Here is a 71,842-nt window from a genome sequence, read left to right as displayed (position 1 = left end):
ATCTAAAAACTAAAACACAAACCAACCACCAATTCAATGAAACATTAAAACAATTTACGAAACCACCAATTCAAGGAAACACAAACACAATTTATGAAAGGCCACCAATCATTATAAATGGTGTTAGATTTTTCACACAATTTTTTTTGGTATGAGAACAATAACCAATAAACTGGTTTGCATGATAAATATGGTAATGTTGTATTAAAAGTTTAATGAGGTACCTACATATAAGGCATGTTATATTTAATGGAAAATGTATAACCGGTTTGATTATTATTAGGCCTTAGGATTTATTTTAATCTCACTGGCTAACCCTTGTAAATATTTAGGAAAAATTAGGTTTAAGTTCTAATTGTACTTCTGTTTTAATAGATTATTAGACTAGAGTTTGACCTGCACATCCGTGCGGGTTTGGTTTTTACTTTTTATAAATTGTTTAGTAATATTCTTAAAACATATAGGTTATTTAGATATTTTTAGGTTCGTACAAACTTACCTGGATCTGGAAGAATCCAACTTGAACTTTGTTCGAAAATTTATAATACCCGAATATAGTTTAACTTTAAATCCAAAAACTTGATATCCATAAAAACCGATATGTATCCGAACAAATACATGAATGACCATGTCTAAATGATTTAGTAACAAATAAAAATAATTTTGTTAACCGGTTTGAATTCTTGTCACTAATGGAGTAATTTCATTTAGACACATGAAATTATTATGGTTAATACGTAAAATAAATGAAATCAAATTATAATGGTAAATAAAATTAATGAAGTAATTTGGAAAAGTAAAAACAAAATGTAAAAAATGTGATAAGATATTGTGCTTATTCCGCAAGTGTAGGCGTAAATGTTTATTTAAGATTTTATGCTTGTTCATTTATTATAAGAGTAAAATCAAAGATTTTGTGATTTTTTTAATATTCTAGATTCTAAATTGATGTAGTTCCTTTATTATAGTCGTGGAAATCATATTTAGGAAAACAATGTAGTTCGTTTGAGCTATTATTAATATGTTTCCTTCTTTGTAGTTCGTTTGAGTTATTTTAGGAAAATAATGAATATGTGGAAAATACAATCATTTTTAATGTGAGATTAATTTAATTGTCAAAGGCATTTGGCTGTAAATATTGTGTAACTTTTAGGGTTATTTTATAAGTGTACTCCTCTTTTAATAAAGTAGTTTTGTACCACCCAATGTCTCATGAATAAGAATACCCAAACTAATCTGAATTGTGATGTTTAAAATTATTAATATAGTTTTTCAATTTATCGTTTGTATATCGAAAATATAAATTACATAAAATTTATAAATATTTAATTACATTGTAAATATTGAAATTCATTCATTGACTTTCAAAATTATATCGGCTATGCTCTTTTATGCAACTTCGATCTTTATTTTAATTTCTTCCTTATTGTTTTTTTCAAATCAACATAAAATATACAAAAAATGAAAATATATTTATACATCGTAGATGACGAACCAAACTCTTGCATTGAATAAAACTGATCTTATTTGGTTTAATTAAAAAAAAGATGTATTTCAAATTAAAGAAATATGTCTAACTCAATACACCAATAAATGAATAAATAGACCAATCCAATACTTTATACCCGGAATTTAAAATATAATTATAAGAATAATTATAGTAATAACACCAAAAAATAGACGCAATAAAATATACCCAAATAATAATTAAACTGACTAGATATTATATACATAATATCATATGTCTAATTAAAACTAGATTTTTTTAACCGCGCTACGCGCGGATAAGATATTATATGTATTTCTCAATTCTAAAAAAATAATACATAATATTGTATTATATTATTTAAAGAATATAAAATAATACTACATAACATAAATATATTTTTAAAATTTTCTTTGTGGAAATCATTATGTTGTTTGATTGTTGTACTTGATTCACATATTTGCATAGATATTTGTGATAGATGAATAACTATATTTTTATTATCAGTAAATAATATATATTTATTATATAATATAAGAAAAATGAAATTATTTACTTTTTAAACAAAGTTGTGTCATGTTGGGGATTCGGTTATAGACATATCATATTCGAAGGAGACATTTTTATAGTTATCAATCTTCTTAACTGTCAAGAAACAAATCTGAATATCAAAACAATATTTCATACGATCTTTTTATGGAATAACTGCTCCGAAGAAATTGAATTTAGGCATAAAAAAAAACTGGAAATGGATGTGCAGATGTGTTATCTAAGTCAGCTTTACAAAGTACTATTCATAGTTCATATATCATTTATGCATCCTATTTTTTTGTCCATCATTTCTTAAACATCTTGAAATAACTAATGCTAATTAATAATAAACTTTTGGCTGGCAAAAAAAAAATCAAATTTGTCTAATTATCGCTTAATTTTTCTAATTGATATATGTATTTCTCAATTCTAAAAAAATAATGTATAATATTGTATTACTTTATTTAAAGAATATAAAATAAGACTACATAACATAAATATATTTTTAAAATTTTCTTTGTGGAAATCATTATGTTGTTTGATTGTTGTACTTGATTCACATATTTGCATAGATATTTGTGATAGATGAATAACTATATGTTTATTATCGGTAAATAATATATATTTATTATATAATATAAGAAAAATAAAATTATTTACTTTTTAAACAAACTTGTCTCATATTGGAGACTCGGTTATATAGACATATCATATTCGAAGGAGACATTTTTACAGTTATCAATCTTCTTAACATTCAAGAAACAAATCTGAATATCAAAACAATATATCATACGATCTCTTTGTGGAATAACTGCTATGAAGAAATTGAATTTAAGCATAAAAAAAGACTGGAAATAGATGTGCAGATATGTTATCTAAGTCAACTTTACAAAGTACTATTCATAGTTCATATATCATTTATGTCCATCCTATTTTTTCGTCCATCCTTTCTTAAACATCTTGAAATAACTGATGCTAATTAATAATAAACTTTTGGCTGGCAAAAAAAATCAAATTTGTCTAATTATCGCTTAAATATTTTATTAATATTGTCTAAGAAGCTTTCAAGTGATATCATAGTTTAATTTTTATTAGTTTTTTTTTGTTAATTTTTTGAGTTTTTTGGTATTTAAGATTTTTTCCATATTAAGCTTCTATTTCTTTCACAGAATTGATATATATATATATGTCATAAAAATTACCATCAAATCAGTTTTACTTATTTATTATTTTGTTTTTAATGAAAATACACTTTTTAAATAATTTAATTTAAAATAAAATTATATATTAATTTGCTGTATTCTAACTTTTTTTTTTGTCAGCATTTGCTGTATTCTAACAATTTGATTGATTTAATTAATTTGCTTTGGTGGATAACTTAAAAAGTTTTCATATGAATCGGGGAAAACAAGCTTACGTTGTTATATTATATTTATTTGTGTATATAGAATCTATATATAATGCTAGTGTAATAAAGAAAGAACAATATTTTTTTGTAACTTCAAAAAGATACATTATTAAAATTTGAAATTAATCAAAATTGAATTAAATGGTAATTAAATATTTGTAAATTTAATTGTTTTTTTATCTTGTTTAGTTGGATTCTCATGAAAAGAAATCGATAGGTTAAAAAAATGTTTCAAAATTTGTTGTGTTATTGTTTTGTCTATAAATTACAAAATTTATTGAATTGATATATTTAATTATTGCACCCTTAAATAATACTTTATTAAAACATTAGAGAACTATGTTTTGAGTTGTTTTGTCAAAATTGTACAAAAATCTATGCTTTTTTATATTTGTCACGAAAATTTATATGTTAAACTTAGTTTTACAAAATTCTTGTTTTGAGTTGTTTTGTCAAAATTGTACAAAAATATATGCTTTTTCATATTTGTCGCGAAAATTTATATGTTAAACTTACTTTTACAAAATTCTTAACTTTGTCACGAAAACAAAAATCTATGCTTTTTCATATTTGTCAATGTTCTCACACTTTCAAAGAATATATTAGCTTAGTCACTTAGTTTTCTTTTTTTACAAAACAAAGTATCGGAGTCTTGAAAGTTGAATTCATATTATTGTAACTATACATAAGAGTTTATGATTACATACTTAGTGATTCTTGTATATGTGTCCAAGAAAGTTTCAATGACTTAGAGGTAACTGCCATATATTTATGTCGTGGCAACTTCGGGCTCTCTGATTAGTTGATTTTCCTATCTTACGTGAACATCCTCTCCATGGCTTATATTTGCCTTTTAGTATTGTACTAGGATAAGACATGCACCTTGCGCAGGGTGAGTTTATTTGTATATATTATCGATAGTTTTTTTTATATATGTGATCATTTTATTTATATATATAAAATATTTTTTGTTGTTATTATATAATTTCTTTCCGATGGATCGGATCAATTTTTATTAAAAATAATGGAACAAAACTATAATTAATACATCATGGGTTGATCGGATTGGACATTAAACAAATTATGACATAAAAACCTTATTTTTTCCATCGAACACATTCTTGAAAAAAGTGAACAGTATTGTTTTCACAGTTGAATTATTTTGACTTTTATCTTCAATATGGTTTTGAAAACTTTCAAATCAACCATCGAATTGATACATGTCATTTTAATGTTTTTAGTCGTATACTTAAGGAAAACTTACATTTTTGTAATTTAAAGTCGTCTTAAAAAATTCAAAATATAACATCTAAGAAAAAATCTAACATATAAGAAAAATCTAACATATAAGGTGTCCTCATTTTTGTATTTTAAAGTTGTTTTTTAAAAAAAAATAACATATAAGGTTTCTTCATTTTTGTAATTTAAAGTCATTTTAAAAAATTTAAAATATAACATATAAGAAAAAATCTAATTTTTTATTATATGGTTAATGTGATTGTTTATTTTTTTTAATAATATAAAATTAAACAAAATGAAGAAGGATGCAAAAATTGTTATCAAATCTTTATTATTCATAATCATTAATTGCCATATATATGTAAATCATATTAGGTAAATTCGTAACTTTTATTTAGGGAACGAATACACACTTCTTATATTTTAGGTTAATATAATGTTCTCTAGTGGACATTAAACAAATTATGACATAAAAACCTTATTTTTTTTCTCGAACGCAATTTTGAAAAAGTGAATAGTATTATTTTTACAGTTGAATTATTTTGACTTTTAACTTACATATGGTTTTGAAAGCTTTCAAATCAACCATCGAACTGATACATGTCATTTTAATGTTTTTAGTCGTATACATAAGGAAAACTTACATTTTTGTAATTTAAAGTTGTTTTAAAAAATTCAAAATATAACATATAAGAAAAAATCTAACATATAACGTGTCCTCATTTTTGTATTTTAAAGTCGTTTTAAAAAAAAAAATAACTTATAAGGTTTCCTTATTTTTGTAATTTAAAGTCATTTTAAAAAATTTAAAATATAACATATAAGAAAAAAATCTAATTTTTTTATTATATGGTTAATGTGATTGTTTATTTTTTTAATAATATAAAATTAAAAAAAAATGAAGAAGGATGAAAAAATTGTTATCAAATCTTTATTATTCATAATCATAATTGTCATATATATGTAAATCATATTAGGTAATTCTGTAGTTTTTATTTAAGGAAAGAATACACATTTCTTATATTATAGGTTAATATAATGTTCTCTAGCGGACGTTAAACAAATTATGACATAAAAACCTTATTTTTTCCTGCAAACACATTCTTGAAAAAAATAAACAGTATTGTTTTCACAGTTGAATTATTTTGACTTTTATCTTCCATATGGTTTTGAAAGCTTTCAAATCAACCATCGAATTGATACATGTCATTTTAATGTTTTTAGTCGTATACTTAAGGAAAACTTACATTTTTGTAATTTAAAGTCGTTTTAAAAAAATTCAAAATATAACATATAAGAAAATTCTAACATATAAGAAAAATATAACATATAAGGTGTCCTCATTTTTTGTATTTTAAAGTCGTTTAAAAAAAAATATAACATATAAAAGTTTCTTCATTTTTGTAATTTAAAGTCATTTTAAAAAATTCAAAATATAACATATAAGAAAAAATCTAATTTTTTATTATATGGTTAATGTGATTGTTTAAGTTTTTTAATAATATAAATTTAAACAAAAAAGAAGAAGGATGCAAAAATTGTTATCAAATCTTTATTATTCATAATCATTAATTCTCGTATATATGTAAATCATATTAGGTAATTCCGTAGCTTTTATTTAAGGAAAGAATACACACTTCATATATTTTAGGTTAATATAATGTTCTCTAGTGTTATATAATTATGGAATAATGTGACACCATTAGATTAAACTATACTTTATATTAGATGCTCTAGAATTCTTTGAAATGAAATTTATAAGGCATTTAGAGTGTCACCTAGAATTTGAAGTTTTTTTTAATTAATACAAAATTAAGGTTCTAATTTTTCAAATGCTTCTCAATTAATATATTGGGGGATGATAACATAATACTATTCATACAAAATCATACATATAAATAATTTAAAATAAAATTGTAATCAGTTTTTATGATATATTATTTTGTTGATATTTATTATTCCTGTATAAGCACGAAAAAATTACTTAGTTCATTATTAAAAAAAATGTAGAAATACGAGGCCGTTTTTATACTTTATTTGTACAGATTTTGTTGCTGAAGTTTAAACTCGTTGGACAGAAGAAGGTTTGAGAACTGGAAACTGTGAACAATAAAAATCGAAGGAGGAAAAGGGATTTGGTTTGATTGGAGAGTGTGAACTGTTTAGCAGCGCCTGAGATTACAAACTGGGATCTGGGTTTTCTTATTGGGGTGAATTTGAGCAGACAATGGAAGAAATAAGATCGGCGATGGAGCAGCAGATGGATCTGATGTCGGATCTGATCCAGAAACTCTCCGGAGATCTCCGAACCGGATTACAACCTGCCTACGAGAATTTCATGGGTTTTTTCCACGCTATTGATTGGAAGGTAATAATGAGTCTCTTTTCCTTTTATGATCATCAGCAGAGTTGCATTATTGGTATTGTAGGGTTACGTTTCATTCTGTGATTTGGATTCAATACCTCATCTGGGTTTGTGGCTAAATATTAATGTTTTTTTCAGGAACCTTGGATAATGGGATTAATGGCGTTTCATTCTCTGGTGCTAATTGTGACTCTTATTTCGAGAAGGCATTTCAACTTCCATATGTTCTTGTTCTTATTGGCTTGTAAGCTCTCTTTTAGACGTTTCTGCTTTTACCCTTCAGTGCTCTTTCTTTTATCCAATGATCTCACTGGGCTAGTTTACAGTTTTCATATTGTATCAAGTGATTGGGGAGCTATTTTTGACACTTCTGTCATGCAGATCTACATATCTCTTCCTTTAAGACTAGCCTATACTAGATTTCATGTTTGCTTGAGTACAAAGATTCATATGGATAAATGGATACTGAAAGGAAAATATGATATCCATAGGACAACACAAACGTTTATAGTTTAGAGCATATAATCTTAATGACTAGCATCTCCCGTCTGTGCCTTGACACTGCATATGTTAAGAGTATGTTTTCTTACTACATGTAATTAATAATGACAACTGCAGTGGGTGGAGTATACTATGCAGAGAGTCTCAACCGGGTCTTGAGAAAAAACTGGAAGAGCTTCTCAACTCAAAACTACTTTGACCCGCAGGGAGCCTTCCTATCTGTTCTCTGGTCAGGGCCACTTCTTGTAATTGCAATGATAATCCTGGTATGTGCTTAGTCTCTTTCCCTTTCTGGTTTCATGAACCATGTTTTGTTAGCAGTGCATAAATGTTTTGTTTTTGACTTGAGAACAGTGTCATGTGAGCTTCAACTAGGGACTGTTAAAATGGAGAATACAGTGAATGAAAAAAAACGAATGAAATGTTGTGTTAGTAAGCATGTTTATGATTATAAACTTGGATAGTTTTATGGAAGTGTTTGTTTGTTTTGACAGATAAACACACTTTTATCGCTTTGCTACCTTATTGTAAAATGGAAAAGAGCTGAGCTCAGGCATCGTGCAAGGGTTGCTCGTTCCAAGCAGGAATAGATCCAAACTCTCTCTCTTTCTCTTTCTCTTAATCACATCCTTTTTCTCACATTTATATATACTCTCACTTTGTAAACCAACCCTTTTCTATTTTGTGGTTCGTTTTGAAATGTTTCGAACTGTACCAAGCCAATTTATTTGATTTCGGTTTGGTTTGAGTAAACGTTTTGAATCTGGGAATTGAAATCGAAAGAGATTCCTAACCGGGGAATTTGATTGATTTTTTAAAGTTGTGAACCCCCGAAATTGAATAGAAAAAACCTTAACCGTGCGACTAAATAAGTATTTAATTAATTAATTGGTATTTCAAATTTGAAATAAGAATGATCGTAGTAATAGCCATAAGAGCAACTCCAACTGGAGTTTGTAAGAGGATATCTTACTTTAAAATAAAAAAATATAATGAGAAAGTCATAAAGTTTTTTTTTCGCAACTTTTTTTTTATCCCAATGAAACGTACGAATTCGCCAATGGCGAGTTGCTGATATCAATCTAGCAGAGCACAGACGCGTTGACATAAGAGAAAACACGGTTCATTGTTCGAGCATGTTTGGCTAGGAAATCTACATGGGTGTTACTGGATTTGGGTTGGTAGACTATCTTGGCGTCTTGGTAGGAAGCCGATAAAGTTTTAAACTCACTGAGTTCAGCTGCAAAAGCTGGCCAATCTTCAGGTGTACCTATCATTTTGACTAATTTTTGAAAATTGGTAAAAAATGGTTGCAGCAGTGCTATGGCGAGATAGACATTCTAAAGCCCATACTAAACTATTAAGTTCGGTATGTAGGGGCGTAATTTGTTTATGGCAGGCTTGAAGCCAAGGAGATCTATAGATCTGTCTTGGAGCTGCAAAATCTAACTCACCCCACTCATGTTTTCATCATTTTTCCATGAACCATCAACACGACAGGTGAAGGTAGGAAGCTCAGGAGGACTTCTTGGTATGCAGTCAGTGGTATGGTCACCTGGTTCTTCTTCTTCATTGGCAAAAAACCACGCATTACATTCTCGTAATGCCAATTATGTTGTATCCTATGGTAAGAACTTACGCTCATTAAATAATCTTTCATTCCGTGCTTTCCAAATATACCATATAAGCCAAGGAAAACCCCTGACAAATTCCTCCATATTTCCTCCACTAATAGACTTTGAAAGAAGGTAGTCTATGTTGGAATATATATTTTCTTAAGGAAAAACTCCTGGTACTGAAAGGACCAATGAGAGGGCCCATCATTGTACGCGGGAGGGCATGTAAATATCATATGATTAATTGTTTCTTCAGCATGACCACATCTTAGAAAGCTAGGATTGTTTCCAATATGTAATGAAACCCTTATTGGTTTGAATCCATTTTGATGATCTTGAGGGTCGATTTTGGGTTGATCTTCTGGTGGTTACTAATACACACGAACTTGTTTTTGATAGATAGATGAATGGGTTGTGGAGGAAAGTCGAGATGATGATGAATCTTCAGTGTAAGATCTATGGACGGATCAGACACTTGTGTTGATGCGCCATAAATCATGAGATTTACTCCCACAAACAATGATCTATGGCAAAAAGCTTAGCAGAGAACCAACTCCTAGGAAAACAGTGTTCAAAGATGAACAAAGGATTCACAGATAAGAAGAAGTTTTGTTTGATAAAAGTGAATGAATTTTTCAGAAACACATCAGAGTTTAAGTAGAGAAAATAAAAGAAGAAAACGAAGTCCTAAAAGAAGTCGGACAGTCTAAGTTGCAGAAAATAAGAAATTATGTAGGAAAACTAAGTAAGACCAACGACTGAATAGGTGAAGATTTGGTTTGGCTCCTTGAATTGATTTCCGACTTGGTTTAGGTCTGGTACCGAGTAAACCAAAGCAGCAATCGATTTCCTCAGTCTTCTGGTTTGTGATCTAGTGATTGAGCTTCTAGACAAGCACAATGGATTTTTGTCTTGATTAGTTTCGGCTGAGAAAGTCATGTCTGGTCCATCATCAGTTTGGGTCGGAGTCTGAGTATCACCGAGTCCATTTAGCTTCAAGTCAGCTTCACAGTCACTTGATTGTTGCACCCACTCAGTTCCATACATAGAGTTGTATCCACGAGTTTCTGCATCCACCAGTTCGGCATCCACATAGTTGCATCCACGAGTTCGGCGTCCACAGAGTTGCATCCAAGTGGTTGCATCCACGAGATTGCATCCATTCACTATGTTCTTCCTCTTTCAAATTATCTTCTGGCTCGACCATGCTTGCATCTTCCTCTCCTCCTTTAAAAGGATTTGACCTCAAATCCAAATGATCTGCATGAAATTGGATCAAAACAGCAACATTGAAAGTAGAACTGAATTGATACTTACCTTGTAGATCTATTTTGTAAGCATTGTTGTTGATCTTCTCCAACACTCTAAAAGGTCCATCCGCCCTTGACAATAATTTGGACTTTCATTCCACATGAAACCTTTCTTTTCTCAAGTGTATTGTCACCAAGTCTCCTGGTTCCAGTATCAGTTCACGCCTGCCTTTGTTTGCATACTTTGCATATTCCTTAGTTCTTTTGTCAATGTTCTTCTTAACCTGCTCATGCAAAGACACCACATACTCGGCCTTGGCTTTACCATCAAGGTTAGTCTGTTCATTGAGAGGCAAAGGCAACAAATCAAAAGGAGTCAATGGATTAAACCCATACACAATCTGAAAAGGAGAGAACTTAGTAGCACGGTGTACAGAGTGATTGTATGCAAACTCAACATGAAGAAGACAATCTTCCAAAGTTTTAATGTTCATTTTTGTCACAACACGCAACAAAGTAGCTAGAGTCATGTTAACTACTTCATTTTGCCCATCAGTTTGTGGGTGACAAGTAGTAGAAAACAACAGCTTAGTACCTAGTCTAGACCAAAGTGTTTTCCAGAAGTAACTCAAGAACTTAGTATCTCTATCAGAAACAATAGTCCTAGGCATACCATGCAGTCGAACTACATCTCTAAAGAACAAATTAGTAATGATGAGAGCATTATCAGTTTTGTGGCAAGCAATGAAGTGAGCCATCTTAGAGAACCTATCAACAACCACAAAGATTGAGTCTTTGCCTTTCCTAGTTCTAGGCAATCTAAGCACAAAATCTATAGATATGTCAACCCAAGGTGCATTAGGAATAGGCAGGGGAGTATACAAATCTTGTGGGCGAGCCTTAGCTTTGGCTTGAGTGCAAACAACACATCTACTACATACTCTCTCCACGTCATTCCTCATACTTAGCCAGTAAAAGTGCTCTTTCAAAATGCTGAGAGTCTTGGCTACTTCAAAGTGCCCCATTAGGCATCCTCCATGTGATTCCCTGACATACAATTCTCTCAAAGAGCAGTTAGGGAAACACAAACGATTTTCAAAGAATAAAAACCCTTCAGCTTGGTAGAACTTGGCACTGGTATGCTTCTCACCGTTTTAAAAATATTCTATGAAATCATGATCATCAGCATAATAAGTTTTCACTTGTTCAAAACCTAATAACTTAGTTTCCATGGAAGAAAGCAAGGTATACCTTCTGAACAATGTATCAGCAACAACATTTTCCTTACCTTGTTTGTAATGGATAGCATAAGGAAAAGTTTCAAGGAATTCAACCCACTTGGCGTGTCTCTTGTTCATCTTGTGTTGCCCCTTTAGATGTTTGAGTGATTCATGATCATTGTGGATCACAAACTCTTTTGACCAGAGATAGTGTTGCCGAGTCTCAAGAGCTTTGATTAAGGCATATAGCTCCTTGTCATATGTAGGATAGTTCAGCGTAGCTCCTCCAAGTTTCTCACTAAAGTAGGTGATTGGCCTCTTCTTCTACATCAGCATTGCTCCAATTCCTACACCAGATGCATCACACTCAATTTCAAAATCTTAGTGAAATCATGAAGAGAAAGTAAGGGAGCTTCAGTCAACTTCCCTTTCAGGTTTTGGAAATCTTCTTCTTGTGCCTTTTTCCACTTAAAACCCACATTCTTCTTGATAACTTTAGTTAGTGGTGCTGCAATGATGCTAAAGTCTTTGACAAACCTTCTGTAGAAACCAACCAGTCCATGAAAGCTTCTAACTTCGCTCACACTTATAGGACTTGGCCAATCTCGGATTGTTTTGATCTTTTCTTCATCCACTTTGATTTCTTGAGCTGTAACAACAAAGCCTAAAAATACAAGGTGATCTGCTCCAAAAGTACACTTTTTAAGACTTAGCAAAAAGAGTTTCCTTTCTAAGCACTTCAAAGACAGATTTCAGATGATTAACATGCTCATTCAAACTCTTGCTGTAGATTAAGATATCTTAGAAATAAACTACCACAAAGTGACCTATGAAAGCTCTCAAAACATGATTCATCAATCTCATGAAAGTGCTAGCTGCGTTTGTAAGTCCAAATGGCATAACAAGCCACTCATACAAGCCATGTTTTATTTTAAAAGCAGTTTTCCATTCATAACCTTCTTTCATCCTAATCTGATGATATCCACTTTTCAAATCTATCTTAGAGAATATGCAAGAACCATGCAACTCATCAAACATATCATCAAGTCTAGGGATAGGATGTCTGTACTTTACAGTGATATTGTTGATAGCTCTGCAGTCAACACACATGCACCAGGTTCCATCTTTCTTGGGTACCAAGAGCACATGTACTGCGCAAGGACTCATACTCTCTCTGATATGTCCTTTCTGCATCAGTTCATCAACCTGTATTTGAAGCTCCTTGGTCTCATCCAAATTGGTTCTATAGGCTCGGTTGGGAAGAGAAGCTCCAGGAACAAAATCTATTTGATGTTCAATCCCTCTGACTGGTGGCAGACCATTGGGGCTCTCGTCTGGAAATACATCTGCAAACTCCTGCAAAAGAAACTTAAACTCACTCGGTAGCCCCGGTTCATAGTCAGAAGAAGTCATTAGTGCACCTTTAAAGACAAAAAAGCATATACTTTTGGAGATACATAGCTTTCTTAACCGCACTGTTTTTGGCTATGAGGTGAATCTCCTTGTCTTTCTTTCCATCAGGTGATTTCTCTTTGTCATTAGCTTCTTGTCTCCTGAGATTGAGTTTGACTTGGTCTTGATGAACCTCCTGAGGTGATAAGGGAGCGAGAACCATCTTCTTCTCTCGATGGATGAAAGAATGGCGATTTGTAAACCCATCATGAATAGCTTTCTTATCATACTGCCAAGGTCTTCAAAGGAGGATATGATTATAGTCCATAGGCAGAACATCACACTATCTCATCTTGGTATCTCCCAATGGTTATAGGAACCTAACTTGTTATGTGACCTTTAACTCGCCATCTTCATTCAGCCACTAAAGAAAATAAAGTCGAGGATGTTTTCCATTTTTCAGACCAAGCTTTGCCACAATAGATTCACTAGCCACATTAGTACAGCTTCCACCATCTATAATCAGGCTGCAAACCTTATTATAAACATTGCAACGAGTGTGAAAAAGATTCTCTCTTTGATCATGCTCCTCTGGTTTGGACCGAACTTTCAAGGATCTCCTAGTGACCAGAAGCTCTCCACGCACTGGATAGTCTACAGCTTCTTCCTCAGTAACCTCATCCTTCTCGTCCTCAGAGATCAGTTCACCACTCTCAAGCAAGATCATGACCTTCTTGTTAGTGCACTCGCTAGCGTAGTGACCAAAACCATGGCATTTGAAACATTTCACATCTCTGGTTCTTGCGGCTGCCGCCTTCCCTTTGTCATTTTGACCAGTCGCCTTTGGTTCTTCTTTTGGTTTCACAAATACCTTGTCTTCTTTACCATAAGATGACATGGTTGTGTTACCATAAGCGCCTCTAGGATTTGGTTTCCTCTTCATCTGCTGCTCAGTGAGAATTGCCTTGTGTAACAGCTCAAAGATATCCACATACTCCTGCAACTCCAATCTATCTTGAGCTTCACGGTTTAGGCCAGCTAGAAATTGTGCCATAGTTGCCTCAAGACATTCTTCTACAGCAGCTTTCAGCATCAGGATTTCCATCTCTTGGTAGTAGTCTTCTACACTTCTTGTTCCTTGAGTAAGTCTCCTGAGTTTTTGATGATTTTCCCTACTGTAATGACAAGGAACAAAGCGTTTCTTCATAATAGTTTTGAGTTCAAATCATGAAGACACTTGTGGCTCTCCTTTTCTCCTCCTGGTTGTAAAAATCTGATCCCACCAGTGTATAACATAACCATTGAACTTAGTAGCAGCCAGTCTAACTTTTTTAGACTCTGAATAATTCTGGCAATCAAACACTAGCTCCATCTTCTTCTCCCACTCCAGATACACATCAGGATCGTTTGTACCACTGAAATATGGTATTCTAAGCTTGAGGTTGCCAAGGCTATCGTCAGCTCTGTCTTCAACAACTCTGTGTGCCGTGCGCCTAGTTTGAGAAGTTGTCCTTACTGATCTGGCATCCTCATGTTCTTCAACTGCTGCAGGTCGCTTGCCCTTCTCTTTTCCCTAGCTGCTTTCCTAGCCTGTGAAGAAGTACCCAAAACATTGTCAGTAGCAAATGAAACTATTTCAAATTGAAGTTTCTTATCCATTTCTTTCATCAGTGTAGCCATCATGGCCTCCATCTGAATTTTATCAAACTTAAAAGTGGGTGTTTCATCTCGTTCATGGCTCCCATCAGACATGGCTTCCTGTTAAGACACTAAACAAGAAAGATTAGCACATATATGAATAGCCGAAGCCTCACAATCTCTCAAGTGTTTCTCTCTAGTATTTTTTTCGATGAATTTTCTCTGTGAATCAAGTAGCTCAGCAACAAACAAATATCAAGCCTTTAAAGAGTAATTCTCCACCCCCAAAAGAGAAGAAGAAGATATATAGATTGCAAGATTTTTGGTTGAAAGAGGTATTACCACCAGGGCTGGATTTCTCTTCAGCCAGGCCGGATTTCTCTTCCGCCAAGTTGGATTTCTCTTCAACTTTCTTACCTTTTTATTAAACTTGTTGGCCCTCTTGCAGAAAAACAGATAGACAGAAAAGAAGAAACAGATCTAACAGAGAAGATGAACATATCAAAGAGAGAAGACGAACAGATTCAAGGTTCCCAAAAGAGAGAAAGAATATCGAACACAAACCGCACAAATCAGAAGCCCTCAATGTGCTCTGATACCATCTAATGAAACCCTTAAAACCGACTTGGGCATCTACGTGTTTTTTTGTCAAGATGTGTTTTATATATAACTGCAAACACAAATGTAGATAAGCAACATTTTTTGTAGACTAAAGGAGGCTATTATGGGACATATTCTCACTTACGGATCAAGTTTCACCTAGTCAGTGAGCACCTTCGACATCTTCTTGTCAAATGGTGCAAAAGGATCATAGCCTTGGCCAGCCCTTTTGTTTGGAATGATCAGTTTGGCAGTGATGTTTCCCTTAAAAGGAGATTGCTGTGAGGCAGCAAGTTTCCTTTCTCACTCACTCTTTCCACGAAAAAATTCCATAGCCTTAGCCTTCTTTGTCTGCCTTCTAGATTCCCCCTGATGTACATCTGAAACAGTGGGTGCTCCTTTGTCCAATACAAGAACGCTAGGTTCACCACTCTGTTCTGAAGGTTTCACCTCAGGCTCCTTTGTTACCACAAGACTCAGCTCTTTCGAGGAACTCGGTTCTTGGGCGTCATTCTGTCCTGCTTTCGCTCCATTCACACTTTCACTCTGCAATTTTGATGTACAAGATGGGTTTATAAAATATTAACAAAAGATCCAATTCACACATCAAATAATAACCAAAGATCCAATTCACACATGTTCTGACATACAATGGTTCATCCAAGCACACACAAGAAAAAAAGCACATCAGTCCTTATTCCTAGCACTTTGCCTAGTGATTCTGTTCTCTGTGATTTTGGGAGAGGTTTTGGTACTAACCCCGGGTTCTTGGCCACACTTTGGCGGACTTGAAGCTGTGATTTGAAGATCATTAGACGCAGTCCCTTTTTTGGTGATTCCCACCTTCTTCTCCACATATTTCATCCTATCCCCCAGCAACTTGATCTCCTTCAGCAACATCCCAAACCCATCCCTCATTGCATCAGCTACGTCCCTGAAGCTTTTTTCAATCTACTCTTTGGTCATCCCACCAACAGTCGTAGAAGCCTATGAACGAGCCTCTGAACGAGCCTCTGTAGGAGCCACTTTAATAGCCTCTGCACGTGCCTCAACAGACTTCTCTTTACGAGTTTTCTTCCGAGGTCTTCCACTTTCTTCCTTCACACCACTCTCTGTCTCCGCTGCACTCACTTACTTCTTCACACTCGGCTTAGTACCGGCGACTTCCCAGCAATCCATGGTCCACTTCCATCTAGGTTTCGCATTAAACATGACTTTGATTATGTTCTCCGCAGCTGAGTCCTCTACATCAAAGTCCCACCGCGGAAACATTTCACCAAAGTCTTTCTGAACAAAGTTGATCACGCTAGTCTGCAGTAAATAAAAGATTTCAACTTAGATATTTGACGGATTAGCAAAGACTGAAGTCTTCCAGAAAAGACTTCACAAAAGACTTTAAATTAAGTCGTCTGGAAAGTCTTCCAGAAAAAACTTCGCAAAATACTTTAAATTAAGTCGCCCAGACGACATAATTTAAAGTCTTTTGTAAAGTCTTTTCTGGAAGACTTTCCAGACGACTTAATTTAAAGTCTTCTGTGAAGTCTTTGGGAGTGAAGTTGAAATACCAGTCTGCTGATGGCCTCTTTAAGAGATATGCGTCCTTTGCCACCCTTGTAAGCCAGCAACAGCGGAGACGGTCTGTTTGGTATGGGATTCCCATAACTAGCACCAAATTCTGGGAGAGCATAGTACGCCCACACCTGGAGAACTTGAATAAACCCATCAACAGTGTATGAGTGTGATTCCAAATCTTTTTCCTTCAGAGACTCCATCAGCACCTTAAACGCCACTCTCCCCCAAGGATAATTCTCATTTTTTCTAAATCCATCACTAGCCTTGCAAGACTAGCTAGTGTAGCGGTTGAGTACTTTCTCCCTTCAATGAATCCAGTGAAGATGGCAAGGTATCCGATCCGCATGCGATCATCCCGAGACCACTCTTCGCATCTCCCAAATGCTGCTATTATATGTTCAGTAGTTGACCCAGCATCGACATCAACACCCAACATCTCCCAGAAAGCAGCCATCTCCTTTGTAACCTCACACCTTGGATTTTCCAGGTCCTCGATGTAATCGCAGTTCAGACCAGTGAGGTGTTCAAATTCTAACAGTGAAAACCTCACCGGTTGTGGACCAACGAGACTCCATAGCTCATACTTCTTCTTGATGTCAAGCTGGAAACCGAGCATATAATGAACCTGCCTTGAAGCCCAACCAAATTTCAGCTCCTTGAACTTGATGAACACTCCCAACTTCGACTCCTTCAGCTCCTCATATTCGTCAGCATGTAGAGCTTTCCTTAGAGTAGCAAACAACTTCGAGTCATGAGTATGAAACGAGATTCTCTTGCCTGCAGGGGGCTCTTCCCCTAATGTATGTATCCTCAGCGAGAGTTCTGGTAAATCCATTTTTCGGCCTGCAAAAGAATAAAAAAAAAGCATCTCAAACAGATAACAAGCGCACTATTCTAAATACAAATACTGGAAGACTTGCATGTAAATTTTAGTGAGAAGACTACTCAGACGACTTCCATGAAGTCTTCTATGAAGTCTTACACTCTGGAAGACTTCCAAGAAGTCTTCTACGAAGTCTTAAGTCGTCTGGAAGACTTCCAGGAAGTCTTTCAGAATGTAAGACTTCGTAGAAAACTTCCTGGAAGTCGTCTGAGTTATCTTTCAGTATTACACTACAACAATCGTCTTCTACAGATCTCAAAATCTTGTTAAGCATGCAGATCTGAATAAATATTTAAGAGATGGATGACTTACAGTCGGAGAAGATATGGTTTCCTACGACACCAGTGGTTACAGATCTGCAAAAATCGACGGGAAAAGAAGTATCAAGACTACAATTTTTAGTTTACGGCGGCTAAACGCTTTAAGACAAGAGAAATAACTTACCCGCGGCGGAGTTCAACGAGACGCGGTATCAGATCTGAAAAAAGGAAGCGTATGGTCAGTTTAAACTACTAAAATACTCTACGGCATGAAGGAGAAACAAGATTCGTCGTAAGAGGAGAGATTACAGGCGGTGAGAACGACGGAATACGAGAGATAACTGGCGTTGAGAACGACGGAATTACCGGTAGGGAGAAATCAGAGCGTCGCCTTTGTAATCGCCCTTGGAGAGAAACAGCGCTAGGGTTTTGAAAAGTTGTGAAAAAATAGTATTTAAATGTCCGGTAAATGATCCGGTTAGGTTTAAAAGTACATTGGTAAAATTAAAGGTTCGGTCCGGTATGGACGACTTCCCTGTAAATTTCCGAGGAATTCTGAGGAAACAAATTTCCGACGGAATTCCGAGGAAACAAATTTCCGACGGAATTCCGAGGAAACAAATTTCCGACGGAATTCCGAGGAAACAAATTTCCGAGGAAACTCCGAGGACCACCAGTTCGTCGGAAAGCTCCTCGGAATATACCGAGGGAGAACTTCCTCGGAATTTACCTCGGAGGTTTCGACGAAATGTTCCTCGGTATATTCCGAGGAACATGTCCCTCGGAATATTCCGAGGGTTCATTTCCTCGGAATTTGAACCCTCGGAAAATTCCGAGGAACAAGTCCCTCGGTATTTTCCGAGGAATGAGTCCCTCGGTATATTCCGAGGAAAATGTCCCTCGGTATATTCCGAGGGTTCATTTCCTCGGAATTTAAAAAAATAAATTTTTTAAAAAAATTAAAATTTTTGAAATTTAAATTCGAAAATATAAAATTAAAATTAAAATCATATTAGTTAATATTCAAAGTTGTACAAATAAAAATAAAACATTCCGAGTTTTTGAAAAAAAAAAACTACGGGTCTGGCACGTCCGGGAATACCTCGTTCGGGTACATCCTCTGCATCATCTCCATCATTTGCTGGTTCAACCTCCTATGTGCCTCATAGCCCGCCTGTGGAGCCGCCATCTGGGTCTCCAACAAAGATATGCGATCATCCTTGTCCTTCAACTGAGCCGTAAGTACTTCTGGATCAACAAAGGGCGGTGGTGCAGAAGAAGGAGGAACCGACCGGGTGCGACGACCCAAACCGACCAAACGTCCCTTCTTCTTTGGAACCGACTGAAATAGAAAATTGCCAAATTTAAATCAAGAAATAAATGAATTGAACTTTAAAAAAAAGAACTTACGGATTCAACGATTTCGTTGATTCGAAACCGAGACAAGTTGGTCGAAGCCGTCGAAGCGTTATCCTCGGTTTGAAGCTGAGACACTTCTTCTTGCACCTGAGTTTGGACCAGGGTGACCACTTCCCTCACAAGACCGTCATCAATCTGGCCGGTCTTCTTGTTGGTATATGCCCTCTTCATTAGGGCGAGATCATCAACCGGCTCGCCATCATTTTCTTCCGCCTTGAAAAAAACATAAATTAAAGAAACATTAGAAATTAGAAGAAATGCACAAAAAATAAAATTTCAAAACTTAATTACCATATTTGACCCCGTCCATGTGGATACGGAGTGAGATAGGGAAGATGGTCACGACCGGGCTGTCGAACCAAGGTAGACATTTCTTCTCTCATACGCAAACTCGGGATACTTTGATTGGAAATGCTTCCACGCTTTTGCATCTGAAGGATGTCTGATCTCACCATCTGTTGAGTGCTCCGCATGCCATCTCATTGGTTGCGCTGTGCGTTCAGACAGATACAACCTCTGCAACCTTTCCGTCAAAGGCAAATACCCCATCCTTTTATATGGCACTGGAACTCTTCCACTCGTATCTTTATAACGAGGCTTTCCACAAAATTTGCATGTAACCCGCTGTTCATCCGCCCTCCAATAAATCATGCAGTTGTCGCCGCATACATCTATTACCTGATACGATAAACCAAGACCAGCTACGAGTTTCTGAACCTCGTAGTATGAACCAGGAGCTACATTATCCTCGGGTAGAATACCTTTTACAAAATCAGCAATCGCATCCACACAGTCTTCAACCAAATTATAATCTGTTTTAATGCCCTTCAATCTTGTAGCAGATGATAAAGCTGAATGACCATCTCTGCAACCTTTGTACAATGGTTGCTTTCCAGCATCCAACATATCATAAAATCTCCTAGCTTGTGCATTGGGTAAATCTTCCCCTCTAAAATGATCATTTACCATCTCCTCAGTACCTACACCATAATCTACATCCGTTCTAATTGGTTCTTCTAATCTAACCGCTGGCTGAGGTTCACTAGTACTACCATGTTCATAATCAGTTTCCCCATGATGATACCAAATTTTGTAACTTCGTGTAAACCCACTCAAATATAGATGAGTCCAAACATCCCACTCTTTAATAACCTTTCTATTTTTACAATTAGAGCAAGGACATCTTAACATACCTGTTTTTGCTTCCGGTTGTCGGTGAACTAACCCCATGAATTCGGTTATACCTCGTTGGTATTCTTCCGTAAGCAATCTTGTGTTCGGATCCAAATGAGGTCGATCGATCCAAGAACGAAAATAATTTGAAGAAGACATGTTTTTTATGAATCAAATTCGTGTGTAAAGAGAGTAAGAGGGAGGATGAAGATATGGAGTGAATGAAGAGGAATAGGGGTGCTTGTATTTATAGTTGAAATCCTGCCGACATACCGAGGAAATTCCGACGGAATTCCGACAGAAACGGCTAGTTCGTCGGAATTTCCTCGGAATTTTTAAAATCCCCCAATGGCTCTCTAACGGCTATAATATATCCTCGGAATTCATAGGTTTTTTCCGAGGAATACGTTTTTCCTCGGTATTCCATAAGAATATTCCGACGGATTAATATTTCCTCGGAATTCCGTCGGTATATCCTCGGAAATTCTTCGGGATATTCCGAGGATTTCATTTTGTTTGGAATGATGTGTTTCCTCGGAATATCCTCGGAAATTCTTCGGGATATTCCGAAGATTTCATTTTCCGTCGGAATGTCCGTCAGAATACCGCTGTTTTCTTGTAGTGTAAACACAACCCCTAAACTAAATTAACTAACAAAACACTTCATAAAATCAAATTAAACTTAAAAAGTGTTTACTATACACATAAATAATCACATGTAGGTAAAAATTTAATTTTTCAAAAAAACATTTAAACTTTCCAAAATCTAACCCTAAGAATACATATAATACTACAACATATGTTGCCAAACCCTATACCAAAGAATATCATGATTCACTACTTTCACTCATCTATGTTGAAAACAATTCAATTTTATTATATCTTAATTTATATCACTTAAAATTATTTATAATTATATGATTTTAATTTTTCGCTTATCAAAATATTTTTTACAAAATTTATAAATTATTTTTAAGATCAACTATACCAGACGACTTCCATGGACGTCGTCTAGAAGACTTCGTGGAGCTATATTCGTAAAAATGTGCTCTGTTTTTTTGTTTGGTCACAAGGGGCTGGCTGTAATTCACAAGGCTTTTGGGTTACTTTTGCATTTGATTCAAGTTTGAGTATACTTTTGCAATCAAAATCAAGTTTTGAGTCATATTTGGCAAATTCTCCTAGTTTTCTTTTCTTCTTTTTATTGTATTATAAATTTGAAATTTAAATATTTATAAAATATTTTCGTATTGGTTTATTTTTTGTAATAAATTTAAAAATATATTTGATTTATTTTTTTGTAAAAAATAAAGAATCAAAGCAAATTCGTAGCTAAATTACGTCTAATTAACGAGGAAATTGAAAAAAATTGTTAGAGAGGAATTTATTACGAAAAACACGCAGATTCGTCGTAAAGATTACGTGTAAAGAATGACGAAATCAAGCGTCTACTTTACAAGGAAAACTTTTACGTGTACTTTACGAGGAAACAATTTACGTGTACTTTACGATGAAAATGTTTACGTGGCTTTTACGAGGAAATAGTTTATGTGGCTTTTACGACAAAATTATTGATACTACTTTACGACGAAACCTTTCGTATTGATACTACCTTACAACGAAATTAGCGAAGAAATATACGTTACGACGAACACGAGGAAATGACTTTTATAGTTATTTCGTCGTAAACTCTATTTTACGACGAAGTAACCACGAAAACCGTCGTCGTTATACAAGTGTTTTTTTGTAGTGCATGGTGTTGGTGATCGGAGAAAAAGATTTTTGTTATTGTCTTTTAAGAAATTGGAACCGAAAATACATTTTTTTTGTATTTAACATTAATTAGATTTTTTTGTAAAACATATCCGATGTGATGATTTAATTGACAAAATGACTTGAATTTTTATATATAAAAGATGAAAAGTTCTACTAACATAGAAATATATTAAATAAAGAAAGTGCTAGGCAAGTCTTTGATGATCATTGTGAAAGTTTAAACTAAACGCGGTTGGGAGGGATGGTTCCAACTTCCAAGGCGATAGTAAGGACGATGTCTTAACTGTCATATCTTCTGCAATTTTTACTGGGCGGTGGTGATTTCATCGTTAGATTCTTTCTATTTTCATCTTCCTTGTCTCTCCATGCCTTTCAAAATCTAAACAGTTTTTTTTTTCTTTTTGAAGAAAATCCAAACGAGAGTTCATTTCCTCAGTTCGGTTTCACCGGCGTATATTTACGGTGTGTGCGTTTGGTGTATTGCAATTTGCATATATACACTCTCCCTCTCCATAATGGCATCTCGGAAGCCTTTTTAAAACAATTTTATGCGTATTGTTCTTCTTCCTAAAGGAGAAAACATTCAGATTTACTCACAACGAACTGACTGATTTCTTCTTCTGCTTCCATTTCGTTGTTGTAATCTCCAGAGTGGACTTCGTGGCCATGATCGACGACAAGACAATCACTCCATTTGTGCTAAATCCAGATTTAAGTGGTAAGGATCTTATTTTTAGCGCGTTGCTTTGGAAACAATTGCCATGAAAACTACTATGGAAACTGTGTATAGAGTCAGGGATGCAATAATGAAAATTTGGGAAACAGTTTTTTTTTGTTGTAAGTTGATGTTCTTAAAATCGTTGAAAACTGGCAATTCGAATTTTTATTTCATTTGAGAGAATCATTATATTGAGTTCTTTACGGATGGACATCTATATTTCTAAACTGGAAACTGGTCATTGTTGTACTATATACAACAAAGAAACATAAAGTAATTTGGAGTTTCATGGCATGGTCTATATCCAAATATAAAGATCGCATCAAGACAGTTCTTCATATTTTATTTTGTGTGTTGTAATATTTCTCTTAATTTTATTTGCATTTGGTTGTATGTATGTTATCTCATATGTAATGTTACATTAAAATGAATGAAACTAGTTGTTAAAAAAAAAAAGTGCTAGGTATTCATGTTTTCAATAGGATATGGATTGGTTTTCATCTGATCCGGATATGTCAGGGAGAAATTCTTTTTACATATAAATATTCATAGAGGATACTGGGTTAGGTTTCAATTCAATTTTCTCTGATTTTCTCCATTTAAAAAGACCAGGACTAAAACCTTATTACGACCATACTTCCATTGTAACGGTTACCCAGGTAGAGGAATCAAGAGAATAGGAACAAAAACCAACTGACACGTGTCTACCGAGCCTTGACAACTGTATACCCTTGGTGAATGGTGACTCTAAATTTGATTCGCTGTGTTGCTCTCTTCGTCACTCTCTTTACAACTTTTATGGTTGTTCCTTCCCCTTTGTCCTTTTATTTCAAACGCCGGAACCAATTTCCCACCAAAGCCCACCTATCTTTCACTTTGGCGCAATCCGATCAACCCTTACACTTGCCGACGTCATGTCACCCTCTCGCCAGACGTCGAACGGTTCTCGCTGCTCATGCGTCATCGATGGAATCACCGGCGATGATTCCGGTGAATCGTTTGTCCTTACATGCAACCATTGCAACGGGTCCAATTCGATAAAACCCGATCTCTCGTCCTCTTGCTCTCCGTCTGGATCAAAATCGGATGATTCGGAGAAGCTGCGAAGAATCATCGTCGCTTCCATCAAAGCATTCTCCATAGGTACTGGAATCAAAGGTGGATTAGCTATTTTCTCCATCTTTGCTCGTTTGGCTCGACGTAGATCTTCTTCTCAATCGAGGTATTGTGAAGAGAAATAAAAAAACCAGAATTCGAATATCTGATTTTGGAATTTTTTGCTTGATTTGATCTTGGGATATATGGATTTAGGAGAACCGGTGATTTCTCGAATAGTGAAGCTATTGCCATGGGGATTAAGGAAACTCTAAGATACGGTCTATTTTTGGGAACCTTTGCTGGTACTTTTGTCTCTGTAGATGAAGCTATTTCTTCTTTGGCTGGAGACCAAAGGCATTTCCCACTATCTTGATCCCTTTTTTTTTTTGTTGAGTAGCCAAAAGTAGTTCCAACCTCTTCAGATTTAGAAACCTCTTTGATCAGTGTTTTGTCTGAATCCCAGAACTGCAAAATGGAGGGCTCTTTTTGCTGGTTTAGTGGCTGGGCCATCTATGCTTCTCACTGGACCAAACACACAACACACGAGCTTAGCTGTTTACATTTTGATGCGTGCGGCGGTTCTTGCGTCACGGTGCGGCATTAAAAGCAAACGGTTTGGTTCAATTTGCAAGCCGCTTACATGGAAACATGGGGACTTGTTTCTCATGTGTCTCTCATCTTCACAGATTTTGTATGTTATCTTTCTCCCTACAATGATATTAGATGTCTGAATTCTACAGAAATTATGCAGACTAAAGAGATTCATTCTCTTATTAGTTTGTTTTGTGTACGTTTCAGGTCTTCGTACATTTTAAAGCAACATAGTCTTCCTTCATCGTACAAATCTTTCCTTAACAAACAAGGTGGGAAGGATCTTTCTATCATACAGGGCGTTAAAGATATCGCAAGCGCCAAACCATTCACCAATTTAAGGGCAATTGAGAAATATTACAAATCTGTTGGAGTTGATATCAAACTTGATCCTAACATGAAAGTCCCCTGTTCGGTAGGTTTGTATTGTTTTCTTTTAATCTATCAAATGTAAATTGAGAGCAGCATTACATGCTATTAAGCTTGTAGAAAAGTATTACTCAACTCTTATGTTGTTTCTTGTAGATAATTCATGGAAAAGAGTCATGTACTAAGCATGCTCTTACATTTTTCCTTCAAGCTTACAAGAGGGCGTTACCTGTCTATGTCCCTGTCTACTTGATCCCAGCGCTGATAGTCCATCGTCAAGACCTGCTAAAAAAGTAAAAAGTTTTGTTTCGCCTAGAATCCATTGCTTGTTAAACGATTTTGTGTATCACCTCAACAGAGTCTTTCATATTCATATCTCACAGGCAATACTCAATACTCGGTAAGGGTCTTCTTGGCACTGCGAGATCAAGTTTGTTTCTCTCTACTTACTGCACTTCGTCCTGGTTCGAATCTAAATTTTGAAAGCTCTTCATATATCATAACCTAAATACATAGTCAGCCTGTCGGCACTTCATCAATTTTTTTTTTTTTTTTCACTTAATGCGAAACTTATACCGTCTCTATAATTGTCTTAACCAGGGCCTGGACTTGCCTGCTTTTCCGGATATTTGAGACATGCAGCATACCGATCGTGGCCATAGCAACGGTACAAACCAAATCTATTCGCAACAACATACACGTATCACGTATGTATCCTTAAACATTATAACTAAACCGTGAATTTTTTTGCAGTTCCCAACAGGTCTGGCTTTAGCAATTGAAAAGAAAAGCAGAAGGATAGAGATATCACTCTACTGCTTAGCGAGGGCAATAGAGAGCTTCTTCACATGCATGACAGATGCAGGATACATTCGACCGCCCAAGATTCTAAAAAGAGCAGATGTGGTCGTGTTCAGCGTTTCCACAGCCATTATAATGCACTGCTACGCGCAGGAAAGAGAAGTGTTTCGATCAAAATATTTGAACGTCCTAGATTGGGTTTGCGGTGTTCCTCCTCCTCGTGAAAAAACATAGAGACATTTACTTTCCTATTATCGACTTCAGAAGGTAAAACATAAGTTACTTGTGTTTTTTAACTTTTAACGAAAAGTAGAATTTGGTCGTAGAATGTTCATTTAATAGTCTGTAGGAGTTTTCGTTTCGGGTTTTGGGATATCTAATGAAGAGTTTTAAGCGATAGGCCAATTCTTGTTGTTCGTCTCTAATATAATACACCATAATCTTCATCGATCGCTTATTGCAACACCAACGAATCATGTGTAGACACCCCCATGTGTGCCTAACCAATCCATATTTAAATATATCATGTTCGTGTCCCATATGTTTATTGTGTTTAAAGCTTAAGCTTGTTTGTTCATGTCTATCCCAAATATCAACTGTATAACAACTTCCAAAATTTACTACGACACATGCTCCGTCAAGTGCGTTAATACATTCACTAAAAGCGCCAATTATTTGAATTTCTCGTAACCTACATGGATTACGCTGGAATGACTCCATTGTTGGATTTTTAAGTATTCACAAGCAAGACTCCAATGCGTCTAATACTACAGAGAACTTTTGATAGATAGCTTTTGTGAACAACCAAATGGCAACCCAAGATACCTTGTGGTATTATTTGGCGCGCATGGAGAGATATCGCCACCATCTCATCAAAGCTGATATGATTAATATGGAAAAAGAGTTATTTCGATCTTTTCAATTTCAATCGTATTTTTTTGAGACCCAAACAAAGAGTAACTTAAAGGCTAACAATGGCGTTAGCAAAGCTGTTACTGAAAACAACATTGGTTAACCAGACATTAGTTGGGTAAGTCAGCTTTTATGTGACAAATGATATACACATAATTATATATATATGTTTGATATGACATGGATTTTACCTTTAATTTATATATATTTTTAGAGTCTTTTATATGCATTTGAAGTCTTTTTTGAGTCTTTACAGGTTCATGTACTCATTGTACATATTTGGAGCTTTTGGATCATTACGAAACTTTGAAGAAAGTTCAGCTGGAAACATAAAGTCACAATCGACTATTGCAACAAACATTGATCGACGGAAGACATGAAGCGTCGATCGACATCTTGCTATCTGTAAGTTTAATGATGATTTTGAGAAATTATAAGTTTTACCCAGAAGTTTTTAGATATTGCACCGCAAGTCTCTGGCCATCTGTTAGACTATTTATTAGGTTTTTTTATTAGATCTAGACACAGACTTTTGGAGAGAGACTATTAGAGGATGTAGACTTCTTTACACTTGTTGAGAAAGAGCTTAGGATTGGAGAGAGAGATCTGAACATCATACGAGAGAAGATCTTGAACTCCTTTGTTTCTTACTCTACTTTGTTTGTTTTTTTATTTTATTATATTGAAATAGTATTCAGACCATCATAATGTTTTTTATGAATATGTCTGAGTAGTCTTATTGTTAGATTTAAGTTTTTTCAAAGGTTGATCTATATATTGCTGAAATGAATTGCTGTTAAGGAATTAAAATAGTTCTTCATCTAGTTATTCTTACTGCTAAGTCTAGGCTTGATCACCCTAAACTTAGATCTTATAATTTATTGGCGCAAACGGAAGCTTGGTCTGTTACCTGAAACCAAACTAGTATGATCTAATTAACTAGGCGCACACGAAAGTTGGTCTAGGAAATTAGAGAACACGTAACCCATTCACAAAAGCTTGCTAGAAGAAATATCGATCGATACACCTCTCGGTGTATCGATCCGCATTTTGATAGGTGTATAGATCGACACTTTCTAAGGATTAACAAACGGAAGTTGAAATCTTAGATCTAAACATTAGATAACCTAAACAAGCGGAAGTTGATATATTATAACTTAAGTTTGAGTTCGAGAACAATTAATATTCATATTAATTGTTCTCGAACTCAAACTTAAGTTATAATATATCAACTTCCGCTTGTTTAGATTATCTAATGTTTAGATCTAAGATTTCAACTTCCGTTTGTTAATCCTTAGAAAGTGTCGATCTATACACCTTTCAAAATGCAGAGGTGTATCGATCAATATTTCTTCTAGCAAGCTTTTGTGGATGGGTTACGTGTTCTCTAATTTCCTAGACCAACTTTTGTGTGCGCCTAGTTAATTAGATCTAGCTATTTTCCCTCATTTGTTCACAACCTCAATCAACCAACCGAACAACTACCTTGTTCACTAAACTTTCACTTTATTTACTGTTTACAACATTTCCATCTAGCTTTACTTTGAAAACTATAAAATCTATTTTGTAATTCTAGAGTCTCTGTCGATTCGATCCCTAAGTACTACAGTTGAACCTCTTATTTGAGAGAGTAAAGTCACTCCTTAGGTAATTTGAGTGATATCATTGGGAATACTTCCGTTTAGCGGATTATATACGTCCGACGCGGTCACCTGTGAGAACTGGATCTATTTTGTCCTATGTTCCCTCTTTCGCTTGCTTCAATCAAAATCTCGATCAGCTTTTTGTTGGTTTATCTAATTCAAAGGATATGCTCTGACTCTTTTCCTCCGAAATTAGTCTTGAGCCGCTTAATTTTTGTTGGAAAATCGGCAAGGTAAAGCTTTCTTGTTTATAATGGATGAAGTTGAAGATGGATTAATCTCAGTCGTTTAGAAATTGATTCAGTATAGTTTGGTGCATTGCAGCGGTCCTACAAAGGATCGACTTTCAGATGGATTGAACAATCTTTGTGTTATTATCTGGAGAAGTAAGATTCCAAACATTTTGCGTCGGAGAGAGGCGAAAGAGTATTGTAGCGGGTACGTACAAATCAAATAGGGACGAGGTGATGCAGAACAGTTAAAGATATCACCAGAGATTATGGTCAGAAAGCTAAACGCCGGTGAAGCCAAACAAATTCGAGCAGTCTCTGGGTCGGTCATCCGCTTGCTCGTGTAGAAGATAGGCTTTTGTTTGCCTCGATCGAACACCGGCTTTGTCTTGAGGCTTTTGGCCTTCTTTTCTTCAAACTTTCGTCTCAAGTCGGAACTTTTTGGTCGATTGAGCCTTATCCTGAGGTCTTCTGATGTCGAGTTGAGATGATCGCGAAGGTCGAGGACTCGAGGTTTTAGACGGGGTCGGATGCTGTTGCTCTCGACTCGTTTAGCCCTAGACTTGTTGATGACTGCGCGAAGGTCGCTCCCGGACTGGTGCGTGCTCTCGGCTGCATGTGATTTTCTCTTAAGCTTACTTCTTAAATCGCATGTTCCGATTGGATCGCTGCTTTGGCTCTGGAGCCCGGCGGGATGCTCTTGCGAGTTACAGACCTTGGCATCTTCTTCTTTGTCTGACAAAAAACTTGGTCGTGTGAGGATAATTTGGATGCGTCTCCAGTTGCATGGCTGCTCTGTGTCGGCACATGTCTCATCTTCATCTTGTTCATTCTATGCGACCAAAGCACACCATCGAGTTCATCGGCCCAGCATCCATTTTTCAAGTCGAGGCGTTTCTTCAGTCCGTCGATTATTATCTTGTTGGGCGCCTCGGCTTGACCATTACTCTGCGGGTATCTCGGGCTTGATGTGTTGAGGTGGATCCTCCACCTCTCGCAGAATTCTCGAAACTTGTTCGATATGAACTGGGAGCCATTGTCGGTCACTATCTCGTAAGGCAGGCCGTGGCGACAGATGACGTTCTTCCAGACGAACCTTTGGACCTCTTTTTCTGTTATGTTGGCGAAAGCTTCCGCCTCGATCCATTTCGTGAAATAGTCTGTTAAGAATAGGACAAAACGCTTCTGGCGGGAGCTTGGCATAGGCCCAATTATGTCCATTCCCCATCGCATGAAAGGGTACGGAGCCGTCATTGTCCGCAAGAGCTCTGTCGGGCAATGGATAGTCGAAGCGTGTCGCTGACATTGATCACATCGTTGGGCGTATGCTTCGCAGTCCGTGTTCATCGTTGGCTAGTAAAAGCCGAGGCTTTTGACTTTTAATGCGAGTGCTCGTCCTCCAGAATGATTTCCTGCCGCACCTTCGTGCGTTTCAGCCATGACGAGACACGTTTCTTCGCCATGGATGCATTTCAAGAGTACTTTAGTTGCGGTCCATCAGTGGAGCTCTCCATCCAAAACGACGTAGTGAGCACTTCATGTTTTGAGTCGTCTCGCAATTCACTTCTCGGGGGGGTAATTTTCCATCGACAAGGTAGTCGATGAAATCTGTCCTCCAGTCGGAGGTTTCAATTTGTTCTGTCGCGGAGTCGTCTTCCATTGCAACAGCTTCGGATATGGGCGCCACGATGGTCGTTCCTTCGGATGTTAGCTCGATGATCGGTTTGTCGATCTTATGGATCGGGATGGTTCGTTTAACTCGATGTCGTAGTCTGCTGCCTAAGGCGAAGAGGGCGTCGGCGCACACGTTTCCCCCCTCTTGGGACTTTGGTGAGTTTGAAGAACTCAAAGTCCTTAGCGAGTGTTTGGACGACTTTAAGGTAGGCGTCCATTCACTCGTTGCGGGCGTCGTAGTCGCCGCTGAACTGACTAGTGATGAGTTGCGAGTCGCAGTACGCACTGAGCCATTTTGCCTTGACCGCCTTAGCAAGTCGTAATCCTGCGATGAGCGACTCGTACTCTGCTTCGTTGTTCGAAGCGGTGAAACCAAAGCTGAACGACTGCCTGATTAATTCCCCTGTTGGTGACTGCAGTTGGACTCCTACTCCCGATCCTTTGTTTGTCGACTAACCGTCGACGTGGAGAATCCAGTTTTGACTCGGAAGGATTAGGTCCTGCTCTAGCTCTGGCGCGAGTTCGATCAGGAAATCGGCGAGGACCTGCGATTTTGCTACTGTCCAATTTTTGAACACAATATCATGCTCACTAAGCTCGATAGCCCACTTCGATAATCGTCCAGACTGATTGGTGTTCTGAATTATGGTGCGAAGGGGTTGATTCATCAGTACTTCGATCATGGGCGATTGGAAGTAAGGACGTAGCTTCCTCGCTGAAGTAATAACGGCAAGGGCCATTTTCTCGAGTGTAGGGTATCGAGTCTCTGGGTCAGTCATCTGCTTGCTCGTGTAGAAGATATGCTTTTGAACGAGTACTGTTGATAAACCAGTAAAGAAAAGGAGACGAGTTCTCGTCGGTGGGTCGTGACAAAGAAGTTTTATTAGATCAAGGAATCGTTTGATTGTGTTACAAAAGAGGAAATAAACGGTGGAAACAAGCCGGCGAAAGCTAGTTCGCCGGAAGGTACAAGTCGGCGAGAGTAAAGATGTAAAACCCTAGTTTCTAGCCGAAAGTAAGTGTGTAGTAATTTACGGATCCCTTCTTCGTTGCCTCTCTTTCCCCTTTTATGGGTGGTTGCTTTTTAACCTAATTCGTCTTGACCTAATGGGCCTTTTGTCAATTGGACCGAGCTGTCGGGCCGTTGTTTCGAGTCGTCGAGTCGACTGCTTTCAGTCACTCATTCGGTTGGCTAAAAGTAGTCTCGAGTCGAGCCAATCAGTCGCTCACGAGTCGGCGAGCCGAGTCTCTACCACATAGTCATGTGTTAGGACAACTATCATGTGGGCCTTTTGGAGGGTCAGGCCCATACCCAACAGTAAGTCCCCCTAGGTCTGATGGATAGATGTCCTAGACTCGCAATCTCGCTCATCTCTTGCGACTGATTGTCGGAATTTATTGGTTTGGATGAACCGGCGGTTTTCATTGGTTTCGGACATGTGCACTGATTTTGGCCTAAACCGGCTCCGGTTTGCCTCGAGAAGTCGAATCGTCGCGAGACGATGTGAAATCCACGCGCCTAAATGGGCGCATCTAGACCTAATGATGAAGGCTCGGGGGATGCGGCGCTTCCTTCTTATAAATACCCCTCTCTTCTTTCATTTTCTCCATTCTTCATCCGACTCAGGTATTCTCTCTCTCTTTCTCTCTGCTTCTTTCTCTAGCTTTTTAGTCATAGATTTCTGGAATTCTCCATGTCGTCGGGCGGTAGATTGTCTAGAGAACAAAAAGGGAAGGCGGTAGCGACCGAGTCAAGTCCTGCACAAGTCATCGACACGGATCCTCTCTCCGAGTTTGAGACGATTCATCGCGAGGCTATGATGGATACGGCGAACATCGACACGCCTCAGCGGATCCTAGTAGCCAAGTCTGCGAGGCAGCTTCGTGAATAAAGGTCGATAGTTGCATCGACTGCTCGAGATTGTGCGAGGGACAGTCAAGGTGGAGCGAGTGAAGGGGAAACCGTTCTTCCCGACTTCGTGCCTACCTGCTACCATCCCGAAGGGATTTTCGAGGGGTAGACTTGGGATAACGTTGAAAAGACTCGCTCGACTCCTAGCAGTGTGAAGATCTTACTCAGGGAATGTCGCGGCGTTGGAGTGACATTTCTCATCCCTACGGAGGCCCAAAGGCCTTGGTCCCCGCCGGTGGGATTCCAATGCGTATACGAGTCCTATTTTCAGAACGAGACCAAACTTTGGTTTCTGATCCCTCGGCTCATTACGTCCTATGCGAGACGTCGTGATGCTGCAATCAGTCAATTTTTAATGGTTCACTCCGTCTCTCGGTCGCACTGATGGTGATGGCAGCGGAGATCGACGTGTCGATGAGCGTTCGAGCCTTTGAAGAATTGACATATCTTAAGTCGATGGGGGATGGACTATTTTCGATTCAGATGAGGCCGAACTACAACGTGATCGTCGGTTATCCCAACAGGACGAATCATTGGCAGCGTTTCTACTTCTTCGTCAAGTCAGACGAATTTGCTTTCGAGGACCCGCCCGGCGATGTCTTTCGTTTTTTATGGAACCCCGATCTTGGTAGAATACCGCTGATAGCTTTGACATTGCGATTATTTCTGTAATCTTATCAACTCTCTCTTTTTGATGCACTCGATCACCCGTACACAACCGTTTACCCTGAAGAGTTTATAGCAAACGCTCGCGTTGTCGCGTCGCTTGCTCAAGAGAGTTGGGAGAACATTACTGTCGAGAGGATTCGACGAGCCGTCTATAGGATCTCGAAGAGTGAGTGTTTCATGTTTTGTCTGTATTGCTTCTCACTCTTCTCGTGTCCTGACTTGTCGACATTTTTGCAGGGGATTGGTTGTCCGATCTGCTACCGTTGGTGACTGGCAAGAAACACAGATTCTTGATCTTTACCAGAGCGGAGCAGAAGAAGATAAACGAGGCCAGGAAGATGACAACCTTGCCAGATCTAAGTGCGTTTTTAGGAAGCCGTTTGGGCGGTCCGTCGAGTAACGAACCGATTTTAGTTTCTAGTGAGGCGACTCGAGAAGAAACTTTGACTGCGAGCCCTCAGTCGGCGGTGGTCCCCGATCCGGTGGTTTCCGAGCTCTCGGAGGGGAGCCTCGCTCCAGAAGTAGTCGAACCGGAGAAAACTAAGAAGAAAGGAAAGAAGCGGGCAGCTTCTGGTATTTCCGTTTCGTCGGTCGAAGGGACTTCGGCAGAGGCGCAATCCAACGAGCCTTCCAAGAAAAAGACGAAGGAAAAGAAGAGGAAGAAGTTTGTCGAAGAGCAGACCGAGCCCGATGAGGTTGCGGAAGGTCGAGAGATCGTGGTCCATGATGGTTCTGGTCGCGGTGCTGCTGCACGTGCTGAAGGCGGATCGAATGATTCGCCGGGTGCTCCTCTAGAGAGGAAGAAGAGAAAGAAACAGTCTGTCGACCATGATGTGCCGGTTTCGACTGAGCGAGATGACTATCATGCGTCAGAGGAGAGAGGTGAGGCGGGAGTTAGTCGTCCTACTCCTCCGCGGGTTGCTGCGCTGGCGATCGGGAGAAGTGGTTGGGCTTTGTGGTAATCTGGGATCAAGTTTCTCGATCATGTAGAGTTTAAATATGACGGGGACATTCCTCTCTCGTACGCGTCAGCTGAATGCGCTGAACTTATCCGCCAGATGCGGGGCGGGCCGAGGGACATGCCACCGGTGAGCGATCTGTTCTTCAAAGACGCTTATGTCAACGCGGATCGAACCAAAGTTCTGTTATAAAGACTCCTTTTTCTTCAACTCCTTTGCCCTTTCCTCTTTTATTGATTGTTGTTCTTGTTTGTGTAGAGTGACGGGAGCATGAACTTTGCCATCGAGAAATACGACACGGCGTTGAAGGACACACTGGCCCAGCTGGGTAAGGCCGAGAAGCTGGCGCAGGTGAGGGGCGAGGCCCTTACTCGTAAATCGAGTGAGTTCAAGAAGACCATCGATCTGGCTGTCGTAGAGCGCGATCAACTGCTCGCGGGAAAGAAAGCCCATAAGGAGAGGTTTCTGGAGAGGTTTGGGGAGTTGAAGGACAAGTTTAGATCGTCTCATGAAAGAGTTAAGGAACTCGAACGAGAGAAGGCGGTCTTGGAGGCGGAGAAAGCTACTCTAGAGGAAGAGAAGAAAGATGCGTCCCTTAGACACATGAGGGAGATCAACCGGTTGAAAGAGTCTCGAAGTTTTGAGGTTACCCATGAACGGGTAAGAATTCATACAGAAATGATCGCAAAGAGCAATCGTCGATTCAACAATATTCGTAACCGGGAGGTCAGTCATAAGGATTTCGATCATGCCCGTCTCTTATACAGTCAAGCCTTTGGTACGAAGAAATGCCTTGAAGCTTTAAAGGCAAATGGACGTGATATCCCGCAAGGCGTTATCGATGTGTTCTCTGAACAGGAAAAGCATTTTGAACTCGAGGCCAAGCAACTCGACGTTGGTGAGATCCCTAAGACTGGTTTATCTTTCTCTCCACTTTTACTCGACTCACCGTTCATGAACAAACATGTCTTGGCGGGGCTCTATCCTTACGGGTCAAACGCCGGCCTTGTCGATCCCGGGACTGCGGTCATTCTTCGGACTCCGAGCAGTTCTCATGGCGAACAGTCGAGCGATCGTCTTGATGATCCCACTCCCTTCGTCGAACTCAACGCTGCGCCTGCTGCAAACGAGCATGGTGCCTCCAAAGAAACCTCTGACAATGCTCCGCAGTTAGGTGGCAAGGTCGTAACCTCGCTGGGAGGTACACAAGTTGGTGAAGGGGTCTTGGAGATTTCAGACTCTTCTTCGGAGGATCGGAGTGAGAGAGATCCAGTTGAGAAGATGATGGGTCCGGAGTTGGATGACGTGGAGAAGAGTCCGGGTGCAAGGTCAGAACCTGTCGAGACTGTAGAAGCCACGCCCGTCGATGAACAGACGGAAGGGATCAGCGTAGATCCCCCGAATTCTTCCGCCGACGTCCCTGACGGATCAGTTCCCCCAGTTATTAAGGCTTCTGAAGATTATCCCCAAATGTTGTTGTTGTTTCTCTTAGTCTTTTTGCTCTCTTTTGGCCCTGCGAGGCTTTTGGTGTTGCAACCCTTTTCATTAAAACTCTATTTTGAATTTCGCTAAATTTCAGTAAGTCATTTCGTTGTTTTCTGACTTAGAATTTTAAACGAAATTTCCAGTAAGTCGTAAGGCAAAGTTTTCGGACTCAGAATTGCGATGGACTTTTCAGTGAGTCGCTAAACGTTGCTTCAGACTTAGAAATTTTAACGATTTTTCGGTTAAGCTGTTTCGTTAGTCTCGAAGTAAATCTGATAATCGATCGGTCGTTCGACGGTTTATCGAGACTGAATGCTCAGTACTGACAGTTCGATTCGTCGTAGCGTTCGAGCTCTGACTGCGAAGAAAATCGTCTTATTTTCGAGCGACAACGGTTTTTGATCGGTCTTAGAGTAGTCTTAAAGTATTCGGTCGGCCAAACCTTACTTAAAGAATTTTAAGATGATTGAAAGTTATCATCTCAATCGTATCGGTTGGGGCCGTGATACAACCGAAAGTCCCCTGAACACGAGTCTGATCAGGACGTGCTCGTTCGTGGGGTGGGAGTGGTAGTACGGTCGTTCGAGAGACAAGGTCATGCTCGTGCGTAAGCATCGCGGAAGCAAGTCGTGCTTCTTCTCGTCGAGAGAGTTTGTTTTTGTTTTTTGGTTATAGCTGGACCGGTTAAGGCTGCCTACGTACCTCTCGGAGAGGATCAAGCCACTCGTAGTTCTTTTTCTCCTAGTGAAAGTGGCAGTGGATGCACATTCACTCTTTTTTTTTTTTTTTTGGCGAGTGAAAGTGACGGTACGTCATTCACTCGGTAATGTTTAGATTTGATCGAGTAAAAGTGACTGATTTGTCATTTACTCGATGGCTCGATATTTCTTTTAGGAGTAATATCGTCGGAGATGCATGGAGTTCCATGCTCTGGTAACAGGTTCACCGGTGGATGTTTTGAGTCGGTAAAGTCCTGGTTTGACGACTTGAGCGATTTTGTATGGGCCTTCCCAGTTATTCCCGAGCTTGCCGGCATTCAACTCCTTGGTGATTTCTAACACTTTGCGTAGGACGATGTCGCCTAGCTCGAGAGGTCGAGATCTGACTTTCTTATTGTAGTAGTTCTCGATCTGATGTTGATAATTCTGGATGCGGAGTAGTGCTTGGCCGCGTCGTTCTTCAATAGTGTCCAAGGCCTCGAGTAACATGTCGCTGTTAAGCTCGACGTTCTGTGGCATTTTTGATCATCGTAGGCTGGTTACATTCACCTCTGCGGGAGCCATAGCCTCGACTCCATGGGCCATCGAGAAAGGAGTTGACTTAGTCGCTCCTCGAGGAGTCGTTCTATGCGACCAAAGGACGCCGTCGAGTTCATCGGCCCAACATCCCTTTTTCAAGTCGAGGCGTTTCTTCAGTCCGTCGATTATTATCTTGTTAGACGCCTCGGCTTGACAATTACTTTGCGGGTATCTCGGGCTTGATGTGTTGAGGCGGATTCTCCACCTCTCACAGAATTTTTGAAACTTGTTCGATATGAACTGCGAGCCATTGTCGGTCACTATCTCGTAAGGCAGGCCGTGGCGACATATGATGTTCTTCCAGACGAACCCTTGGACCTCTTTTTCTGTTATGTTGGCGAAAGCTTCCGCCTCAATCCATTTCTTGAAATAGTCGGTTAAGACTAGGACGAAACCCTTATGGCGGGAGCTTGCGTAGACCCGATTATGTCCATTCCCCATCGCATGAAAGGGTACGGAGCCGTCATTGTCCGCAAGAGCTCTGTCAGGCAATGGATAGTCGAAGCGTGTCGCTGACATTGATCGCATCGTTGGGCGTATGCTTCACACTCCGTGTTCATCGTTGGCCAGTAAAAGCCGAGGCTTTTGACTTTTAATGCGAGTGCTCGTCCTCCAGAACGATTTCCTGCGGCGCATTCGTGCGTTTCAGCCATGACGAGACGTGTTTCTTCGCCATGGATGCATTTCAAGAGTACTTTAGTTGCGGTCCATCGGTGGAGCTCTCCATCCAAGACGACGTTGTGAGCACTTCGTGTTTTGAGTCGTCTCGCGATCCACTTCTCGGGGGGTAAATCGACAAGGTAGTCGATGAAATCTGTCCTCCAATCGGGGGTATCGATTTGTTCTGTCGCGGAGTCGTCTTCCATTGGAACAGCTTCGGATATGGCCGCCACGATGGTCATTCCTTCGGATGTTAGCTCGATGCTCGGTTTGTCGATCTTATGGATCGGGATGGTTCGTTTAACTTGATGTCGTCGTCTGTTGCCTAAGGCGAAGAGGGCGTCGGCGCACACGTTTTCCCCTCTAGGAACTTTGGTAAGTTCGAAGAACTCAAAGTCCTTAGCGAGTGTTTGGACAACTTTAAGGTAGGCGTCCATTCGCTTGTTGCGGGCGTCGTAGTCGCCGCTGAACTGACTAGTGATGAGTTGCGAGTCGCAGTATGTACTGAGCCGTTTTGCCTTGACCGCCTTAGCAGGTCGTAATCCTGCAATGAGCGACTCGTACTCTCCTTCGTTGTGCGAAGCGGTGAAACCAAAGCTTAACGACTGCCTGATTAATTCGCCTGTTGGTGACTGCAGTTGGACTCTTGCTCCCGATCATTTGTTTGTCAACGAACCGTCGACATGGAGAATCCTGTTTTGACTCGGAAGGATTAGGTCCTGCTCTAGCTCTGGCGCAAGTTCGATCAGGAAATCGGCGAGGACCGGCGATTTTGCTACGTCCGATTTTTTAACACAATGTCGTGCTCACTAAGCTTGATAGTCCACTTCGATAATCATCCAGTCTGATTGGTGTTCTGCATTACGGTGCGAAGGGGTTGAATCGTCAGTACTTCGATCGTGTGCGATTGGAAGTAAGGACGTAGTTTCCTCGCTGAAGTAATAACGACAAGGGCCATTTTCTCGAGTGTAGGGTATCGAGTCTCTTGGTCGGTCATCCGCTTGCTCGTGCAGACGATAGGCTTTTGTTCGCCTCGATATTCTCGGATGAGGGCGCTGCTCACTGCTGTAGAAGAGGCCGTGATATAGAGAGAGAGAGAGAGAGTGTCACCGGCTTCGGGTTTGGACACCACGAGAGGAGTCATAAGATACTGCTTGAGCTGCCCAAATGCTTCTTCGCACTTCTCATCCCAGACAAAACGTTTGTTACCGCGTAGTAACTCGTAGAATGGAAGGCACTTGTCAGTAGATCGAGAGATGAAACGGTTAAGCGCCGCGATTTTTCCGGTCAGTCGCCGGACCTCTCGCCTGTTCTTTGGGCTGGGGAGGTCAAGTATCGCAGTGATCTGGGTATGATTTGCCCCGATTCCTCGCTGGGTGACAATGTAACCCAAGAACTCGCCCGAGGTGACGCGGAAGGTACATTTTGCTGGGTTGAGTTTCATCCCGTACTCGTTCAGCATCTTGAAGCACTCCCTCAGGTGATTGAGATGGTCCGCCGCACGAAGTGACTTAACCAGCATGCCGTCAATGTAGACTTCCATCGTGTTTCCAAGTTTGTTGGCAAACATTCGATTGATGACTCGTTGATAAGTCACTCCTGCGTTCTTGAGGCCGAACGGTATTACTTTGTAGCAGTATGTCCCCCGGCCCGTGATGAATGCTGTCTTTTCTCGATCATCCGGGTGCATCATGATCTGGTTATATCCTGAGAAGGCGTTCATGAAGGTTAGTAGTTCGTTTCCAGCAGTCGTTTCGACTAGTTGATCGATATGCAGAAGCGGGTAACTGTCTTTCGGGCAGGCGTTGTTTAGATTGGTTAAGTCGACGCAGACGCGCCATTTTCCGTTATTTTTCTTAACTGCAACTGGGTTGGCTAACCATTCCGGGTATCGAACCTCCGCGATAGAGCCGGCTGCGAGCAGTCGCTCGACTTCCTCGTTGACGGCTTTGCTTCGCTCAGGACCAAGTTTACATCGTTTTTGCCGGATGGGCTTGATAGTCGGATCTACATTCAACTTGTGGGACGTGATGGTGGGGTTGATACCATTCATATCTGAGGTGGTCCATGCAAACGTGGACATGTTCTTCTTCAGAAAGTCGATGATCGCGCGTTGAATTTCGTCGGAGAGGAATGCAACGACTCGGATTACCTTTCTTTGGTCGGCCTCGTCAATTGAGATCTCCAGGATCTCGTCCTTCTGAGGCTGGATCTGCTTCGAGATCGCGTTGATGCGAGGAGTTGACTGCTGCATTTTTACGGTAGCAATCAATAAGTCGCGTGCGGCCTGCTTGTCTCCTCGAAGGGTTTGTATTTGGCCATCGGGTCCTGGGAACTTTACGCACTGATGGTACATAGATGATATCGCTTTCATGGAATGCAACCAGGGGGTTCCGAGGATCGTGTTATATGGTGCCAACGTGTGAATCACGGAGAATTTGACAGTGTGCGTCACTCAGCATGCGGAGACTGGTAATTTGATCGTGCCAATCATCGTCTTGGAAGCTCCGGTGAATCCTGTGAGGGATCTGGACGATGGTTTCATGTCACGCAGGTCAACTCCCATTTTTTCGAGTGTATCTCGGAAGATCAGATCGACTGAGCTTCCTGTGTCTATCAGCAGTTTTGCAAGGTCGTTATGAGGTAGGTTGACACCGGCGGCGTCGTCAGGCGAGAAAGTGATCTGATGATCATTCTCGGGCTTCGACGGTCATTTCTTTAAGGTTACGGCTTGTCGCCGATAGTCTTTAACTGAGCGCACCGAGTCACCGCAAGGGGGCGAGCCTCCAATGATTACATTTAGGAATGTAGCGCGTTCTGCACGTTTGTTCCGCAGCTGGATCCTCAGGTCGTCGGACAGGTCTTCGATAATTGGCTCGGCTTTGTCACCAGCTTTGGCCTTCGTTTCTTCCAACATTCGTCTCAAGTCGGAACTTTTTGGTCGATTGAGCCTTATCCTGAGGTCTTCTGATCTCAAGTTGAGACGATCGCGAAGGTCGAGGACTCGAGGTTTTAAACGGGGTCAGATGCTGTTGCTCTCGACTCGTTTAGCCCTAGACTTGTTGATGACTGCGCGTGCGTGCTCTCGGCTGCATGTGATTTTCTCTTAAGCTTACTTCCTAAATCGCATGTTCCGATTGGATCGCTGCTTTCGCTCTGGAGCCCGGCGACATGCTCTTGCAAGTTACAGACTTTGGCATCTTCTTCTTCGTCTGACAAAGAACTTGGTCGTGCGAGGATAACTTGGACGCGTCTCCGATTGCGAGGCTGCTTTGTGTCGGCACATGCCTCATCTTCATCTTGTTCGTTCGGTTTGTCATCCTCAGCGCGTTTGGGTCGAGCACTGGCCTTGTCTTGAGGCTTTTGGGCCTTCCTTTCTTTGTTTTTGCTCCAGTTCTTGGCGTTGTTCGGCCTTGGCTTGGGTAACTCGACGTTCGACGTCCCTTTTTCGTAGGATGTAAAGAGAGCGTCGACTAGATGCTTGCAGTCCCTCGTATCGTGTGCCTTGGACTTATGGTAGCTGCACCACTGATTTAGGTCGGGGGAGCTAGGACTCGAACTTGAAGGCGCTGGAGTAGTTTGCGGCTGTTCGTCGGTCGCTCTATCCCAAACGTTCCATCCTTTTTCGCGCACGACAACTTTGGACCCCAAGAGCTCGTTTTCCTCGACGACATAAACGTAATTTTTCTTTTGTCGTGGTTTATTGTTGAGGGCATGCTGTCGAGGTTCCTGACGTGCCTCGGCGGCCTTCAGGGCTGCCGATTTGGTTGTCACGTTCATTTTTTGAATATCGCTGCTGTGTCCTCCTCCATCCGGATGAAGTTGTTTGACCTGGCGATAGCGTCCTGGAGCAACTTGGTGGGGTTTCGATAAAGATCTTCGCAAAAAAGGATTTGAAGAAGAGAGTATTCATCAGAGCGTCGACGGCGATGCTGTCCGGGATATGTACCTTCGAGACGACAACTTTGACTTCTCCATGTAGTCGCGGAGGCTCTGATTTTCGCCCTGAGACAAATTTCAGAGGTCGGATAAGGTTGCTCCATGCCTTGTAAACATGATGTACTGCTTGAGAAAGGCGGCTGAGAGGTCCTGGAAGGTGTTGATAGAGTCTGCCTCTAACCCAGTGAACCAACCGAGTGCTGGTTCTTGGAGACTTTCGACGAAGAGTCGACAATACCCAGCGTATCTCTCCTCATCGGAAAAGTTAGTCCGACCCATGGCGATGTTGAAGGCGGTGATATGCTCTGTGGGGTTGGCTTTTCCGTTAAAAGACGGAAGACAGATTTTCTCTGTCGGTCGGTGGTGATTCGCCGGGAAAATGGGGTCCTTAGGGTTTCGGCGAGAACGCGTTCCATTAACGGCGCCGAAGTGGGTCCTTGGAGGATCTTGTCCTTCATATCCAGGACCGACTGCTTAAGCTCTGCAAGTTTCTGGATAGTTGTGAGATCTGGACCGCCAGGTGTTTACATTTGGATGATGTTTGTATTTGCCATGGTCTCGACGCCGGCTGTTCGATAGGTGTCGAACAGCTGTTTTCAAACCGTTGTGGCTGTATCTGCCGAGTTTTCGGCTAAGGGAGCTAAGATTGCGGCGATAGTGGCGAGTTGCTCGTTCGTCGCTTTCTGAATGGCGTCTTGCTGAGCCATTATTTCTAGTATAATGTCTTTGAAAGCTGCTGCTGTCGGAGCAGCGTCTGTCGAAGGTGACTCGTCGCCGGACGGCGAATCTGAGTGAGCCATGATCTTGCTGATGCTACTTTGTCGGCCCTACGGTGGGCGCCAACTGTTTGAACTGAGTATTATCGATAAACCAGTAAAGAAAAGGAGACGAGTTCTCGTCGGTGGGTCGTGACAAAGACGTTTTATTGGATCAATGAATCGTTTGATTGTGTTACAAAAGAGGAAAGAAACGGTGGAAACAAGCCGACGAAAGCTAGTTCGCTGGAAGGTACAAGTCGGCGAGAGTAAAGAAGTAAAACCCTTATTTAATTATTCCATCATAAGAAACTTAACTGTTCCAACCCCCTCTATTGATCACCTTATATAAACATAATCCGATTCTCTTAATCCAAACCCATTTCAAAACATTGCTTTTCGATTCCTAATTTTCATGTACTTTTTGCAGGAAGAGATTGTAATGGCAGTCACTGAGTATCCAAACGCTGGATGAAAAGTTGCTTTCAGTAATAGCTTTGCTAACGCCACTACGAGTTCATTATTACCACCATCACCTTAACAGGCAAATTTCATAGCCAGATTCAGGGATGTAAAAGATTAGTGGAGTCCGGAGACGGATGAGAGAGTATCGGTTGTATTGGTGGTGGATGAAGCAATAGAACCGTCAAGGAGATGGAGGTTTTGAAGCGATCGTTGGCGGAGCTGTTGTACTGCACATATGAGGGTTTGAGCGCATCAGACAATACGAGAGCTGAAATCAAAGATCAAATCGCGCAACTTAAGTCGAATCTACCAGGCTTCGACCGAAGCTTTCTTCCTCTCAATAAAAAATACATTCTCGCTTAAGGTTTCCGCTCGAAACTCTATCATGTGTTTTGCTGATTTATGTCTGATTGTGAATTTGTCTTTTTGAAATGAAGCTTGTGGCTCTTTTAGACTTTTGGTTTTGAGTCTATTTTGCAGGTACACATCATTCGTGAAATTAATTAATCGCTTTAGTAAAAGTTGATGAGATCTCACCATTAATCCATCCATTGACAAATATTCTGCAATCAACGCTTTAAAATGATTTCAGAAAAACATTTGGATTCATACCACTACTAGAAAACATGTATTTACCGACCGATTTTACCGACTGCCTATGTAGTCGCTAAATTTACCGACTGATTACCGATTGTGTAAAGACCAACGAGCGATCAAAATAAAACGGTCGGCAATCAGTCGCTAAATACCGACTGAACAAAACAGTAGCAATGTATTCGTAAATTCGGGACCGATTTGCGACTAATAAGAAGTCGGTAAATATCGATTGGCCATCGGTCGCCAATTTGAAATATTTTGGGTTAAACAATCACATTTCAGTCGTTAAAAACCAGTGTAAAACACGTGAATATCGTTGCCAGTTAGGTGTACCAACTTTTTACGACTAAATAAATCAGTCGCAAAATCAGTCGTTGTATCCCTTTGCTACAATTGTCTTTTATGTTTAGGGTATTGAAAATTGTAGCTACAATTGATTCAGGGTATTGAAAATTGTAGAAATCTAGCTACAATCTGTCAAGTATGTCTATTTGTTGATGAAAATTGTAGAAATCTAACCTTGTCTTCTTGTGTTTTGCTAAAAAAAAAGATTTCATTAAACCTGTTATAATCAACTCTGCGCAAAAGCATTCTTTTCAATTAAAATTTTTATTTTATAGGTTTGTCCTCAGTTTCTCTAAGTTTATTGACCATATTTATATGTTTGTAGGTTTGGTTATGATAAGTCGAGGTTAACCCGGAAGTTTACCAAGATTTTAAAGAACAAGAGCGTTACTATGTGGAATTCACTGTAAACTTTTCTGTCTTTGAGTTGTTATAATTATTATTGCTATAACCTCAGTCATTTTAATTGTTATAACTTCAGTCATTTTATTTGTTATAACTAGCTATAATCAAGCTTGTTAGACTCTGTTTTTTTCTTAATTCTTTGATTTTTGATGGCTAACTGGTATCTTCTATGTTCTTTTGTAGAAAAATCACACATGGCATCCATCATTGACTGGTGTTGTTCAAGAACATTTCAAGGCCATTTGTCAAAAACGTATGAAAGAAATGGTCAGCTCAACAAGAACTTCTCGGGAGCAACCTACTTGGATACACGACACACTCTGGAAAAAAAATGACAGACTATTGGCACACTGACGCAGCGGTTGCAAAGAGTGCGACAACATCATCAGCTAGAATGTCTGATCGTCAAGGTCTTGGTGCTCACAAGCATAACTCTGGCCAGAAGTCTTATATGTTGATCGAACAAGAGATGGTGAGTCCCTACTGCTTAGTGATTCAATTTGATTAGTATGTTTGGTTTTTTGACATTTTATACTGATTTTTTCTTCCATATCACTTCAGGTTGTTGAATTGGGAAGACCAGTGAGCATTGGTGAAGTATTCATCAGAGCTCATACAAAATCAGACGGAACCTTTAGCGATTTCAAAGCTGAAAATAGCTGAGGCTTACAAGAAGAAAAAAGAAGCAAAGTTGGCCGGCCTTGAGACTGATCACACCGAAACCTCGGACGGGCAGCATCTACCACTATCAGTAGAAGAGGATAATGATCTGTTTATTCAGGTTGGGTGATAATGATCTGTTTATTCAGGTTGGGTTCTTACAGTCAAAGTTTATGTCTTATGTTTTCGGTTGATTTTGCTTGTTATTGATATAGTCTCACTATTCATTTTCATTTTCATTTTGTAGGCCACTTTCACCAATGACAGAGGGCAAATTTATGGCCTTGGAAGCTTGAAGACAGACTTAAGGAAATGCCAAATGACCCAAGAAGCTTGTCTTCTTTCATGCAGTTGCAACAGCATCTCGAAGAAGCTCAACGCCAAATTAAAGAACAAGCTGCTCTTCTTGCAAAGGCTGAGGAAGAGCGTGCCCAGGTTGCTGCTGCTGCGGCAAAGGCTGAGGAAGAGCGTTAATATACCATGGATTTTCCCCACTTTTACCCATGGTATATAGGTGTTTTTAGATACATTATAGTTATTTTGGAGTCTTTTTAATATGTTTTCACGTTTTGGAGTGATTTGGAGGAAACTTGTGATTTTGGAGCATTAAAATGAGAAAGACCCGTAGCTGACCATCGAACCAGTCCAGCGGTCGACGTTTGAAGATGATAATCGATCGACACACATCTTGTGTCGTCAATCGACGTCGAAGCGCGCAAAGATCAGCCTTGGTTCCAGCCGACTTAAAGCCCAAGTCTCACACGCTTTTAACCTAATACTTTTGTGCTTGCCACTGTTCTAGGCAACACACGCTTTCATACTTTCTTACACAGCAAAATACTTATAGTTTTAGGTTTGGAGAGAAGATCCAAGACTCCTTTAGAGATTTGTATCGAAACTCCAAGTTTTTATACTCCTATCTATTCTATACAGTTTTATTAGTATCTTGTTATAAATTCCTTAGCTATGTCTGAGTAGTTCTCTCTGTTAGATTTAGGGTTCAGATATTCATGAGGGATTAGCCCAAAATATAGAATTTCTAAGTTGTTAGGATATCAATCAATTGAATTGTTCTTTAATGCATGTGTTCTAGAGTAGCTAACTAGGACTTTGTCTATAGATAATTAGGTGCAAGCGAAAGCATGGTCCTTTGTCTGATCTAGTTTACATTGTGCTAAGATTCCTAGAAACAAGATACAACTGATTTAGTTTAACCTAGTGAACAAGTCAAACCCATGCGGTAAAGCTTTCTAGTAGGTACATCGATCGACACTTTCGCAAGACCAACATGCGACAGCTGAGGTCTTAGATCTAGACAATAGATAATCTAAAAATACGGAAGTTGATCGATGATATCACTCAAATTACCCTAGGGAGTGAATTACTCTCTCAAATAAGAGGTTCAGATGTAGTACTTAGGGATCGAATCCACAGAGACTCTAGGATTACACAATAGATTATGGTCTTTGAAATAGGCTAGATTAATTGGTTTATAGGTTTTAAAGCAGTAACTAGATTTGTGAGCAAGTTTATTGCTCGATTGATTTGTTTTGAGGTTGTTAATAGTTGGGAGAATAGCTAGATTCATGTATGTTCTCAGGTATGATAAGTAATACTTAAATTGGGTCTTTAGGGATTTATTGATATTAATTGTTCTTGAATTCAAACTCAGATATAATCAATTAGATTATCTAATCTGGATCTCGGATTTCAACTCTCGTATGTTAACCACGAGAAAGTGTCGATCGATTATTCGTTACGAATATCGATCGATACACCTTTCAAAATATCGATCGACAGGGCTGTCGCTGCGTCGATCGATACTTCTTCGAGAAATCTTTACGGACAGGTTTGCTTTATATTCTCTAAGTTACTAGATCAACTCTCGTCTGTATCTAGTCAGTTAGATCATACTAGTTTATTTTCAGACATTGAGTCAAGCAATGGCTTGATCTCAATTAAACCTAAGATCTAAGTTTAAAGAATGATCAATCTTAAACTTAGCTTTAAGCACAACTAGATAAAGAACTATATTTTTAAACACCCTAACAATTGTTTGTGTCAGTAATACATTTATCAACCTATTGAGAAACCTAAATCTAACAGTAAGGACTACTCAGACATATTCATGAAACACATAGTTATGATGGTCTGAATAATACTTAAATGAAATAAACAATAAAAGTAAGCAACATAATAAGTGAAAGCAAGGGAGTTCAATATCTTCTCTGTTTTGCAGTATTGATCTATCTCTCCAATCCTAAGCTCTCTCCTTTCAATGGTGGCCTCTTGCTTCCTCCAAATTAGGTCTAAAAAGGTCTCTAGGCAAGTCTTTCTCTAAAATGATACAAAACCCCTAATAAATAGCCTAACAGGCGGCCAGAGACTTACGATGTAATTATTGAAACTTTTGTGAAACTTGAAATCTTCTACTTTGTCATTAACTCTCGGGTGGCTTCGCTGTCGATCGATGAGAAGAGGTCAACATCGATCGATATTTGTTGGCAACCGTCGGTCGATATTTCTTGGTAACCGTTGACCATCTCCTATTTCCAGCAAAGCTCAAAAGATCTCCAAATAGCTCCAAATACATCATTTTCTTCTAGTTAGTACCTGAACCTGTAATTACTTAAATAGACTCTATATATTAGTAAATATATCTTAAAACACTTATAAACCATGGCTATTAATGGGTAAAATCTATGGTCTATCAACTCTCCTAGACTTGCTCTTTTGCTTGTCCTCAAGCAAAGCAGACTAGCAGTCTCTCTGAAAGAGGTTTGAAAACAGCAGGGACTCACACAATTATAAACTTAGAATCATCACCTCTACAATATTGTAATCCACATCTAAGAATTCCCAATCACAAAAGCACATCATACTATATCCTAGCTTAGCAACCAAATTCACCTAGCTAACAACTTAGCAAATTTTGTCTGGCATTCTCCTCTACCAGCCTCATTTCATTTCTTAGCATAAATAAAAGTGCAGGCTTTACGTTGGGAGTATCGATCACAGGATGAAGGATTTTCAAACAAGTATCTGGACCTGCAGGTAAACATTAGTTCATATACTCTCTCTCTACTAATATTCTCTCTTTGTCAAAGTCTGCTTACATTTGCAAGATAAAAGACCAAGATTGGACAGGCTTCCATGACTCAAGACTTAATGGTGGTTGCCACCAAGTCCTGTTCACTTCTTTTTGACCTATATCCTAGGATTATTTGTGAAGCAAGCGTTAATGGTTGTAGCCACCAAGTCCTGTTCTAATCCTTTACCTATAAAATTTTTATGAATCAAGCCTTAATGTTTGTAGCCCCCAAGTCCTGTTCGAATCCCTTCTTAATAAATCTCTAATACACTACAGGAAATATGAGTATTAATAGCAGAATATGATAGCGTTTTTTTCGATTATGCTATGGTTGACATACCTCTTACTTTTAGATAGCGTTTGCGAAAATGCAAACGCTATGCAAAACTAAAGCGGAAAATAATTGATTTTTCCTCTCACCCTTGTTTCATTTTTCCTCTCACTCCATTTTATTTGCATCCAAAAATTCTAAACCCTAAAACCAAAATTTTAAACACAACCCCTAAATTCTAACAAAAAATTTAAACGCTAATATTTTAATATCAAATCTCAAATTTAACTTCAATCTTAAATATAAACTCAAAAATTATTATATTTAGAAATTAACCTCAGATCTTAAATCAATACCCCAAACCTTTAACTTTCAAACTCTCTACTCAAACCTTATTCTAAACTCCAAACTTGAAAACTAATTTTAAAAATTAATCATATACCCTAAACTATAACTAAAAATATTTAAATTCTGATCTTTTTATTATTTTTTAAAATAATCATATACCATAAGCTCTAATTAGAAATCTTTTTGTCTATGAATATTATATATATATATATATATATATCATATCATATCCTAAATTAATTATATATCCTAAACTCTAACTAGAAATCGTAAAATTCTAATCTTTTTCTTATTTTAAAACATTTTAGTTTCAAATTTTAATTCTAATACCATAAACCTAAACTCGAAATGTATATCATAACACAAATCATATACCCTAAATCATATCACATATACTCTAAACTCAAAATTTTAAACTATGGTTTTTAAATACAAAATAAATATGATCAGTAATTAGAATATAATTTAGTTTTTATATAAATAAAATTAGTTAAACATTAAGTTTTAAATTTCTAAAACAACTATAGTAAAAAAAATGTTTTTGATTGATTAATTTTGGACCATTGATTGGTTTTAATCCAAAGGTCACAAGTCAAATTTAGTTAATCCTCTCACTTTCTCTTTATTTGTCAGTCTATCAAAATTAGAATTACAATTTGTGGCCATTGATTGTTTTTGATCTTGTGGCCTAAAATTAATCTTCTTCATCTATCCATTCAAACCTCTCTCTCACGATTGTGATTAATCTAAAATCACAAAATCATCAGATCAACGCACATAGATTGGCTCGGCTCGAATCAGCCTCTCACGATTTAAACTGTCTCAGTTCAATCCTCTCTCTGTCTACCTCTCTCAGCCATGATGAAAGCTTCGTCGACAACGCTACTCGAGTCAGATGTGAGCTACAAACAGAGATGGCGGAGGAGGAGAAGAGGCTTCGATGGTTCAGTTCCGTAACCTGCTGATTCTGTGTTTGTTTGTGTCGTTTCAATCTCAGTTCCAGGTTAGTTGTTTCGTTTCTCTGTTCTGAACGATGCAATAACATTGATTCATCAGGAACATAGGATTAGTAAGTTAAAGTTGTAAGCTTTGACTTGATTCTTAATAAACTTAATGGATTTATGAGTTTTCTCACCTTGTGATCACCAATCTATCTACATTCTTGGGTTTATTTTTTTGTTTACTGCTGTTTTCAGTTACTTGGAGCCTCTTGCAGTTGCTCTAGATAAAGAGAAGTGGAGCATGTGTGTTTACTCAAAGTGAAACAGAGTTTGATGGAGATTGTTGAGTTCGCTATGGCTTCTCCTTTCTTCTTTCTCTCTCGCAGGATTGCTTCTCTTCATGTTTTTACTAATGTCTCGGACGGTTATGAATCAAGCTCTGATCAAGAAAGCTACTCTGAGACAAGTTCAGGTAAACTATCAAAGGTATCTATCACTAAGACTCCTCTCTTTCTGTATGTTTGTGTTGTGGTGAGTTTGAAGTTTGGTGTTTATCTTAATTATTATAGATAGATAATGCGTTTGTGTCTCGTGTCTGCTCAGAGACTGCAGGTGGACATCCATATTTGTTCTTGCTTTTGACTTACGGCTTTGTTTTATATAGAGTTATAATAATGTGTACATGCTTTGGTTTTGTTCACAGGGAGAAGAACACGAAGCAGAGGAGCTCGTGAAAATTTAAATGGTGAAGCTCATTATTGAGGATGATGGTCCGTATGAGCTGATCTGAGTTTTGATATTGAAGAAGATGAGAAACTTGGTTGGAGAAGATGACGTGGGAGCAGAGATTGAATGTTAACATATGCAGCTCTTGAGAAGTTGAATGTAGAGTTAGCCATAAAAAAATGTACTTAGAAATATTGTCATACTAGTTATCTCAAATCCTTGAATGTTTTGGATTTTTAATGAAAAACATATGCTATTTTATTATTTATTTGTGATTTATTAGAGTATAAAATCCAAACCCCAAAGACCAAAAGTCTAATCTGTTAAAGTTTTATCCTCAAATTTCATTATAAATTTCAAACCCTAAAAGAGTGATATATATATATAATTATAAACCCCTAAATATAAATTTTTAAAACTTCAATCTTAAACTTAAACTCAAAATTTAATAATTCTAAAAATCTAATCTCAAATTTCTATTTTAAACCTCAAACACTAAATTTTAAATCTACACCCTAAATCTAATACCCTAAACCCCAAACTTAAACCCTACATACTAAGTCATAAATCTAATCTTTTCAAACTTATAATATAAATTTTATACTTAAACTCCAAGTCTATTCTAAAACTCAAACCATATACCTAACTCTTAGTCTAAACCCAAAACACTATTTTCCAAACCCTAAACTTACTTAATTTTATTAATCTCGCATCATTACTTTTACTTAATTTAAAATTGCTTTACAAAGTGAAAACTGATAATTTATTAATCTGATATCATTATTTTTATAAATTTAAATGTATAACATAATTTCTTAATGAAATAAAAGTTTTAATTAATCTTCTAGATATTGAACCATTCAACATTTTAAACCATTATCTTAAACGTAAATCTAAATTTTAACACTATTCATCTTAACCCTAAATACTATTTTCAAACATTTAATATCATATATACATAAATTTTCGATATACATAATATAAATTTTAAACTTTCAATAATTTTACAATAATTATAAATACAAAAAAGACAATTTTATATTTTTTTTTAGTTTGAGCCATTGATTGATTCAAAATCAAAGGCCCAAAATCAATCTTCTATCTATCCTCACCCTTTATTTCTATTTGTTTGGCATGGATCACCATTTGCACCCTTGGATGATAATGAATCAACGACTGAGATTAATTGTTCATCTATTATTTTTTTAATTATTTTCCAGAGATTTGAGCAGATCTTGTATTTGAGAGAGGGGGAGAGAGAGAGAGAGAGAGAGAGAGAGAGAGAGAGAGAGAGAGAGAGAGAGAGAGAGAGAGAGAGAGAGAGAGAGAGAGAGAGAGAGAGAGAGAGAGAGAGAGAGAGAGAGAGAGGGAGAGGGAGAGAGAGAGAGAGAGAGAGAGAGAGAGAGAGAGAAAAGCAAGTGATGCATATGCATATCGACTCCTTCTCGAAAGCAAAGATCTTGTCTTCTCTGTGATGATTATGGTCGTCTCCTTCTCGAAAGTTTTCGTCTTTCTCTCATCACAGAAACTGAACCAGAGCGCGAGGCTCACGCTGAGGCTTGAGCATCGTCCACTCGTCGTCCGGTGCGAAGCTTCTTCCAACGGAAGGGTAAAAAGTATGAAACTTTCTCAGTTTAGAGTTATCATATTCTTGCAGAAAAATCAGATCTGTGTTTGCTTGTGCAGAATCTGTCTTTATATGTTTCTGTTTGAGTTTGAGAAGATTGATTAATTTGTTTATGTCTATGATTGATCTTATTTCAATTGATACTGTTAAGTTTAAGACAATTCGAAATTAATCTGAGTTGTTTAGGATCTGAGTTTCAATGTAATCAGTTTCTGATAGTGTAAAAGTTTGGAGTTGAAGTTTTAGATTTCGAAATTAATTTGATTTTTGATTTGTTTGTTCTTGTTACAGGAAGAAGCCGGATATGAAACTGTGCTGGTGTAGATGAGCCGAGCAAGAAGAAGAAAAAGAGAAAGAGGGAGAAGACAGAGACGTAAGAAGGTAAGACGAGAAGATGGAAGAGGAAGGCGACGACAAAGTGGCGTAGATTAGGTTTAGTATTGGTTGGTTTATTAGGTTTGGTTTAGACATGGTTAGTTTAATAAACCGGGTTTGTGTATAAACCAATGTTTGGAAATCAACTGATTATTAATTGTAAACCAATTATTTGTATACTGATCTTAATTAATTAATAAAATTTAATTTTGAATTATGAATTAATTTTTGATTTAATTTTGAATTATTTAATTATGAATTATGTTTAGTTGTAGTTTTTAATTTTAATTTTTAATTTGGTTTGGTTTGATAATTATTTTTAATAAATTTTCAGATAATTAAAAATAAATTAATAACACGAAACATTTGCTATTGTTGTTTATTAAACTATAGGGTTCGAAAGATCTGCTATTAAAAGTGTCGGACCTACGATAACGGGCGCTGTTAGAGCGTTTTAGGGAACACTATTAAAACAAACTAATAGCGTTTAACGGCAGCTGTGTGAGGTTTACCGTTTAACGACAGTTGTGTCAGGTTTAGTGTTGGAGGTCAGATTTGGTTCCTTCGAACAATCTCAGCAAGTGTAACATAGTTGACAGGTTGATCCACTTTAGTATCTTTAGTACTATCTGCAATTAGTAAGTCTAGAATGATGCTAAAGAGTGGTTAGATAACAAGCAAAAATCTAATAAGTTCATAATCCCCTTCTTGACTCAATAAAAACTTTATGTTTTGAAAATATGATTTAAAAAATTCATGAATAAACTAATGTCAGTGAGTACCTCCCTCAGACTTAAATTTCACTGTCCCCAGTGATATTCAGTCTAAAGATTGGTTGGTTAGAGAATGAATAATAAGTACTAAGTTAGATGTTAGACAAGAGAAAATAATGTTTGTACCCCTCTATCTCGAGTGTCGATTGATATACACAACTCTTTATCGATCGACATAAGCACATCCCAGTCGATTGACGTAAGTACCTCTTCGTCGATCGATACGCAGAAACAGAAAATTTCTGTGCTAGCTGCAGCGTATCAAGGTGTCTAACTCATCATAGAATCAGTATCAGTCAACTATGTTAGCTCTGTTATACAATCCAAACACATGCAAGGCTAGCAAAATAGATAATTTCCAGTCATAACATAGAATAATAAGTTCGAAAGCAATCCTAATAGTACGAAAGAAAAAGAAAACATAAGTAGATAATGATAGAAATATGAGGACTAGTCCTCATCAGTGGTGTCGTCGCTGGAGGTGCCTCTGCGCTGGCGTGATGGTCCTGCTGCTAACGGTGAGCTGGCTCGCACACTCCTCCTGCTCGAACAGCGATATCTCGATACTCAAGCCCAGATGGCAGTGAGAACATTGACTACGACGCGCTGGAAATCTCCCTCAGGGCGTATAGACATGTCTGGCATAGGTGGGAATGGCGGAAGTGTGGCCTCGGGCTGATGCGACTGAGGTCCTCCATGTCACTGGACCGTGTAGCGTCGCGGCATGGTCGCTGGGGCTCGGAGGAGGCATGGTTCAGGGCGGAACTGAATTTTGGTAAGGCCATGGTCAAAATTCGTGAGTGTACGAAGTGGCAGCCACACCAAGTGCGTGCCATTCTCATCCCTGAAGCACCAGTCGCGGTCTTCCTTGAGCCACTGGGTGCTCGTGAGATGCACTGCATCCATGTAGACGATCCGGCCATCCATCTCAGCATTGTCTAACGGAACTCTGCAATGTATGAAAATCGGGGTAAGTAGGCTCCCGACCGTCTCCTTCTTCCTTCCCTTTGACAGGAACAACTTCATCTTGAGCTTGACCAGATGCTCAGGAAATACGGCTCCAATGTTGGGCCACACGTCGTCTGCGGGCTCTTCGATGTCCTCCATGTGAACCAAACTCCTCACCGCATAATAGACCAATGTGAGCTCCTGCACCCGAACCTTACTAGGTTCCATCTTGCACAAAAGAGTGTTGGCAAGGACCTTCATGAAGTAGCGAAGAGTCGGGTGATGGGTGTCCGTCTGAAAAATCTTGGCGGAGTCGAAGAAGTCGGTGGCTATGTGCCCCCAAAATGCCGAGATCCCTGCGAAGTCGGGTACGATGGCATGCTGACGCTCATTCTCGAACCCATAGATAGTACAGAGAGTCGAGAGAGGGATTCTGTAGCGGATGCCGCAAATGAAGAAGTTCAAGAGACCCTCGTTAGCTCTCTTTGCCCTCTCGTGGGCATAGTAGACGTTCACCGTGGCCATGAACTGACGAACCAGCTCCGGGTAGAGAACCTGTGGGTTAGTAGCCATTTTCCCATACCCATCTCCTCGAACAAGTCCTCGAGGTCCGATTTGATGCCCAAAGCCCGGATCACGTCTGGATCGACGAACCGCGTCAGCTCGATGGAGACATTCAGCCACTCATTGTAGAATATGCTGTCATAGTCGTCTCACGTGTCCTCGATCGCACAGTTTCTACATTCCGAGCTCTTCGCCGTTTTGTGTGTGTCCTCGAAGTGGCCAAAGGGTGGGATAGGTTAGTCTTCGCGCTCGCGTAGCCAAGGGTACTGGTCGCGAACAGGTGGTGGTGGCGGAGCTGTGCTACTGCCCCCTACGTCGAACCTCCGCTTCGTCCTCCTTTCATACATCTGCCACCAAAACCATAAACAAAAATAGGGATTCAGTTTGGTTTGATGGTTTTGTGCAATATCGATCGATGGTAACGGGTCGATGTCGATCGATATTCGTTGTGACAATCGATCGATGAAATTTGTGTATCATCGGTCGATTTTACCTCATTTAGAAAAAGTTTGGTTTCAACCCTAGCAAGAACGAAAATTTAGAAAATTTTGTGTTCATACCATGATTATGCGTGAGTTAAGCGATCTAAGCGGATAGAGGGTTGAAAATCGGGTGGATTGAGCGAAAGAATCGTTGGATTTGGCCGAAAAACGAGAGAGAAAAGAGATGGGAGTGTTTTCGTAGGGTTTTCGGGTTTGTGTGAATGTCGACTTAAGTGTCGACTTAATATTAGCCCGCGTCTGTTGGTTTAATGTCGATCGATGACGAAGGGTCTTCGTCGATCGACAGACATTATGTTTTCCGCAGTTTTTTTTTGTTTTTTTTACTAAATACTAATTATCTAAAAACCAGAAATGAGTTGCCTCTCATTCAGCGTTTATTTTAAGTCTTTTGCTTGACTCGATACTCAATTTAATTATCGGGAGGGGGGTCTAAGTGTATAGGCCCGCTAATTTGTGGTTTAGCCCAATAGTGTTTTACTCGTTGGCCATTTACCGTGAATTCGTCTCCTTTATTATTTATAAGCGTAATAGCTCCGTAAGGGTTGACGTTCACAACAGTAAAAGGACTTGAACAACGAGATCGGAGTTTTCCAAGGAATAGTGTTAGGCGAGAGTTATACAGCAGCACTTGATCATTTGGTTCGAAGTGTCTGGAGATGATCTTTTTATCATGATATGCTTTCGTTTTTTCTTTGTATATCTTTGAACTCTCGTAGGCTAAATGTCTTATTTCATCCAGCTCGTTAAGCTGTATGAGCCTCCTTTCGGCTGCTAGTTTGATGTCGAAATTTAATAGTTTAATAGCCCAGGCTGCTTTGTGTTCCTGCTCAACCGGTAAGTGACATGATTTTTCATAAAGCAGGTGGAATGGGGTGGTTCCTAAAGGAGTCTTGAAAGCAGTCCGGTAAGCCCAGAGTGCATTGTCCAATTTTCTAGACCAGTCTTTTCTCGATGTTCCTACAGTCTTTTCTAAGATTTCTTTGATCTGTCGATTTGAGACTTCTACCTGCCCGCTCGTCTGCGGGTGGTAGGGTGTAGCAACTCTATGATGCACTCCGTTCTTCCGGAGTAGTCCTTCAAAATTTTTGTTAATGAAATGGAATCCCCCATCACTTATGACTATTCGGGGGATTCCAAATCTCGGGAAGATAATGCTTTTGAAAAGCTTAATAACTACGGATGCGTCGTTCGTTGGGGATTTGACACATAATCAACAGAGACCAGGATGTATTTATTCCCGTAGGAGGAGGGGAAAGGACCCATGAAATCTATCCCCCAACAATCAAATACTTCTACTTCTAGAATAGATTTATGTTCCATTTCATGTCTTTTACTGATAATTCCTCTCCGTTGACATCTGTCGCATTGTGTTATGAACGCATGAGCATTGCGAAACATAGTCGGCCACCAGAATCCCGCTAGAAGAAATTTTGATACCGTTTTAAAGGTTGCGAAATGTCCAGCATAGTCGGATCCATGGCATTGGAATAAAATATCGGGTTTTTCACTTTCGGCGATGCAGCACCTATACATCCCGTCAGAGCAGTGCTTGTAGAGATATGGTTCGTCCCAGTGATATCTCCTAACTTCTCTTAAAAATTTCTTCCTTGTATACTCTCTCAGCTCTTTGGGTTCTATGTCAGCAGCAAGATAGTTCACTATATCAGCGTACCAAGGTCTGCTCCTTGGACTTTTTTCGACTGCGTGCACTTCCCGATGCAGACTTTCACCTACGGGTGAATCATGGTCAGGGTGCAGCTCGTTCGTGCAGCTCGTTGTATGCGATGTTTACTGTTATATCAAAGGTGGGGGTTATGGGATTTATTTTTTTGTTTAGATCATATGGAGTGTCGATTGACAGTTCTTCGGAAGTGAGACATACATTTCCGACAAATGAATCCGTTTGGTAAACATTTTCCGTTGGTAAAAAATCATCGATAGGAACGTCATCTTCTATTCGAATCCGGGAAAGATGATCTGCAACTCCGTTTTCTACTCCTCTTTTATCTTTAATCTCTATGTTGAATTTTTGAAGTAGAAGGATCCATCGCAGGAGTCGTGGTTTCGCATCTTTCTTTTGCATTAAATATTTAATCGCAGTGTGGTCAGTATGGACGATGACTCGCGAGCCGACCAGGTATTGGCGAAACTTTTCAAATGCATAAACTACAACAAGCAATTCTTTTTCTGTTGTTGCGTAATTCCTTTGTGCCTCGTCGAGTGTTTGCCTGGCGTAGTAAACTGCATGTAACTTTTTGTCTTTTCTTTGGTCTAAAACTGCTCCCACAGCGAATTCGCTCGCATCGCACATGATTTCGAAAGGAAGATTCCAGTCAGGTGCTTGTACGATGGGGGCAGTTATCAAGGCTTTCCTTAGACTTTACGCATTCTGGTGTGAAGTCGAATTTAAATTCTTTACAGAGGAGGGAAGTGAGAGGTCTAGCGATTTTGCTAAAATCTTGTATGAACCTCCTGTAAAATCCGGCGTGCCCGAGAAAACTTCTCACGTCTTTTACCTTCGTGGGTGCAGGCAAGCCGATCATTACCTCAATCTTCGCCCGATCTACTTCTATGCCAGCAGCGGACACTTTATGTCCTAGGACGATCCCATCGTTAACCATAAAGTGGCATTTTTCCCAATTCAGAACGAGGTTCTTTTCTTCACATCTTGCCAAGACTTTACATAGGTTATCGAGACAATGTTTGAAACTGGATGCATACACAAAGAAATCGTCCATAAAAACTTCCATGAAATCCTCTATCATATCTGTGAAGATTGACATTATGCAGCGTTGGAAAGTGGCAGGAGCATTACAAAGACCGAAAGGCATCCTGCGGTATGCGAATGTTCCGTAAGGGCATGTAAAACTGGTCTTTTCTTGATCGTCAGGATGTATAGGGATTTGGAAAAATCTGAAATAACCGTCAAGAAAACAATAATATTGGTTATTTGCCAATCTTTCCAACATTGGATCAATGAAGGGTAAGGGGAAGTGATCTTTACTTGTGGCAGCGTTCAACTTCCTATAATCAATGCACATCCGATGTCCGGTGACAGTTCGCGTAGGGATGAGCTCGTTTTTATCATTCTTCACCACAGTGATTCTGCCCTTTTTTGGTAGGACATGTACAGGGCTAACCCAGTTGCTATCCGAAATTGGGTAAATAACCCCTGCGTCTAAAAGCTTGATTATTTCCTTTTTAACAACTTCTTTTAGGTTTGGGTTTAGCCTCCTCTGGTGCTCCGCTGACGATTTTGAATCGTCTTCTAGGTGAATCCAATGCATGCACAGGTCTGGAGAAATACCAGGGATATCCTCAAGAGAGTATCCGAGGGCTTTCCTATATTTTCCAACGCAAGTTCTCCATTAGTCAGGTTGGCGTTCACGATTACGGGGTAGGATTTTTGATAGAGAAAAGCATATTTGAGTCCAGCTGGTAGTTGCTTTAACTCAATCTTTGGTGCTTTTTCGGGATCCCAATCTTCTGAGGGAGATGGTTGTCGATCGACAGTTTTTTTCCAATATCGTTCGACGTTTATTTCCGAAGTGTCATCCTCTATGTCATCAACATTCGCTACTTCCATACTTACGTCCATCAATCGTGTGTATTCCTCAGCTCTGCTGTCGACACTAATTGTTTCTTCCTCACTGGACGTGAGTACTTTTTCCAGGGGATCGTCTGAGCACAGGTCTTTGAAAGATTCTTCAACCAACTCAGAGATATTGTCCACGTAGGAAGTTTGTTTATCGACTAAGGGTCGTCTTATCAGCTTTTCCATGTCGAAGTTCATCGGAATGTTTCCAATGTTTAGACATATCCTACCTTCCTTGACATCGATGATCGCACCAGCTGTAGCTAGAAACGGTCTACCCAAAATGAGGGGATCTTTCGGTTGATTCTGATATTTTAGCACAACGAAATCCGTAGGTACGTGACAGTCGTTAATCATTATTGGCACGTCGTAGAGTACTCCCTCAAGTACTCTAACGGATCTATCGGCAAGAAACAAAGTTATCTTGGTAGGTTTGAACTCGTCATATCTCAGGGATATCGCGACAGAGTGTGGCATGAGGTTTACGCTTGAACCTAAATCACAGAGGGATCGAGGAAAACTTTTATTTTGCATATTGCAATCTAGAACAAAACTGCCCGGATCAGGTCTCTTGACCGGGGTTTCGCATTGGATTATTGAACTTACTTCCTCAGAAACCATCATGACGCTGCGTTCAGCAGCTGGGAAGCTGTTGGATACCATGTCCTTTACATATTTATTTATTGAAGGTGATACTTTTACGGCATCACTCAATGGCATTTCCAACGTGATCTTATCGAATGCTTTCTTGCAGATCGATTTATCTAATTCTCGCTTAGGCTGTGTCTTTTTAGGAGGGAAGGGTGGTAGAGTCCTATACACTCTCTCTACGGTTTGTTCAGCAGGAGCCGAGCGTCGATCAACATTGTTCTCAGTTTGTCGATCAATATTTACCATAGTGGGTCGATCAACGTTGGTTCCTTGTTGTCGATCGATATTTACCGTAGTGGATCGATCGACGTTGGTTTCTCCTTGTCGATCAATTTCTACATCTTCTTCCAACTCCTCTTCTTCCTCCTCGAGGTCAATGGCTACTTCCTCAGTGATGGACTGCTCTTTCTCTCGAGGTGTTTCTGATTCGGGATTGGGACTATCGAGGATTATTGGTCGTGACCTATTTTCACCGGTTTTCTCAACTTCAGCACGTTTTCCGCGTTGTCGATATCTATTATGTTGGGGATGAGGCATTTTCCGCTCCTTGGTAACACATCATTAACTTGATGTTTCGGATTCGCGCCAGTTCACCCAGGGAGACGTCCTATCTCCCTTTTGATGGCGGTTGCGTTTTCCGCTACTTGACCGTCCAGTCTCTTAATGTGTTCACTTAAAGCGTCGAACTGCTTCATTATCTCACTGTAGATTATGTCTATCTTTCCGTTCAGATCAGTGGCCATTTTGCGAATTCCCGTGAAAGCTCGGTTTAATCTAAATTTCGCTATGCCTTGGCTGATCCAACAGTAGCATCGTAATTTTGGGTAAAGCTATCGGGGTTAGGGATAGGGTACCTATCTTTCAAGGTGGGGATATCTACGAAGTCTACTTGTTGTTCTAATTTAGAAAGGGTATCATCGTCAATTTGGTAAATCCCAAATTGGTTTTGTCCCTCTAGAGAAGAATGAAGTGAATCTAGAGATTCTTTGATTTTGGCTAAAGGTGGCCCATCCCTCGAGTCAACTCTCCTTCCTCGCTCTACGTCCATCATTTCGTAGGATCTACCTGTAGCTACATTCTTGATCAAACGCTTTGCCTCTTCAGGGTTCCTTGTACTAAAGCTCCCTTCACTGGCTGTATCAAGCGTGATTTGGTAGTGCAAGTTAATACCTCTGTAAAAGGTATTAATGAGTTGTGGTTCTGAATAACCATGGTGAGGACATTCAAGTTGATAACCTTGACGGAATGTGGAGATTTTCTTCCTTACATCCCAGTAACGCGTCTCATCGAAGAATTGATTAATGAAGTTATTCCTTATCTCCTTCCAACAGGTTAGCGAACCCGTAGGTAGTTGGTCTAGCCATTTTTTGGCGTCGCCTTCTAAGGAGAATGGAAAGATTTTGCAGCGATTGTACTCGTCATCCATCATATCTTCTACGTATTCGATGTGATCGTGTGGGTGCTCTGAGACGGTTCCATGGAAGGGGTTTTGACGTACCAAGACTAAGTATTCGAGGCTAACCCCAGATTTCTTGGTATCGTCTTTTGTTAATTTAATGGCGGGCCTATTGGAATAGGTTTTCCCAGGGGTTAAGTAGTCTTGCAGAGGTAAATTTATTTCATGATCTCTTTTTGAGATCGAATTAATTTTAACAGGGATTGCTTAGTTGACCTTTAGGTTCTCCTAGGTCTACTCCCTTATTAGCATTATAGGTAAGAGAAAACTTACCTGCTTCCAGCGGGGTGTCGTCGATCGATGTTTAATGTGCGGCGTCGATCGATTTTTCCGTCGACATGTCGCTCGATGTTGTTGTCGCTTCATCGATCGATATCCGTTCGAAATCCATATCTTCCATCTTTAAGTTCCTATGTCAGCAAGAAAAGAGGGAAAACTTTTAGCGAATTTAGCAACAAAATCTAGACTGAATTCGAAACTTAATCTAATGGTAATAAGAAAGAGTTCCCGGCAACGGCGCCAAATTTGATATCATTCAAATTACCCGAAGGAGTGAATTACTCTCTCAAATAAAAGGTTCATATGTAGTAATTAGGGATCGAATCCACAGAGACTCTAGGATTACACAAAAGATTATGGTCTTTGAAATAGGCTAGATTAATTGGTTTATAGGTTTTATAGCAGTAAATGGATTTGTGAGCAAGTTTATTGCTCGATTGATTTGTTTTGAGGTTGTTAACAGTTGGGAGAATAGCTAGATTCATGTATGTTCTCAGGTATGATAAGTAATACATAAATTGGGTCTTTAGGGGTTTATTGATATTAATTGTTCTTGAATTCAAACTAAGATATAATCAATCTGATTATCTAATCTGGATCTCGGATTTCAACTCTCGTATGTCAATCACAAGAAAGTGTCGATCGATGATTCGTTACGAATATCGATCGATACACCTTTCAAAGTATCGATCGACAGGGCTATCACTCTGTCGATCGATACTTCTTCCAGAAAGCTTTACGGACAGGGTTGATTTATATTCTCTAACTTACTAGATTAACTCTCGTCTGTATCTACTCAGTTAGATCATACTAGTTTTTTTTCAGGCATTGAGTCAAACAATGGCTTGATCTCAATTAATCCTAAGATCTAAGTTTAAAGGGTGATCAATCCTAAACTTAGCTTTAAGCACAACTAGAGGAAAAACTATATTTTTAAACACCCTAACAATTGTTTGTGTCAGTAATACATTTATCAACCTATTGAGAAACCTAAATATAATAGTAAGGACTACTCATGCATATTCATGAAACACATAGTTATGATGGTTTGAATAATACTTAACTGAAATAAACAATAAAAGTAAGCAACATAATAAGTGAAAGCAAGAGAATTCAAGATCTTCTCTGTTTTGCAGTATTGATCTATCTCTCCAATCCTAAGCTCTCTCCTTTTAATGGTGGCCTCATGCTTCCTCCAATTTAGGTCTAAAAGGGTCTCTAGGCAAGTGTTTCTCTAAAATGATACAAAACCCTAATAAATAGCCTAACAGGTCCATGGACTTAAGATGTAATTATTAAAACTTTTGTGAAACTTGAAATCTTCTAATTTGTCATTAACTCTCGGGTGGCTTCGCTGTCGATCGATGAGAAGAGGTCAACATCGATCGATATTTGTTGGCAACCATCGGTCGATATTTCTTGGTAACCGTCGACCATCTCCTATTTCCAGCAAAGCTCCAAATAGCTCCAAATATCTCCAAATACATCATTTCTTCTAGTTAGTACATGAACCTGTAATTACTCTAAATAGACTCTATATAATAGTAAATATATCTTAAAACACTTATAAACCATGGCTAATAGTGGGTAAAATCCATGGTCTATCAATCGACTATTCTTTAGTTTGGGTTCTAGAATATCCAACATACACTTAGTCTTGATATCTTTATAATCATAATTATCTGAATAGAAACCCTAAGTCTAACGCCTTTCATATCTGTTTAAAAACCTCAATTAAACAACTGAGCAACTGTCTTGCTCACCACTGATATTTACTTTACACTTGTTTGCCTAGTTTAACCACATATCTACTAGATCTTTTGTTTGCCTTATCTCCTTGTGAACTCGATCCCTAAGTGCTACAACTCAACCTCTTATTTGAGAGAGTAAATCACTCCTTAGGGAAATTTGAGTTATATGAAATTTGGCGCCGTTGTCGGGGATCGCCATTAGATATTATCTAGTTAGGTTTGGTCTAGGTATCTGATAAAACAATTTTCTTGTCTTTCAAGTGCATGCCCAACAGTACCCGAAGCAACAAGGAACAAACACTTCTCTTTTAAGATCTTGCACGTTTAGAACCCTCAATCCGCAAACAAAAACACACCGCATCGATCAACAACAACACTTGTTTGTCGACCGACACTCGCCTTCCACCGTCGACTGAGACTACTCTTCCGTCGACCGACACTTCCCATCCGACATCGACCGACACTTCACATCGGACATCGATCGATGTTGAACCTCGAGACATGGTTGCGACTATAGTTCTAATTCAGGACGCGACTGGAAATCTGCATGACCAGGAGGGTCATCTGCGTAATGCAGCAGGTCAAAAGACAGATGATCAAGGGGGCTGTAATCCCTGATACTAAAGCGGATAGTGCAGCTGCTCAAGCTGTAGACGAGGCTGTTAGACCGAGGACATTAGCTGATTATAACATGCCAGATCAGTACTACGAGAACAGATCTGCCATTCGTCCTCCAGCCATTCGGAGGCAAGACTTTGAGTTGAAGCCTCAGTATTTTACACTCGTGGGACAGACACCCTACTGTGGGTTACCACACAAGCATCCTATGGACTATCTGGAGAGGTTCGACGATTTAGTTTATGCTATCAAAGCCAATGGAGCCCTGAGGAATATCTATTTTGCAAGCTCTTCAAGTACTCACTTGCTGGAGAAGCTTCGCACTGGCTCAAGCAGTTACCACCAGGATCTCTAACATTTTGGGCCGACATCAAGAACGCATTCCTGCGTAATTTCTTTGATGAAGCACGGGCTGAAGACTTGAGGAGAAAAATTGCTACATTCACACAGGAGCCTACATAGTCATTCGGAAGCTCATGGATCAGATTCAAGTCATATCAGAGAGACTGTCCACACCATGGATTCAATGAAGTGCAGCTGCTCAGCACTTTCTTCAGAGGCATTGCGCTGGCATATCAGATGGCTCTAGACTCAGCTAGTGATGGAAACTTCAACACTAGAAATCCAGAAGAGGCTGTGAGACTTATTGAGAACTCGGCGTTCAACAACATCACGAAGAACACTGATTTTGAGAGGAGAAAATCGGCCACTACCCTAGGGAAGGAGCAGATAGACGATGTTAAGGCTAAGCTGGACAGTGTTCACAAGCTTCTCAAGAAGCAGGTCCGCTTTGCAGAGGATGTATAAGCTGTAGATGTCGACAAAGCTATAGATGTCGACAGTGACATAGATGAAGATGAGGATGTGAACTTCGTCAGTGGTACATGTTTTCAGAATTAGAGGTATGGAAATCATAGTGGATACAGAAACTCCTATGGCAATGGACAGAAGAGTGGATACAATCAGGGTTCACGGTACCAGAAAGCCTTCAGCAGCAACTACAAAGCAGCAACGGAGCTTATTGAAATTCTTTCTAACAGAATCCACCACCACAGACTCGAGAGAGCAAGATAAAATCCATGCTTGATTCAAGTTCTTGAGGGTCAGCAAAAGTTGATGGTGAACTTCAACGGGAAGATAGATGTTGTCTACACAAAGCTGAACTCAAAGTTTGAGTCTTTGAACACACATGTGAGGAAATTGGAGACCCAAGTGGTTCAGACAGGAGAAACTGTTAAAAGGCAGGGGGCCTTCATCAAGGGTAAAGAAGATGAATCACTGAAGCACCATGTGAATGCCATCATAGATGATGATTTCTGGCAAGTGGTAAATATGAGAAGCTTCAGGAAGGGGACTTCAGAGTCGAGAGCTCCATGAGTTTCGGTGGTTCACACTGGTATCGACCGACGCCAAGAGATGAACATCGACCAATGGAGACAGACAAATATCGATAGACACCGGTTACTCAATGTCGATCGACAGAGGAAGTTACATCATGCACAACGTTGATCCTAACTCACGAGGAGTTTTCAGCTAAACACCATCATCCACCCAAACCCTTACGCATTAAGAAGTTGGATATCGATCGACACCATGAGCCAGCTACCGATCAACAGAGGGACTCAACCGATGATCGACACGACTACTCCAGTGTCGATTGATGACCACCTCTTACCTACCGAGTGCAGCTACTAAAGATAGATGTAGCACAACTGAATGCACTCAGAAACCCATCTCAACCTTCAGAAACTATTGTAGACAATTTCACTCAATAATCTGATGGTGCACCAGAGTCTATGCAAGTTGATCAGACTTCTGAGAAGAGAACCTTAAAGAAAAGGAAGGAAAAGGTTCCTAAGCATCTTAAGAGAGGAGCTTATGAGAAGGAGATGGATAGCTTAACTAAAAGGGTTCTCAAGATACCCTTGGACAAGCCCTTTGAGGAAGCTTACCTTACCCATAGGTTGTGGATGTTCTTCAGAGAGACCAAGGAAACTGAACAGGACAGACATAAGATGTTCAATCAGGTCAGAGAGAAGATTAAGCAGAAGTTACACTAAAAAGAAGAGTAATCGTGGAAAATTTACAGTGCCATGTTTGTTGAAGGGCATTGAGTTTCCGTGTGCACTGTGTGACACACGTTCATAAGTCAGCATACTATCCAAGGTGATGACAGACCATCTGGGTCTGAAGATAGAGCTTTCAGAGGATTCGTTCACTTTTATGGACTATTCTACGAAGAACTCAAAAGGAATCATCAGAAACCTTGAGGTGCAGATTGGTTCCATGTCCTCGACAACAAGCTGAACAGGAATTCTTCTCTACTCCTTGGGAGAGCCTTCATGGCTACTGTAGGAGCAGTTTGCAACATGCAGACTAATCAGTTGTGTCCAACACTGATAACCCTTGAAGTCTACTATGATCCAGTCAGAATTGATAGGCCACAGGCGTCCAAAACTGGATTTGATACAGGATTCATAGCAGCATGGTACTGCATGAAGCTGAATACAAGACAGAGTATGAAGCATCGGTCGATAGCCAGACTGAACCATCGATCGGCAGTGCAATTCAGCCAACGATCGATAAACATCCCAGGGAATCGATCGATAAACATCCCAGGGAATCGATCGATAGTAGTCATGAGAATGATACTTTTGCTTTGCCAGAACACTACTACCCGATTTTTGCAGTTAACACCCAGCCTCAGATATCGATTGATTACCATTACGGTGACACGATCAGCAGACATGGCGACTATTTTATTGGCAGTTTGGCAGACGATAGTCATCATGAGAGCTTTGCAGTGGACACTTCATTACCTTAGATGCTATCTGACGAGTATAACGAGGACTACCACAAAGAGAAGATTATTGAGTACCGTGGTCTTGCCATGGACGACGAAAGAGTTCTCCATATATCACATACATATAAGAAAGAAACATCGATCGACAGTAACACCAAGCCATCGATCGACGTTCATCACACACCAAATTCCGAGGTATAAGTAAAAGATAATACATATTATGGTTATCTAACTCCTGATGAATTTGGTATTTTCAGGGATCCAGAAGGCCAAGCACAAGCCATGGATGGACGCATTCTCAACATATCCAGGGAGGACATTGCTGAAATCATTGCCATGAATGGGTCCAGAAACTTCTTAGACATGCAGAACAGAGCAGAGGATCCACCATCGATCGAAGAAACATATACACCTTCGATCGACGGTCATCCCGAATTCAGACGAATAGCACTTCATTAGAACAATAAAAGGAAACTTCGTTGGGAGAGTAGAGACGAGTATGGTGTATAGTCATCATGAGAGATTTGCAGTGGACACTTCATTACCTTAGATGCGATCTGATGAGTATAACGAGGACTACCACAAAGAGAAAATTATTGAGTACCGTGGTCTTGCCATGGACGACGAAGGAGTTCTCCATACATCACATGCATATAACAAAGAAACATCGATCGACAGTAACACCAGGCCATCGATCGACGTTCATCACACACCAGATTCCGAGGTATAACTAAGAGATAATACATATTATGGTTATCTAACTCCAGATAAATTTGGTATTTCCAGGGATCCAGGAAGCCAAGCACAAGCCATGGATGGACGCATTCTCAACTTATCCCGGGGAAGACATTTCTGAAACCATTGCCATGAATGGGTCCAGAAACTTCTTAGACATGCAGAACAGAGCAGAGGATCCACCATCGATCGAAGAAACATATACACCTTCGATCGACGGTCATCCCGAATTCAGACGAAGAGCACTTCATCAGAACAGAAAAAGGAAACTTAGTTGGGAGAGTAGAAACGAGTATGGTGTAATACCAATCGTGCGAGAACAACACACTTACATCAAAGTAGAGATTGATGAGTTGGTAGCAGAGATCTTTAGAGCTATGAGGACGCCAGATGATTATCATTCCAAGTGGCTCGATGACATCTACTACCCATTCAACAACAGTTTACGCTGGTTAACCACACACACGGATGAGATGAAGCAAGACATAGCCATGATTCAGGAACAACATGCAGTCGGAGCAGAAACATCAAAATCAATCGCCGCTCACACTCAACCATCGATCGACGCTCGCATCCAATCGTCGATCGACGCTAGACTTGCATCATTCGAAGATAGGCTACAATCATCCACCTATAAGCTTGATGGTGTCTACTACCCACTCCGTGATGACATAGATTCATTAACTACACGCATGGACGCACTGCAGCAAGAGATGGACACGATTCAGAGACAACTCGATTTTTAAGCTGAACAGTCACCATCGATCGGCAGACGCGCTCGCCCATCGATCGACAGTGACCATACACCATTACAAGGCAAGCTGGTAACCGAGAAGTTCTTACAGGATAAGCTTGATGAGGTCACTTTCTCTCAGGACTTGTTGAAAGAAGATATCTATCAGGAATTGAAAGATATCTAAGAATCAACATATGCCAGAATTGGAATGCACCAGTGCAGCATTAACAACCTTCCGAATAGGATGCATGTCACTGAGGTTGAAAAGGAGATACAGAAAAATTAGTGGACCAGAGGAGATGAGGCCATAAGAAGCTTCATTGGTACATTGTTCCAGATGAGCAAGGAAGATGTAGATACTTGTTTCCCAACAAGTCGTCATCCACCTCCTTACTAGCCAACCTACTTTCAAAGTCAAGCTAAATGACTATAACAAAGCAAGAGTAGGAGGCAACCCACTATTAGGTAATTTTACTTAGTTTTATTTCAGAATTGTTATTTACTTTCACATTTAATTTATTGAAGGTCTAAAAAAAACCAAAAAGAGAACCGAGGAGACGATTGCTCAGCGATCGACCGATGAGACCAGGTCGACATCGATCGACAGCTCATCACCAGAAACGATCGATAAACACTACACTGTGTCGATCGACATCGACATCAGCGATCAGGTATATCGTTTTCTTTGTTACATTGAGTACTTCTGATTTATGTTTTCACCAAAACTTCGACTGAATAAACACTTGGGACAGTGTTATTTAAGTCTGGGGGGAGGAAGTTTACTGATATTAGTTTATCTATGAGCTTTATACAAAGTTTTCAAAAATGTTTTTAATAGAGTCAAGAAGGAAACAATGAACTTTTTCAATTTTCCTCACTTATCTAACCATTCTTTACCACCATTCTTAGATTTATTGACTGCAGAATGTACTATAGATGCTAAAGTGGATCATCCTACCAACTATTCACACTTGTTGAGATTGTCTGAAGGAACCAAAGTTGACCTCCAACCTAATTGAGCTAAATTTGTTTGTCTTGGGGATTGGTATCCAGTGGATCGGATTCCTCCTTCAGGTTTGAAAGGTAAAAGTCTTGGTGATTTTGATTTCCTTCTCTCCTCTCTTCGGCATCCTATATAAGAAAAGAAAAGATTGAGATGATTTCTTGGGATGCAGAAGGGTAGGTACATTACCTATGACCCCACTATTCTAATCAAAGGAATGATCACACATCGTTGGAAGCGAGGGGTAGGGACATTACCGATAAAAGCAAGAGAGTTTGTTGAAAACAAATAAAAAAGAAGATGAACAAGATAGATTGTAGCAGCATCACTGTTCATTGTATTTGAGATAAAATGATTCTGAGAAGAGGGAAAAGAGGGAAGAAAGAAACCAAAATGAGACTGCATGTATACTCAGATACCTGCTGGGGTAAGAGTTCATGTGTCCTTTGATCGATACTCCCAAGGTAAAGCCTACACTTTTATTTTATGTAAGAAATGAGGTCAGGAGAGGTTTAGTCAGACATGATTAGTTAAGTTGTTGGATGAATGGAATTGGTTCCTAAACTAGGATATAGCATACAAAGTATTTCTAACAGTTACGATTGATTTGATGTGGTTTGCAATATTGTTGACGTGATGATAGTGAGTTCTTAAATTGTGTGAGTCTCTGATGTTTTCAAACCTCTTTCAGAGAGATTGCTCGTTGTTTTGCTTGAGAACAAGCAAAAGAGTAAGTATGGGGGAGTTGATATACCATAGATTTTATCTACTTTTAGCCATGGTATATAGGTGTTTATATACAGTATAGTTGTTTTGGAGTCTTTTTAGTATGTTTTCAGGTTTTGGAGTGATTTGGAGGAAGGTGGTCACTTTGGTGCATTTTGGAAATAAAATGAGAAAGACCCGTAGCTGACCATCGAACCAGTCCAGCGGTCGACGTTTGAAGATGATAATCGATCGACACACACCTTGTGTCGTCGATCGACGGCGAAGCGCGCAAAGACCAGACTTGGTTCCAGCCGACTTAAAGCCCAAGTCCTACAAGAATTACCAAATTGCCCCTGACGAGTTTTAACCTAATACTTATGTGCTCTGCCATTGTTCTAGGTAACACACGCTTTCATACTTTCTTACACAGCAAAATACTTAGAGTTTTAGGTTTGGAGAGAAGATCCAAGACTCCTTCAGAGATTTGTATTGGAACTCCAAGTTATTCTACTCCTATCTATTCTATGCAGTTTTATTACTATCTTGTTATAAATTGCTTAGTCCAAAATATATTAGTTCTCTTTGTTAGATTTAGGGTTTAGATATTCATGAGGGATTAGCCCAAAATATAGAATTGCTAAGTGTGAGGATTACCATCAATTAAACTGTTCTTAATGCATGTGTTTTAGAATAGCTAACTAGGACATTGCCTATAGATATTAGGGAGCAAGCGAAAGCTTGGTCATTTGTCTTAATTAGTTTACATTGTGCTAGAAATGTTAGAAACAAGAGGAAGCTGATTTAGTTTAGCCTAGTGAACAAGTCAAACCCGTACGTAAAGCTTCCTAGAAGGTACGTCGATCGACAACTCGGTAGTTGCATCGATCGACGGGCTGAAAAGTGTATCGATCGACAATCCATAATTGGTATCGATCGACAGTTTCTCAATACCAACAAGCGACAGCTGAGGTCTTAGATCTAGACAATAGATAGTCTAAAAATATGGAAGTTGATTGACTATTCGTTAGTTTGAGTTCTAGAATATTCAACATACACTAAGTCTCTACACCTCTATAATCCTGATTTTCAGAATAGAAACCCTAAGTCTAACGCCTTTCATATCAGTTTAAAAACCTCAATCAACCAACCGAGCAAATGCCTTGTTCACCACTGCTATTTACTTTACACATATTTTCCTAGCTTAACCACATAACGACTAGATCTTTTGTGTGTCTTAGCTCCATGAGAATTCGATCCCTAAGTGCTACACCTAGATCTCTTATTTGAGAGAGTACAAATCACTCCTTAGGGTAATTTGAGTGATATCAAGCGTTCTTGAGTTGCAGCTGCTCAGCAGGCTATGATCGATGAGTTGTCACTCGTTCGGAAGTACTTGTCCTCCACAGACCAGAGATTCTTGGACTTCATCTCCAAAGAAACAGTTTCACCTGATCCCCCTCATGTTTAGGTCTTGCATTTCCCTTATGTATTTTTATTATGCACTTAAACTTTTTTTTGGATGTTTGAAACATGATAACTGTGTTGGAGTTCTTTTGGATGTATGAAACTTGAAAACTCCTAAAGTATTGGAGTTCTTTTGGATGTTTATACTAGAACCTTTTCTGATTTAAAAATCTTTTTTAGTAGTTTTATTGATATCAATTATTATTATTAGCAGATTTAAGTAACAAATCCAACAGCACAATAAATTAAAAGTCATACACCAAAATCATGACATAACAGTCACAATATAGTGGTGTTGGGGTCAAAAACAGTTACGACGAAGTTAATATCTAAATCTCCGCAAAATACGAGTATGTTTTTCCGCAACAAATCAGGCTCGGTCAAGAGAACGTTGCAACGTATGTTCACGAGATAAAGCTTCGTTCGAATTATATTTAGATCAAACATAAGCCATCGGAAACATACCCAGACCAGTTACGGATAGGTCCGAGTATGACGATCGGAACACGGACGAACCAAGCTCGGTCATTACGCAACTACCGCACATGCACGCTGTCCGGTCGCTACGTTGCGTCCGTTCCGCTCGGTCGCTACGTAGCGATCGAGCTCAGGCCAAAGCTCGGTCGCTACGTAGCGACCGAGCGTCCGTTCCGCTCGGTCGCTAAGCGACCGAGCTCTTCCGAAACGTCGATACGACTTTAGTCCATGCATTCTTGTCTACCCTTCGATGTTATCTCCCGAAGATTGTAGCAAACCCATTTCATGTTTTCCGCCATTCTAAGTCATCGATCAAACTTTACCGTAAAAACCGCGGAAAGTTCGTTCTTTATCGAAAGAAGCCGTAATAAAGCTTCGAGTCAGAAGACGGCCCAAAGGGACCTAAGACATGACTCGAGGCCCAACTTATGATTTCTTAACCAACAGCCCGTAAGCCGCATGACGGTTTACGCTTAGTTCGCAAGGAAAGATAAATCTCAAGTTTCCGCGGATAAATACAAAATTTTGAAGATAATTACGAAGATCGAAAAAAATGAAATATCTCCATTTTTACGCTATGACGGCTTAAGGGCAGAAGAGGAAAAGCGCAAACCGACCTAGGAGCCAGTATATAAGGAGTCCTAGGCGAGAAGCATGGGAGGGACTTTCTCAGAGAAAACTAAGCACTTAGGGCGATTAGGCAACTTTCCGTTTTTGTTATTCGAGCTGCGACTCAATTAGGTTTAGCCGTCTTAGGGTTGTTAGAACAAGGAATCTCACCGACAGCTCTCGATCCCAGGCTTACACCTTGTTGTAAACGTTCATACGCAAATTCGGAATAAGACTTCTCTTTGCTCTCTTTTTACGATTTCATATAATTTATCG

General features: G+C 39.4%; 4 protein-coding genes across 5 annotated transcripts; 3 read left to right on the top strand and 1 right to left on the bottom strand.

The window, feature by feature from the left end:
- The first annotated feature begins 6,668 nt into the window (after window positions 1-6,668).
- LOC125586846 (transmembrane protein 18-like) lies at window positions 6,669-8,283 on the top strand. 2 transcript variants are annotated; one of them, XM_048756598.1, is made up of 4 exons: window positions 6,669-7,032; window positions 7,168-7,273; window positions 7,648-7,796; window positions 8,025-8,283. In XM_048756598.1, exons 1-4 carry the CDS (start codon window positions 6,892-6,894, stop codon window positions 8,118-8,120), a joined length of 492 nt encoding a protein of 163 aa, XP_048612555.1. In that variant the 5' UTR covers window positions 6,669-6,891; the 3' UTR covers window positions 8,121-8,283. The 2 variants fall into 2 exon arrangements, with proteins under 2 accessions (XP_048612555.1, XP_048612556.1); XM_048756599.1 differs by having other exon boundaries at window positions 6,691-7,032; window positions 7,885-8,052.
- Window positions 8,284-23,807: 15,524 nt separating this feature from the next.
- Window positions 23,808-26,363, top strand: LOC106451822. Its single transcript, XM_013893798.3, has 8 exons — window positions 23,808-24,269; window positions 24,359-24,499; window positions 24,609-24,836; window positions 24,944-25,151; window positions 25,262-25,398; window positions 25,489-25,569; window positions 25,706-25,772; window positions 25,859-26,363. The coding sequence occupies exons 1-8, from the start codon at window positions 23,962-23,964 to the stop codon at window positions 26,138-26,140; spliced, it is 1,452 nt and encodes a 483-aa protein (XP_013749252.2). The 5' UTR covers window positions 23,808-23,961; the 3' UTR covers window positions 26,141-26,363.
- Window positions 26,364-32,661: 6,298 nt separating this feature from the next.
- On the top strand, window positions 32,662-35,477 carry LOC125587220 (meiosis-specific protein ASY2-like). Its single transcript, XM_048757425.1, has 5 exons — window positions 32,662-32,905; window positions 33,011-33,112; window positions 33,184-33,828; window positions 33,937-34,085; window positions 34,164-35,477. The coding sequence occupies exons 1-5, from the start codon at window positions 32,662-32,664 to the stop codon at window positions 35,475-35,477; spliced, it is 2,454 nt and encodes an 817-aa protein (XP_048613382.1).
- A 1,157-nt stretch (window positions 35,478-36,634) lies between these two features.
- On the bottom strand, window positions 36,635-39,602 carry LOC125587219. Its single transcript, XM_048757424.1, has 3 exons — window positions 38,214-39,602; window positions 37,238-37,980; window positions 36,635-37,169 (listed from the first exon to the last, which is right to left on the bottom strand). The coding sequence occupies exons 1-3, from the start codon at window positions 39,600-39,602 to the stop codon at window positions 36,635-36,637; spliced, it is 2,667 nt and encodes an 888-aa protein (XP_048613381.1).
- Between the last annotated feature and the right edge of the window lie 32,240 nt (window positions 39,603-71,842).

This window comes from Brassica napus, chromosome C5 (genome assembly GCF_020379485.1).
Source record: "Brassica napus cultivar Da-Ae chromosome C5, Da-Ae, whole genome shotgun sequence".
In the NCBI taxonomy this organism is placed as follows: domain Eukaryota; kingdom Viridiplantae; phylum Streptophyta; class Magnoliopsida; order Brassicales; family Brassicaceae; genus Brassica; species Brassica napus.
Note: the sequence above shows the minus strand (reverse complement) of the source record. Positions and strands in the feature narration are given on the sequence as shown.

Bases quoted from the DNA above. Each gene is read 5' to 3' on its own strand.
- LOC125586846 (XM_048756598.1), top strand. From the start codon at position 6,892: ATGGAAGAAATAAGATCGGCGATGGAGCAGCAGATGGATCTGATGTCG. The intron at 7,033-7,167 runs GTAATAATGAGT...TGTTTTTTTCAG, and splicing joins TCCACGCTATTGATTGGAAG to GAACCTTGGATAATGGGATT. The intron at 7,274-7,647 runs GTAAGCTCTCTT...TGACAACTGCAG, and splicing joins GTTCTTGTTCTTATTGGCTT to TGGGTGGAGTATACTATGCA.
- LOC106451822 (XM_013893798.3), top strand. From the start codon at position 23,962: ATGTCACCCTCTCGCCAGACGTCGAACGGTTCTCGCTGCTCATGCGTC. The intron at 24,500-24,608 runs GCATTTCCCACT...TCTGAATCCCAG, and splicing joins TCTTTGGCTGGAGACCAAAG to AACTGCAAAATGGAGGGCTC. The intron at 25,570-25,705 runs GTTCGAATCTAA...TGTCTTAACCAG, and splicing joins ACTTACTGCACTTCGTCCTG to GGCCTGGACTTGCCTGCTTT.
- LOC125587220 (XM_048757425.1), top strand. From the start codon at position 32,662: ATGGTGATGGCAGCGGAGATCGACGTGTCGATGAGCGTTCGAGCCTTT. The intron at 33,113-33,183 runs GTGAGTGTTTCA...ACATTTTTGCAG, and splicing joins CGTCTATAGGATCTCGAAGA to GGGATTGGTTGTCCGATCTG. The intron at 34,086-34,163 runs GTTCTGTTATAA...TTGTTTGTGTAG, and splicing joins TCAACGCGGATCGAACCAAA to AGTGACGGGAGCATGAACTT.
- LOC125587219 (XM_048757424.1), bottom strand. From the start codon at position 39,602: ATGCAGCAGTCAACTCCTCGCATCAACGCGATCTCGAAGCAGATCCAG. The intron at 37,981-38,213 runs GTAATGCAGAAC...GTCCAACTGCAG, and splicing joins CGATTCAACCCCTTCGCACC to TCACCAACAGGCGAATTAAT. The intron at 37,170-37,237 runs GTGTGAAGCATA...ATTGCCTGACAG, and splicing joins TGGCCAACGATGAACACGGA to AGCTCTTGCGGACAATGACG.